The sequence below is a fragment of the Rhinolophus sinicus genome, linkage group LG03 (genome assembly GCF_036562045.2).
Source record: "Rhinolophus sinicus isolate RSC01 linkage group LG03, ASM3656204v1, whole genome shotgun sequence".
NCBI lineage: Eukaryota > Metazoa > Chordata > Mammalia > Chiroptera > Rhinolophidae > Rhinolophus > Rhinolophus sinicus.
Window position 1 is genome coordinate 40,380,498 of NC_133753.1, and position 68,904 is coordinate 40,449,401.

General features: G+C 39.3%; 2 protein-coding genes across 2 annotated transcripts; both read right to left on the reverse strand.

Annotated features, from left to right (window-relative positions):
• Positions 1 to 1,359: 1,359 nt before the first annotated feature.
• Positions 1,360 to 16,692, reverse strand: PTGER2 (prostaglandin E receptor 2). Its single transcript, XM_019725697.2, has 2 exons — positions 15,801 to 16,692; positions 1,360 to 5,555 (listed from the first exon to the last, which is right to left on the reverse strand). The coding sequence occupies exons 1-2, from the start codon at positions 16,641 to 16,643 to the stop codon at positions 5,334 to 5,336; spliced, it is 1,065 nt and encodes a 354-aa protein (XP_019581256.1). The 5' UTR covers positions 16,644 to 16,692; the 3' UTR covers positions 1,360 to 5,333.
• Positions 16,693 to 36,920: 20,228 nt separating this feature from the next.
• Positions 36,921 to 54,573, reverse strand: PTGDR (prostaglandin D2 receptor). Its single transcript, XM_019725839.2, has 2 exons — positions 53,224 to 54,573; positions 36,921 to 46,990 (listed from the first exon to the last, which is right to left on the reverse strand). The coding sequence occupies exons 1-2, from the start codon at positions 54,154 to 54,156 to the stop codon at positions 46,757 to 46,759; spliced, it is 1,167 nt and encodes a 388-aa protein (XP_019581398.1). The 5' UTR covers positions 54,157 to 54,573; the 3' UTR covers positions 36,921 to 46,756.
• Positions 54,574 to 68,904: the final 14,331 nt, after the last annotated feature.

The following is a 68,904-nucleotide window of genomic DNA, read 5'->3' on the forward strand; positions in this document are numbered from 1 at the left end:
TCTGTGCTAGGAAAAGCATGCTTTAGAAGGGGATGAGTGAAGAGAAATCCTGTGTTAGCAGGGTGGGTAACATGGACAGATGGCCTTGAGCACCATACTTTGTCAAATCATTTTCCATTTTATTAAAATTTTGCTTTTTCCAGTTACTTTTATCAGTATTTTTAACTATGCACAATTGCTGAGTTGCTACATAAACTCTTTCTTTATAATAGCTGTGTAGACCTATTTCAGCTTATGTAAATTGGGGGATATGGCCTGCCCTCAGCACTGTTAAATGAGCTTTCTCTTGATTTTTCTTACTCCAGTGGTCGTTCTTAAAAATGAGGCTTCAGTACATTTCCAGACCAGTATACATGTTATCTCTCTTTGTTGTGCTTAGAAATAGCTGTTATACTGTACTGCTGTGGGCAGGGAAAACAGAAAGATGCTTTGGTCTGATCCCCTTTTTCTCCCCTGATCATAACAACTGCCTCCAGAGTTGAATAGATATAAATGCTAAGCCTCAAGGAGCACAGTCCAGGAGAAATATTTTGGTAAAGGAATCAATAGTATTGATAAAAGTGAACTGGCATCTTAAGATGACTAACCATAGAACTGGGAGGTCTATGGGCAGAGCTGGGCTTCCTGTTATGCTCTAGTCCTGACTTTCTGTTAAAACTGTATGGTTCCAACTTCTGGGAGAGGGATTTATTTATATAGGGGGCATTCTTTGGAAAACGGCACTTATTTGCACATAGGCGGCCGGCCAGACGTGTGCGTCCTCACACTGCTGTGATGGTTTTGTTTCTTTTTCTTTCCTGAATAAACCCTTTTGTGGTGGACTATCTAGAGAATTATTTTGTCCAGTCAGCAGTATTTTACCTATTTCCAATCAGATGGGGCTGATTCTTATTCCCCAAGCTTGCTAGAGGATATCAATTTGGAGTAGAAGTCAGAAAGAGAGCCCACTTTGTGGTTTCAATTTTTGTGTTGGCATAATTAAAATAAAAAAGAATAAATTTTAATTTGCTTATCCTGGATATTCTCCATTTGCCCCGCTATTCTCCACCTGTACTACAGGCTCCATGGACTGCATCACCCGGGTTACTTACTCTCTGGATTACAGTTGGGTTTGGCAATGGGAGGAACAGGCAGAAGAGTAGAAAGTGGGAGGGGAGAACCTCCATCCACCCCCTCCCTGTGGTTTGCAAGCAGCTATGCTTCCCTATGTAAGGCCACAGTTCCTGCAAGGCCACAGTTCCTGCTGGGTGGCATCTCCTACAGCTGTCACTCACTTCCAGTGACTGCTATACCCTTGTTCCTTGCAGCCTTGGAGTGGTAATAGCTTCAAAGGGATCCTTCACCATCCCTGTTGATGCCCTAAACCTTGTCTACCCCTCTGTAAATATTCCTTTCATTCAACAGTCCTCACCTTTTTGAGTATGTGATTTCTTTCTACTGGAATCCTCACTGTTATATTTGACTCTCGGCAGATTTTAAAAAATGAAACACATAAATCACAGAATTCAACCATCCAAACTGACCTTTAATAGTACACATATTTTATAGAAAATAAAAAAAATATAATTCAAGAAAATTTACTTACAATAAAAAAAAAAAATCACAAAATCTACCAGAAAAAAAGGGGGGGGGTGAGTAACTTTCTGAAATAAAAATTAATGCCCAATGCATGGCCTTGATCCCATGTATAAATTAGATGACTATACATAGCTTTTGTGAATTGCTAAAATAACATTTATTTTCATAGTATATTTCAGGTGATCAAAATGCGTTGTAAATTTTAAAAAATCACTAATAATGCTGTTAGTGATTGGAGGTATGTTATAAAAATGCACTCAGAAAGGGAATCCAGTGGAGTGAAGTGTTTGATAAAGACAGAAGATAATCATCAAATATTCAAGTTGCAATACCTTCTGCATGGGTAGGCATTCGAAGTCCACATATATAAATCACTCATTTGCAGACAAGACTGCTTCTCTGTCTGTGAACAGCTCAAAATCTTCTGAAATTCAGAAAACTATTAGATTTGGCTCAACCCATTAGATCTGGCAAAGTGAAATAAATAAAGCTCTGCTTCAGTGCAAGGTAATTGTCTTCCCCTGCCTTTCAAAGTTATCAAATTCTAACCCTGAATATGTTTTTACTGGGTTCAAATCAGAACTGACGTTATAGTAGCATTAGGACAACCCTTTCAATTTGCACTGCTGTGAGCAAACAAAGGTGCCAAAAGCTGAACTGAATTACACTGCCAATGTAATGATGTGGATGGGATTTGCCTTCCCCACTGCTCAGGGCTTGCAGCCTCTGCCAGCATGGTGGGTTTGCACTGGTGCTGTTTCTAGAGCGTTGATCTGGCTCTAGGTTGTCATGGGTCCAAACCACTTTCAGTTCAGGTCTTTTGGAGGCTTTCTATAGAATCTAAGCAAACTCAGGTCCCTCTCAGATCTTTGGAGATTCAAGGCCACAGTTTAGTACTAGAATTTCCCAGTACTCTCTTGAGAAAGATGACCAAGGGCCACAGTGAACCATCCAATAATAATTCAGCTCAGAACAAACTGCTTTGGCCCATCCTGTTTCTGGACACGTAAAATTACTGCTGGCATTTTGTGGTGAATATCTACCCTGTTTCCCCAAAAATAAGACCTAGCCAGACAATCAGCTCTAATGGGTCTTTTGGAGCAAAAATTAATATGATTGGGTATTATATTATATTATATTATATTATATTATATTATATTATAAAAACCCGGTATTATATTATAGTAAAATAAGATGGGTCTTATATTAATTTTTACTCCAAAAGACGCATTAGAGGTGACTGTCCAGCTAGATCTTATTTTCGGGAAACACAATATTATTGTTTCTTTCTCCCTTTTCATTCCACTGGCTGTTGGGGACAAAGAATGAAATCTAGGTCTTCTTTCATTATAATTCAGTTCACTAAGACACCGAGCTAAGTTCTGTGTTTTTTATTTAACTTGAAAATGACTCAGTAAACTTAAACAAGTATGTCTGATGAGATGGGATTTTTAGAAAGAAAATATTTACATATCTAATCCTAGTAATTTTTTCTGTTATCTTTAAATTACCATTATTAGTAGACGACTGACTACTACATGGGATTTTTACTCTCAATTCCTTCTATCTACCCATCTGTGTGTGTGTGTGTGTGTGTGTGTGTATCAGTGCAAATGAAATAACAGGATTTAGTCATTTAACACAGTGCAAGGAACAGTAGGAAACTAGGAAACAAAGCCCTAGGAATCTACTGGGTCTTAAATAAATGGCTTAAACAGTTACATGTTGGAGCCCCAGAGTGAATCATTTTGTTCCCAGTAGTGATATTATGTTCAAGTTTGACTTTTTTAAGTTATCAGGCATTATTCCAGAACTTTGTGGGGTGATGAAGTGGGGTGAAGGATTATAGTTAACATTTTCAATTGGGAAAAAAAAAAGGCAACTGATAAAATAAATCAATCTTCCAGATTCAAATTAGCTTCAGAATTTTATGTTTAGGAATTACCCCTGAGCCAGCCTAATTAGTCCTATTTAGACCAATTTGTTAACTTTGGCATATTTGGTGGACAGGGAAGATTTATTTACATGTCCAGATTTTAGTTAAATTTTGTCTCGTTTGTCTAAATTAGTAGAAAAGCAAACCACTTATTTACTCTTTTTAAAATAAGAGCTGATTTGACATAGATTGTGTCAAAATACACTGATGCCTATAGGAAATGTTTTTATGTAAGCAACTCAATGAGACTTTGGAAAAAAACTAACATCTCTTTATTTATTTTTATCATAGCTATCTTGTAACAATACTGAAAAAAAAATAAGATGGTTCTACTATTTTAAACATAGTTCTGTAAGGAAAAAAATCCTCTTACCAAGTACTATATTGAATACTTTAAACTCTAATTTATAGTGCAACCATACTTTAAAAACCTGCCAAATTAAATATAAATTTCCACTTTTATCTCATTGGAAAAATATTATATCTACACTAACTATAAAATGTTATTTGGAGAAATTCATCAAATACTATTCTATTTTCAAATTTTTGTTTTATACTTTATTGTTGTAACATTTCAGATGAGTTTACACAGTAACTAAGATATGATTAAACAGTGCAAATTCACTGAAATATTTTGATGCTGAGTTTACAGCATGTCAAACATTTAGATTTAGAAATATATTAAGGTATGACTCATGTTACATGATTTCCTATGTATGTAGTGAGTCAAATCATGTTTCCTGGAAAAAATATAGATAGATGAATTTTGCTACAACACAGTAATCTTATAAAGTAGATATTAGTCATTGCCTCACATCAGCATTAAAAGAGTTCCAGTGTATCTGAACAATTGACCAGATTTTTCAGTTTTTAATCCTAATATGTGGCTTCAGATATAGTCACATATGAAAAGGGTTTGTGAATTGAGTTTGTGAACTTTCCACTGTGCACGTACATGGTGGGAAGTTCGCAAATTTAATTGTCCGACCTTCGTACAGCCTCCCCTGTAAATAGAATGAAGAGTAATGATGAGAATTAACTTTCTTTATAGCCTGTTATTTCTTGTTGAGAGGAAAATTCCTAAAGTTTTCTTGATTACTATTAGCATGATGGACATTATAACATAAATAACCTCACACTATGACACATAGCTTCTGGAGGACTAGTACATTAACTAACTGACCCTACTGTTCCACAAGTAATACTAACGAGAATACCATTTAGTATGAGTAATAGTGACAGTAGAGTACTCCCACACATACAAACATTGTAATACAAAGTGAGTACGATTTTCAAACTCATTGTCCGAAGATAGAATTTGTTAAGCAGTCACAAAACACCAGGTTTGTTGTTTTTACATACCAACTTCCTAGAGAATATATATGAAGTTTCATCTGGTCTGACTGTACGCTGTATGTTCATAACAGTAGTAACACAGAAGATTAAAATAGAAAACACAAACACAGTAACTATTTAGGGTTTTAAACAAATTACAAAACCACATGCTTTCTCATTCAACAGGAAAGCTTAAATCAAAAGGCAACTGGATCTTAAATGCAGTTGGTTGTTCTTCTAAAAGCCATGTGACATGCTTATTGAGGGTAGGTTTTATAGATCCTTCTGACACCTTCCATGAAGTGTCTTGTCAGCACCTGTGTAGCCAAAACTATTGCAGCAATGTGTGTTTACTCTGTTTTATTAGGTTAGCTTCATGTTGTTTATAAACCAACTTTTCTCATTTCTCCAAGGAACCATTTCAAAATGATCTTCCAGATGCTGGCTAATAAGCACATTGTAGCTGCTTTCCACAAAGGTCAGTCTATTTACTGGCATTTGACCGGGCAGAACAGGAAGTTTGTGTTGAATCTTGTGTTCTTAATGAAACCCGACAACAGAGGACTGAACGAATTAGTCTCAGAACAGAGGGCCTAAGGATGGCAAAGACCCAAGGGTCAATTATTGAATTAATTGATAAAAATCTAAGAGCTTGGAGGTCCCACTTTGCTTTTCGGGAAGAGGTTTCATTCATATATGCAAAAATCTGTAAGAAGCAAAAGGGAAAATTGATGTTAGTTTTACATTAAAGCAATGGACAGGATTAGACCATATGTAATTTAAAAACAAAACATGTTTTGTGTGTGATAGTGGTGATGAAAGGTGGGTAGCAAAATCTCACTCTTCTTCCATATGTTTATTCCTTACAAAAAACTCTGAAGCATCAGTATTGTCTCCTTTTGGCAGATGAGGAAATGAACCTCAGGAAAGTTAATAACAACATGTTACATAGACTACCGAATACTTAATCTGATTTAATTCTCACAAGTCAGTGCGACAGGATACACAACAGAGCATGGGTGCTGGCCATTGGACTGCCTAGGTTTGAATCCGGACTCCATATATACCATGTTTTCCCAAAAATAAGACCGGGTCGTATATTAATTTTTGCTTATATTAATTTAGGGCTTATGTTCAGGGGATGTCATCCTGAAAAATCATGCTAGGGCTTATTTTCTGGTTAGGTCTTATTTTCGGGGAAACACAGTAGCTTTGGGACCATAGGTAAGAAAACCAACCTCTCTGTGCCTCAGTTTCTACATTGTTAAAATAGACATGATAATAACAACAATACCTACTTATTAGGGTCGTTGAGAGGATGATAGGAAGTAATGCGTGTGAGCTACTTAAGAGTGCTCACTTAGTAAGTGCCCCCCAATGTTAGTTACTATCTCCACTTTACCAATGGGTCACTGAAGTGCACAGAAGTTCGGTGACTTGTCCAGTTCCCAGGGCTATTTAGTGATGGAGTCAAGACACCAATTCCAACTCCCTTGACACCAGGGCCGTGCTCACCATGTGCTACATCCCGTTCCTCTATATTAGAGCAAAGGTCTTCAGAGCAATTTCCTAAACACTGGAAAGCTGACACATCTTTACATGCTGACCAATGTTTTCAAACTAGTATACCAGTTCTCATCTGACTCCTTAGATGTGTAGGGAGCAACACAACTTTTTGGTCAGATTAAAAGGAATGAAGTGGTACATGCTCAGTAAAGATCAAACATTTCCACACAGCTTACAGAAAAGAGGAAAACAGATGTAAATCACACCAGTCATTTAAGACCATTTCTTTATAAGATTCCAGGGACTTTCTTAACAATGGTAGCCCATGAGTTAGAAAGCTATTCCTTCTTTCCTCCACTCTCCTTCACCAGAAGAAGGAATGTTTTATTTTCTTCTCTCCTGGTACTTACTCTGCAGGCGTCTGGCAACTGGATATACAAAGCAAATTGTGGGCAGGGAGAAGAGGAGTCATCTTCGAGCTGCTTATGTTAGGACAATAGCAGGAAGGTTTGGCAGCCACAGGTGTTTATGCCAGAGAATCTTGGCATAGGGAATGGAGAAAAGACTTGGCAGATGAGTAAGGAAAAAGAAGAATTGATGGTGGATTTCCATGATTATAGGGAGAAGAGGAAAGTAAGGTGAAGCTATGCAATAGAGCAATAATTTCCTTGGCAGCTAAACTGCTCTGGATGAGAAATATGCAGGACTTATATGGTACATTTAAGAAGTGATTTTCAAGTTTAGAAATTCAGGATAACAGTATATATAAATCTGATAGATTAAAATATATTCATCACAACACACACACACACACACACACACACACACACACACACACACACACAAGAATTCCATTGTAGAAAAAGTCTGTAGCTGAGTTTATGATCTAGTTTCGCCACAGAATATGATAACACTGAATTGGCTAGCCAAATGGGCATTGTAAAGAGGGCTCAGTTTCCTAATGTCACAGCCTCACACATGAAGATGAGTCAGGTTTTCAGTTCCTGATCTCTTTAGAGTGTGAAAGAACAATGAGAAGTGAAAATGGTTTAGAGAATGAAGCAATTCTGTACTATTTGTTTCCTTTCCATTTCACCCAATATGCTGGGTAATTTTCAGACATGCTTAAAATTTGCAATCTACAATATTTTGTAAAGACAATTTCTTCTTTTATAATTGGAAGAGACATATATTTCAGCAACCCTTGAAATTCTTGATGTAAGTTTTGTCTTCTCCTACCTCCCCACTTTTTTTTCTTCGGTTCTTGTCTTTTGCCTAGAGTTCACCATTTTTAATCTTGTGGACCCTAGTTTTTTTCTTTTATTGTAAAACATATATAACACAAAATTCACCATTTTAACCTTTTTCAAGTGTACAATTCAATGTCATTAAGTCCATTCCCATTGTTTTGCAGCTGTGTTGTTTATAATTTTCAAATTTCCTATATAGTATGATATTTTGACATCATAAACACCTTTCTGGCTGGGAAGAGACTGCCCCTTCAGGGTTAGCCAATTCTTAGAGGTAGCCAAGGGCTCACCAGGGAGCAATCCTTTGATATGCAAACTAACCAATCCAGAGCCCCTCTACCCCAGGAGGCAATATTTATTCCTCTGCCTTAATCATCCCAGGTCCCAGTACCAGGCATCTAGGGACCGCTCCCACAGCTTAGAGCCTACTGAAATGATACCCAATAGCCAGCCCTAAGCTGTTCACCCTCCCCTGCCTTGCCTGTGCCTGGAAACTCCAGTAAAGGCCATGACTCAGGCTCTCTCCAGCTCCTGTTCCTTCTGCCTCCTGACATGCACTAGTACTTTCCCATGTGACCTAGCGTGTTGTGAAGTCCTTCCTGTTTCTAGGACCTGTGAGTATGATACACTTTGTTTTCCTGAGCCTCTCTTGTTTCCTCTTGTGGCCACACCTGACTGACCAACACATAAAAGAACACAGGACAGCAACCATCACCATCATCCATTTCCAGAACTCTTCACATCTTCTCAAACTGAAACTCTACCCATTAAACAATTATTCCACATTCCCCTTTCCCTGCAGCTGATCCTGGATTTTAATTAAAGGCTGACACATTGACTAAAAGTCAATTAATTAAGAGTGTTTCAGTGATATTCTGCTTCAGAGGCTGGTCGATTTACATATGTTTTTGCACATACTACTAATAAATTTGCTATAAAAAAAGTACTAAGCACTAATCTAAATGAGTTAAGGGAATTTTAATTCCTTAGGACAGGCTCTCTCTACTGGGTTTTACTAAGAATATAAAGCTTGTGATACCTACAAAGTGGCACAGATGAAAATTAGTGTTTTTTATAGAATCTTTGGAGCCTCCCATGGAAAACTTCATCTTGGCACTGACCGGGTATTGTTTCTTTGAGCTATTTACCTACCATAAATACAACCACGTAGTGGGTTCAGAATCTTAAGGCAAACGAGAACTTTATCTGGCTGTTTATTGAAATCACCCAAGGAGTGTTACAAATATACTAATGGTTTGCTCCCTCCCTCAGAGACTCTGATTAATTAAATCTGACTGTATTGTGGCTTTTAAAATGCACCCCCCGCCCACCCACCCAACACATGGGATTCTAATGTACATCCAAGGCTGAGAACCACTACTTTAGAACCCTACCCAACACCTGAACTAAAAACAAAACACCCACTTAGGCCTGGCCATTCAAACAAGTGACTTTGAGCTTCCAGAATTCCTGATCATTAACCCTCAATCTGATTTTCCCTTGGAAATTGAATCCTACAGAGATAGCAGGTAATATTTACTAGATACCTGTGTGTGCCAGGCATGGTGCTAAGCAATTTCTAAGTCTTACTCTGTTTGATCCTTACATGCACCTGCAAAATATTGTTATTCCCATTTTACTAAGGAGGAAACCAAGGCTTAGAAGATTAGCCACCATCTCAATTGTGACCCAAACTTTCCTTTTAGCCACTACTCTGTTGCCAGCTATATAAAAAGCCTGTGATGTAAAGTCTCATGTAAATTCACCACGGACTGACTGAATTATGGGTTTTAGGAGACTTCTTTTCAAAGGTGTCATAAAGATTTTGGGGTATCACTGTTCCTGTTTATAGATTTAAGAACCATGGCTATATCTAAGTAGCTGTTTGGCTTTCTTTGGGGCTTTTCTTCCCTCCGTTTTGCACAGCTAAGTTGCAGGCAGAGATTGCTATATGTTTAGCTTTCTTGTGAAACTCATTAAGGTGTCCTAACTATAGCCTTTGCAAAATCCATTCTTTAAAAAAATAATTTCATGACAGATTATTTTCTAGGTGTTTCATGTTTTAAAGAAACCCCTTCCGGGGTGGCCGGTTAGCTCAGCTGGTAGCACCAAGATTGCCGGTTCGATCCCCGTATGGGCCACTGTGAGCTGTCCCTCCTTAAAGAAAAGAAACTCCTTCCCCCAGATCACAGGTGCTTTGTGGTAGAGGGAACGGAGCCCATTTCCCTTCAGAAGGAAAGATGGGGGCGTGGATGTGGCTCCAGTACTAAAGAGTGTCCCCTGCCTTGTGGTCCAGGTGATCCCAGAGCAGGACACAAAAGAGAGTTAATGCTAAGGTTTAGAGAGTTAGTGTTAAGCTTTAGCACCCTCGGCCTGTATATTCTAGGGTAGTGGTTTCAAGAAAATGTTGGACACTAGTATGAACCATCTACCCAGAAATCAGATAAGCACAAGGTTTTGCAAATGATTTTGAAGTGATCCAGTGCTGTCCGAGGAGTGCAGGTTAGCGACCCTGGTCTAGAAGAAGCGTTAGCCTGCCCCAAATGCACTTTCCCTATCCTTGGTCCGTTCCATCACACGTATGTCCCAACTACAGAAGTCTTAAGTCTAGTTGTTTGTTAGAGGGGGGCGATTTTAGGCAGCAAAATATTCTGAGAAAAATGAAGTTTGGTACATCTTGCTGATACAAATTGAGGCACAATGGAGGTGAGCTCAAGCTAAGGATGAGGAGTAGGAGTCAGAAACTTCAAAATAGAAGACAGGAGAAGCCATGGAAACAAAGCAGGCCAAGTTGCAAGTTAACTGCATCATAAGCCTGTCGGTGGAAAGAGACTTGTTGAGTGATTGCCTTCCTGAAACACTATGTCTCCAGAGACAGTCACTCACTATTTCTATTCTTTTTCTTTTTGTTAACTTGATACTGTGATAGGCTCTTGACATGCCCCAGAGAAATACACCATCCCTGAAAGCTGTTTTTGATTATCTGAAACAGCTGTGAGGACCAGCTCCACTAAGGGTAGAGACATAATGCACAACTTCTCTTTTGAGAAAAGGACTACGGTTCTTGCCGTCTACATTTTAAACACTCGGTGTAATTGTGTCATTAGTCACAAGCACCATTTCATAATATCCAATGGCCAAAAAAAGGTATCAAGTGACAACAGTCATATAAGGAAATTTTCTCTTGAAAAGTAATGTGTGTTAAAATTATTTCAACAATCCCCAATACATCACTAATGATGCATGAATGATAAGGCCCTTCCAATAGTACATGAATATTAACTTAAAATATCGCCAAGTGAAGTTCATTGTGATTATACATAGAGATTTCTGGATATCTTTTTCATTCCTGCTAGAGTTGTGACATTTTTCCATGTACACATATGTAATTGACCAATTTCATATCTGTTTTATAATCCCCATTCATGTCATAAAGAGTACTAGAAATGAACAGGAAACTCCAGTATGTTTACTTGAGTTTGTTCTGTATTGCAAAGATCAGATTTCCACTAATCAGATTTACCTAGAAATTATAGCCCTAAAGAATTTCTAAAGATGAAGATATTTTTAGAATGAGTCAAAGTTCACTCTTGAAATTTTAGAACTGAATAAAATACATAAGCACTTTATCCTAATGGCATGTGGAAAACAGTTTAAAATGACCAGAAGCTATCCACAATTATTAGTAAAGTAGTGAGAAAGTAGCTTGACGTGGGGTAGAAATGAAGACACAAACAGTATCTGAAGCAAGAATGGAGGTCTGATATATTTCCTGTGTTCTGTTCCATTTCAGGAAGAAAGTAAGTTTCTATTTATCTCTGTGAAATGATGACAACAGCTGATTAACATAAGGAGGAATTTACTAATTTACACACTATCCCTTTAGAGCATAAACAGTTTGGAATATGTTGTTGGTCCCATGCATGACTTCATATTGGACTGCCAAAATAACGACATTTCCTAAACAACACATGCCTTTTTGAAAAAAATCACTGAAGAAATGGTTTATGGTACCAATGGAAGATTTTACATGAGGGGTAATTTGATTATTTCTTAATTTAGAGCAGCATTTACATTAGCCAATCTCCTTAAATCTCAGTCTCAGCCTTTTAATTCACAAGTCTGTGGAGAAGAAAAAAGGAATCGCAAACTTGGCCCCAGCTTAGACCCCGTGATCTGATATGGAGAAAAAGGTCTTTGCCACTTTATTTTTAAAGCTAACAAGCTGGAATTAAGAGGCCAAGTGGTCCAGATATTTATAACATCTTCAGAATTCTCTTATGAAATCTTGGATTAATTTTCTCATATGAGAAATGAGTACTTACTCTCCAGTGGTATTGTTGTTAAGAGCATAGTCTCTGTTTAAACTGCCTGGCTTTGAATCCTGGCTCCAACACTCACCGGATGTGGCACCCAGGGTAAGTTGTTTGCCTCATCTGTAAAATGGGTGTAATAATACTATCTGTTTTACAGATTGTTGTGAAGATAATAGATTAGTGTATATAAACATTGGCACTTTAAAAAGTTAGTCATTTTAATGTTAACAATAATGATATTTGAGGTTGAACTTGACTTCACTACAGGGCACTAGGTATCTTACATTTTGATAGTTTCACTTCCCAAACTTTGGAAGTCCTACACTGGGATTCTTGGAGGAAGCAGTAATTTTAACCTGCCCACATCACGTCCCAAACTTTGGAAGTCCTACACTGGGATTCTTGGAGGAAGCAGTAATTCTAACCTGCCCACACTGAGACAATGGCATTACTAGTTCCAGCTTTCCTAAATCCCCACTCCCTTCCTACTCCCACTCCTGAAGTGCTGGAATAAGTTGGTGTCCCACTGGGTACACAGCTGTGAACCCTCTTCCTTGCTGGGTCACTTCTAAGGGACATAGAAAGCAGCTATATCAGGAACAGGCAGAGATAGAGTAAATTGCCAATATTTTCTGGGACACAAGGAAGAAAATTAGTTAGAATAGTTCATTAATTTTTACATTGGTTATATTTTAAATTAATAATATTTTAGATAAGTTGAGTTAAATAAAATATACTGATTAAAATTAATTTCATCTGTTTCTTTTTATTTTTTGTTGTATGGCTACTAGAAAATTTTAAAGTCCATATGTGGCTTGCATTTGTGGCTCACGCTGTGTTTCTGTTGGACTGCATGTGCTCTGTTAGAGGAACAGGAGAATTTCTGAAGGCAACCACAGTCTTTGCCTTGTCTGACGATGTCCCTAGTTAGGACATGTGTAAATGATTCCTGCCTCAGGTGAGAGACTCCTGTAGGCCATTTCTGACCTGAGTTTTAGTGTGGGTCAATAAACTAAAAGGACATGGGAGAGCAGTGCCCTCTCCCCAGGGGCACATGACAAGCGTTTTGAAATAGCAGAATGTATGCACCAAACAGTAGCCATGAGTTTTGAATTATCAGATAAGCCCTCCAAGAAATAACTTAAATTGGAATACTGCAGCATTTCATAAGGTTTAAAGTGCCACGTAAATGAAAATCATTAACAAGTCCCACAAATCTATTGACAAAATAATCTTCATCTAGCTCCTCTATGCCATAAACAGACAATCTAAATAAAAAAACATAGCTTCAAAGCAAAGCAAACCTCCTACCCACGCCCCTCCCCCACCACACACACACACACACACACACACACACACACACACACACAGACTCCTTCTAACCAGACTTCCACCTCTAAGCCCCTCCGATGTAGCAACTATGGAGCTGCCCTGGCTTAATATTAAATGAAGGGGAAAACTATATACTGTGTTTCCCCAAAAAATAAGACCTAGCCAGACAATCAGTTCTAATGCATCTTTTGGAGCAAAAATTAATATAAGACCTGGTCTTATTTTACTATAACATAAGACCGGGTCTATAATATAATATAATATAATATAATATAATATAATATAATATAATATAATATAATATAATACTGGGTTTTATACTAATTTTTGCTCCAAAAGACGCGTTAGAGCTGATTGTCCGACTAGGTCTTATTTTCAGGGAAACACGGTATATTCAAATATATGAAATATACATATATTTGAAAATAAACATGTGGCAATGATGGACTCCTCATGGTACAAGGCAAATTTATTTGAAAACAAAAGAATCTATTGAAAATCACTGCTTTTATTTTAAAAAAAAATACAATTTATGCAGTACGTCAGTCACGCTCAAAGGGAGGGCTTTCTCCCCCTACTCTCCTCTAAAGGGCTTCAGAAAAGGAATAACAATTCCTTTCACAAGTGTATGATCACCTCTGAGCCCATTCCCAGGCTATTTCAGCTGGAGGTGAGGGATATTTTTGTATACACACTCACAGATGATAGATAAAACTCCGAGAACTGATAGCCTAATGCCCACCAGTCCAAGACAGGCACTCCCCAATTCAGAAATGGTTTATGACTCCCAAGTTGAATTCTAACTTGTTTAGTGGAACTTGAAATGCTTTCTTTCATAGATACTTGTTCTGTATCCTAGTCCTGACCCCAAAAAGTTGATTTAGCTCCTAACAAAATTGAAAGGGTCTATTCTCCAGTTAAACAAAACAAATGCATAGAAGCCACATTGGCTTCTACATCGTAGCATTTCTGTTGCACAAACTCCCCGGCTCTGGGTGGAGTGGGAGAGGCAGCCTCCCATGGTCCTTCTTCACTTTATAACAGGGTACCTTTTACATACTCCATCTCATTTCTCGCAGAGTGTAACTTCCTAACTCAGACCAACTTCTGCCCTGACAGAGGATGGGGCAGAAGTGTGAGGACAGTGGGGACCAGGAAGAAGCGAACATAGCTGAAAATAGGGTGTAGGGAGGAGTTAATTTGGGAGGGAGGGTCATATCCCGGCTTGTAGGACCCTGTGTCCTTTCCCACCCCTGATGATGAGCATATGAAAATAATCAAAAACAGCGATGGTGATGGGAAGTAGGATAAAGTTACTTCCTCAGCTCCCATAGGTCAGACCTGCTAATGGCAGGCACTGTCCATCTCTTTCTTTTCTCCAAGATTGTGGCAAGTGGGCGTCACTGCCAAACTGCTTACTTCTTGTTCTTCTGAAGATTAGGAAGTGGAGCTTCCAGAACTCCCAGTTCCCATTTCTCTGTAAGAGACGAGCCCATGCTCAGATACATCCCACACTCTGTACACCTTAGGAGGCTCAAACTCATAGCACCGTAACTAGCAGCTGAGGTTGCCCCAAACCAGAACAGCACCCATCCTGGTAACTAGGCTCTTGTTCTTCAGTTATCCCGGCAGGCTCTGGCCTGCTGGGTCACGGCAAGAGCTGGGCATGCCTAACTGTCCCATCCCTGAGATGGACCAGCCATTCCTAGTGTGGCTTCGTGCTCATAAAGTGCACAATTGTAAGCTGGAGAATACCTGTATATATTTCTGACAGTGACATCAAGAAGGTATTTTGTAAGAGAGTACAAATGCTTCCTCTAGAGGTATCTCAAAAGCTTAGCAACTTGTTCCTCTAAGCAATCATCTATTCCTCTAATTATCATTACAGATGTATTAGGAGTTTTCATGGCCTCAAAGAGTTATGCTCCCAACATGTAAATTGGGAAACCTGTGAACTGGGTGTTTGTTGAACGTCTAGGACAAATAATGAATGCTCTAAAGTTCTGCCACAGGGGCCCTTATCACCTGGGACCATTCTCAATGGTGGCTCAAAATGCTGTGGATTGGGTATCACATTTTGCCCTGGGAGAAACAGCAGGTAAAGTATGGTGAACCAGCACCAGTGAGTGGTGGGTACCAGGAGGCAAACTACAACTCCAGGAAGTCAGATTGTAGCTGATAACCATCCAGAGGTGGAAGGGGCTGCCCCCTTCCTCAGGTAGAGGAGGTGGGACAGGGACACTGTAAGGGGCCTTTGACTCTAGGATGGGGCGTTTGGCTGGCTTAGTGGCTCCCTGTCCGAAGCCTGTACTGCTACTCACTGTATGAGAAACACTAGCCTAGAGACGCCCACAGGCCAGGGTTAGGGGAGGAAGGAAGTGGGGTAAAGGTGAGACGGGAGAGGGGAAGTCTACAGACCTTTACACATTAGGACAGAATTTTACAACTTGCAAAAGATCGTGTGTCAATAGAAAGGGTAGGAGTGAGAGGGTAGAGTGTAGAAAAGCTGCGCCGAGCTGGGCTGTGCAAATGGAGTGAGTGACTTACCGTGAAAGGTAGGGAACAGACAGCGAAGGTGATGGTCATGATAGCCAAGAGAATGAGGTGGTCTGTCTCCTCTGCCATGGACACCCTTTCCCATCTCCTGCGGCTCCCAGGGCCGCCGCGGCCGCTGCCCACGGAGGGTCCACAGCGGCTTCTCCTGCCCCGGCGGTACATGCGGATGAGGTTGAGAATGACACTGAAGTTGCAAGCGAGCACGGCAACGATGAGGAGCAGCAGCAGCGTGGCATAAAGCTGCAGGTACGCGGTCTCCCCGTGTCGAATGAAGCACCACGTCCCGGGGCAGTACTGGACGTACTGCCCGTAGTTCAGCAGTGGCAAGGAGCAAAAGACCAGGGAGATGGTGTAGATGGCGGGCAGCACCGCCAGGCCGCTGCGGCGCGTGACGTGGCGCTGGTAGAAGTAGGGGTGCCCGATGGACAGGTAGCGCTCCAGGGCCATGGCGAAGAGCATGAGCATCGTGGCCAGGCTGAAGAAGGTCATGGCAAAGGCGAAGTAGGTGCACACGCGGCTCTCAGGCGCCAGCGCCACCAGGGTCTGGTTCCGCGCATACGAAACCAGCACCACGGGGCTGATGAGGCAGGTCCCGAGCAGGTCGGTGAACACCAGCTCGGTCACCAGCACGTGGAACAAGGAGATGGAGTTCCCGCGGCTGGCGCTAGGTCCTGTGTCCCCGCGCCAGCGGCGCGCCAGCAGTGCCAGTGCGATGAGATTCCCCAGCACCCCGGCAGAGAACATCACAGAGCTGATGGCTGGGCTTTCGCCCGAGGGGAGCCACTGCTGAGTCTCGCAGTGCTCCGGCAGGTAGTCACTGGAGGTATTGCCCATGGTCGGGTGCCGGGAGGAGAGATGTATCCTCCTCTCCCTGCCTGTACCTGGGAGGAGGAGGGTCTGAGAGAGTGAATGCTCCGAGACCCAGAGGGAAAAGGGGAGGAATCGAAATCAAGAGCCCCCTTCCGGCCCCCAGCGCGCACCGAGGGCAGGCTCGGCCCCGGTCTCCCGCAGTTCCCGGAGTGGCAGCTGGGCTGCACCATCCGGGCGGCGCTGGTGGCTCCGCCGACCCCAGCTCACCACGTGCCCAGGGGCTGCCACCCCCTCCTCCACGCCACCCCGGAGCGTGTTTGGGCTCTGTGTAACGGCCGTCCAGGGGCCAGCGCCCACGAGAGCCCCGCCGCACTGCGAGTAACTCGGGCGCGCCGGCAGCGAGTGGGAGTGGAGAGCGGTCGCGGCACCGGCCGGGCGCGGCGCTGGACAGGGGCGTGCGGGCTGCGGGAGTCCTGGAGCTGCTCGCAGCCGGCGGGAGCTGTGTTCCTTGCTCTGCTCGCCCGGGGTGGAATGCTCCTAGGGTCTTCTGACCTCCTCTAGGAAGTGTTTAGCCCTGGCATAGGGCTGGAACGGAGCAACGAGAAAGCGAAGTCACTCACCAAAGAAGTTAGGAAGACCCAGTCCCGTGAGATGTGAAAAAGAAGGGAACAGACACCAAAGATGGCTTGCAGTAAGACCAATATGTTCTTTTTCTTACCATTCTCAGGAAGGTACACTAAGAGGGCGGGATCAAAATTGGGAGGAAGTGAAAAGCAAGCCTGTCCATCCAAGGAACCAAACCACTCACACAAACTGAGCTGTCTCTTGCGCTATTGCTTTGATTCCGCTGCCAGCAATTCGCCTTTTCCTATGTCAACACCGTAACGGATAACCACTTGTTTAAGCAACCTTTTTTTTTTTTTAATTAAAAAAACAAAGGAAAAAAGGAATGTTTCTTGTAATTGTGTATAATGGTGTTTGTGGACAAACCACTGTACGTTGTTCTCTACTCAAGCTCAGCCTTGAAAGAAAATGTGCAGCCATTAATTTTTCCACTGTCTGTTAACTGTGTAGGGCCCATCCGGCAAGACCCATTCCTGGTAAAGTTTATTGGTAAAGTGATCAGTTTCAGAGACTGGAGCTGACAAATATGGTTGCTTACCACTTGTTGTCCTAATTGCAGAGTGGTGAAAATGGGATGGTATTTAAAACAAACAAAAAAATCCAGTGTGACTGACAGCATGAATAATTATATTCTATGAAGAAAGTCATATTCACTTAAGGAAGGGACATGGAAAGATCTGCATAGGGAACTGGAAAGGGGGGGGGGAATCCATCATATTGGAGTAAAGGAAAGATTGCCTACGGGAGAGCACACCTTGCTAGAGCCTGCTTGCTCTCCATGAATGTTTTAACTCACCTTGATAATTCTTGCCTGGGGATTGGAATGGGGATAGGGTTCCCAACAGGAAGAGCTAATGGGGGTCTATTTTTCTGATATAAGAAGTTCATCGGTGGCAAACTGGTGGGCCTCTCAGGACTCTTTCCTCCAGCCCTGTCATTCCTAGCAGGTGGGCTTTCTGTCTACATCCTCCCTCCCACCCCCCACCCCATATAGTCACCAATTGCTGCCTGTATCAGTCAGGATTCCACCAGAGAAACAGAGCCACTATGAGTAATACAGAATAAGAGATTTATTATTGGGCACTGGACCTATGCTATTCAATGTGGTAGTCACCAGCCACATGTGGCTATTTGAATTAAAATTAAATAAGAGTAAAAACTTCATTTTCAGTTGTACTGGGAAAATCTCAAGTGCTCACTAGCCATATGTGGTTAGTATATTGGGCAGCTCATATATAAAACACTTCTGTCATCACAGAAGTTCTATTGGACAGTGCTACCTGAGAGCTTACATAATCATGGGAGCTGGTGGAGGAGTCTATACAAGGCTGTTTGCTGTCTTTGGTTCTAATGTTGAGCCTGAAGTCACCAAAGGTGAGCCAGAAGGCAGTCAGGGTAGAAAGCTGGACTTGGATGAGAGCAGGAACAGACTTGAAACCTGTGGGAACAAACTGGAATTCACAAGCTGGAATCCTCAAAAACAGATTGGATTTGCGTGTCTCTCACTACTTCCGACCTTGATAATGCAGATGTACTACTGCAGGAGAACCTGGCACCCTTTAGGGAGCTGCACATACTCTTGGCTTAAAACTTGGAGAAGCTGGAGGAGGAGATCTGGTGGGAGCTGGAGTCTGGGTGCTGCCTCATGCCAGCAAGGTAAGCCAGTAGATCAGTGACAATGTGTTAGAGTTACCACCACACCTAGAACCCTGCATTGTCCTTCAGAGCATGAAAACCATGGCCGCTGCATCATCACTGCCTTCTAGATTTCATGCAACATTTCTTTCATGGCCAACAGTACCGGGAAATCATGCAGGATTCTAGAAAACAGATCCTATTTAGCTATCTTGACATTGTAAAAGTCACCACAGTGCTCTGCAGATCCAGATATCAAGTCTGCATTGAAGGAAGATGGTGAGGGAAAGACAGCACCTGTGAGCTTGTTTCCTCTTGTGCCAGTTTCTTTCATTAGGAAAGCAAAAAGTTTTCCAGAAGCACCCCAACAGACTTTCCGTCTTGTCTCATTAGCCAGAACTTGGTAAAATGGCTACCTCTTAGCTTCAAAGGAGGCTGGGAAAGGGGGTATTGAGTATTTCCAGCCTTTTCTAGAGTAGAGTCAGGCAAGGGAGACGGATCTGGGAATGACACTGGGCTAGTCAATATACAGTGTCTGCTGCAGGCCTGCACAGTTCATTCCCCACCATCCCCTCCTTAAAGTAGCTGGAAAGGGAATTTAGGAGCACCCATTCCAAGTCTTTCATTTACATTTGAAGAAACTACGGTATAGAAAGATTGAATGGCTTACCCAAAGACACAGAGTTAGTGCAATAAAACTAGGAGTATGGAAGCCAGACTATCTAATTTATATCCCAGGCCCCTGTATACTGCATACACTGTCCATTTAAAGACGGAAAGGCAAGGTACCCATCCTCAACACTAGAACTCACTGGCAAATCACTTATTACAATTTAGATTTTACTTTTTGACTGACACATTGGTAAAGTTTGAAAAGATTGCATATACCCAGCGTGACAAAAGATGGAAATGGGCTCACTGTTGGTGGGAATGTGAGTGGGTACCTCATTGGTGGGAGTAGTTTATTTATTATTAAAAATGTTGAATATGCTGCAGTCCAGAAATAATGAAATTTACTGCCCCAAGGACACATAATCTGACAAATACACAAAGATGTTACAGAGAGACAGAGAGACAGAGAGACAGAGAGAAAGCAGAAGGAAAATTCATTATTGCAAGAATCTAGAACTAAATGTCCTTCCATAGAGGACTGGTTTAATACATTTTGATATCCTTTTGCAATGGGATATACAGTCATTAAAAAGGATGATGTGTATCTATATTTATTGATAATGATTTTTACTACCTATTGGGTTAAAAGCATGTATGCTATTCCATTCATATAAGATTATATGCATACTCATAAATATTTGCTTAGAACAGCATCTAGCAAAATATTAATGGTAATTTCTCTGGGTGGTACTTTTTTCTTTATGCATGTCTGTTTTGGTTGATTTTTTTCTCTAAGTATGTATTGCCTTTATATTGGGAAATGCAATAAAGCTGCTTTTTGTTTAGAAAAAAATTAATCATTGTAAGAAACTGTCTTCTACTTTGCTGAAGTCAGGGAGTTAGATGCTAATGTTTTAAACTCTCTTCCAGTTCTACTCTTTAATGAGTGGGCAGGTCATGTTAGTTGTTTGAGACTGATCAAGAAGATTGGAGATGCTACCCGTATGTTTTCACAAGGGTGAAACTGTCGTACTTATATGAAGACTGGAAGTCATTACACATTATGCACCATTTCTAACGAGGTGATGCCCTGCCCCACTTCTACTTGACTGCTTTGACATTACAGTCTTGTCATCCATTAGTATCATCACTTGACCCAATGATGATATTACCATCACCAGGAAGTCCCTCTCTCATAAAGGTGGTAAGAAAATGTCAACAAAGGGTTAAAAACAAATAAGCAAAAAATCAGTCAATAGAAGCCAACTTTGAGATATGTTCAAAGAATTAAAAGAATTGTGAGTGGTAAAGAATCTTAGTAGAGAAATAGAAACTATAAAAAAGCACCAAATGGAAAGTCTAGAACTAAAATTTACAGCAGCTTGGGGTTGGCAGAGGAAAGGGTGAACGTGAAGATTAATCACATCTGGTTGCCTTTCTTTTCATGTCATCATTATGTTTGTGCTCATGGGAAATATTCTCACACTTTCCATGCCACGTAAAGCTTAGAGAATTATTGTTTTCTACTGCTTGTCCTGTTTCTACCAAAGAAGTGAAGTATAGGTTTTCTGTGCTCTCAGAGCCCTCAAACCTTTCTGAGATTTGGGGTACAGAGCCACATTATCTAGGAAACCCCAGTGTTAACATCTGAGCTCTCTTGTTCTCTTGAATTTCACTTTCCCTCCTTCACAGCCTGTGGAACTAGTTGGGGAGAAAAGTGGTACAACTTTGCTCTTTCTCACCTCCTCCATCTGGTGCTCCTCTAGGCTTCGTCTTTCTAAAGTCATAAGCCAAGAATTGATGCTTGTGTTCTGTTACATTGTCCTTTCTCCAAGGCAGTAATCATAGAATGCCCTAGCTGCTGCTAAAACCAGGGGAAGGTCTGGAGTATCAGGAAGTACTGGGCAAAAAAATACATGGGTTAGTATGTTAAATTAGTATCCGGTGACCTTTGCATTCATGTAGGCATGTGTGTGTATCCAAGGCTTAGTGGGATTTGTTACAATCTCACAGGATTGTTTGCGAAACAACTTGATAAAGTCTTTGCAAAACCCTCAGTCAATAAAACGTGCTTTACAAATGAGTGTAAGAGTACAGCAGTTCTCTTGTCCTCAGACAGGAAACATCAGAAAGGTAAATCTACAACACTGCTTATTAGGACCAGGAGTTCAAGCAAATGAGTCACTCCAATAATGTTAGGAAGGCAAATTACCTGTGATTCTAATTTTCTTTTTAAGATCGATAGAGGACAAAGAACCCACTATAATCATGAAAATTCTCTTTCCTGAGAAAGGTTTGAAGGTTCCTAAGGACAGAACGAACTGTAAGGCAGAAAAGCACACATAATACAAAAATAAGGCTATGGTTATACAACTTGTTTGTATAAAGTAACAACACATTATAGACATTTTGGGGAACAGAAGGAAGAAAAAGAGTCACCCATGAATATATCCATTAAAAACGGCCACTCTTAATATTTTGATGTGTTTCCTTCAATTTTTCTTCTATGCACTTTTGTTTCCATAGTTGTGATATTATTGATATTTTTAGACTGCTTTTAAAGGAACTTAAAATTATAATGAATAACTTACATTGCAATATGTGTTAAAGGCCTTAAAAATGTGTAAGCTCTGAGACCCAGAAACTGCCTTTTAGAAATCTATAATCCAGTAATTTATTCACTCAGCAACAATTAATTAAGGCATATGTTTACTGAGGCAGCACAGCATAGTTTTAAGGGCGTAGGTTCTGGAATCAGATTGCTTTGAATTCACACTTTAGTTCTGTCCTTAGGCAAGTTACCTCATTTCTATGTGCCTCAGTTTCCTCATCTGCAACATGGGGATAATAACAGTACTTGCCTCAAAGGTTGTAGTTGAACTCAGGGCCTGGCTCATCGTACGCACTCAGCAGAAGTCAGCGATTTTATTATTGAGTGAGGTCCTGAATAATGCTAATATGGTCCCTGTCCTATTGAAGCTCACAATCAGATAATAATAATAATAAAAGACTACACTTTATTAAGGGCTTATTATTAAACTGTTAAATCTGCATACACATTATCTCATTCATGTTTTTAAATTCTGTAGGAAGGCTCAGAGATACCCTTATTTTACAGATGAACAAACAGAGGCTGAAAGGATAAATACTCAAAGTTATAAGTATAAGGAAATTCCTTTCAGTATTTTTTATATGTTAGCGTTAGGAACTAACCTAAATGTCCAATAAAAGGGAGTTTTATAAATACATTAGATGTATCTGTTCAATGGAATATTTTGCAACTATTCAAAAATATAGCTGTTACTCATCGACATGGGTAGAAGTCTACAGTGTTGAATGAAGTGAGTCATAGAACACTATGTATAATATGATTTAATTTCTATATGTATATAAAAAACTTAGATGCATGACTGATGGACTTTTCATAGAAAATAGGTTCCAGTATATACTCCCTCTGTTAACTTTTCTTCATAACTTTTAAACTTATTAAAATTTGGCTTATTAAAATATCAATGATCAATTTTAAAACAATGAGTTGTTGTCATCTGAATAAATAATAAATATTTAATATCTGTTGTATCAGTTATATATTTCTGTGTAACAAACAACTCCAAAATTTAATGGATTAAAGCAGTCATTTTATCTTCTCACTAATAGTGGGTCAGTAATGTTGGGCTGGACTCAGCCAGGTGGTTCTGTGCTAGTCTGTGTGGGATCATTCTTGTGGTTGAAGTCATTTGGTGGCTAGATTGCAGAGTGGTTGGACTAGGAGGCCTCAGTTGGCAGGGCTTGTCTCATTTTCCAGCAGGCTAGCCTGAGCTGGCTCCTGTGGTATCATGGTGTTTCCACAGGATGATGAAAGTAGAAGCTGTTAGGCAGAAATTTGAAGTTTCACTCCTTCATTTTACCATATTCTGTTAGTCAAAGTCAGTCCCAAACCCAGTTGGGATTTGAGGGGCTGGGAAATAGACCTTATCTCCTCACGGGAGGAGCATGCACATGGGGAGGGAGGAATTGCTGCAGCCATTTTGCAAAAAATCTGCCACCGCTACTATGAAATCGATACTTCTTACAATTATTATATGTAACACAACAGCTCTATTTTCTTTGATATTAAAATAAAATGTATTACTCATAGAAAATTCTACTCCTTGCCTATGCTACCATACTTTGAGTTCCTGATTGATTTTTCACTGTCAGAAAGTAGCTATCACTTGACATAATTTTAAAAAGGGATCAAAAATGAGTCGGTTTATGCATTGATGGTTCAGCTACTTCTATTTTTCCATTTCTGTTACCTGCCCCAAGACCCATACGAAGGATCATAAAGTAAGAAATACCAAATCCCCATTATCCCCTCTCCTGAATTTCCACATTTTTTTCCCCCGATGTTCTCACACCAAATCCAGGGGAAGTAGGAGGGGGTTAGACTACTGACTTAAGAAGGATAGCTGATGAAAATGTGATTCATTTTTATTATGTGGGTATATATACACTTATCCTATGATTTGAATTTATATTAAATATTGTTGTCATATAGGGTATGTTGAAGGGAAGTTCCACAAGGCCATTGCTGAGTTCTATGTCTTCTCTTTTCCATAGCCCTTATTGCCTTCTAACATGCCACAATTTAATTATTTATTGTTTTTTGCTTAATTATCTCCCTCTGGTAGAATATTGGTTCCTAGAACAAAGGGATCTTTATCTCTTTAATTCACTGATGTATCCCAAGGATTAGAAGTGTGTCTGGCATAGTGTAAATATGTGTTGAATGAAAAAAAGAGGGAGTGGTGGGCTGGGCCAGTGCTGCAGAGAGGTCTAATATGATGGTGCCAAGAATCGGCCACTGACTTTTGCAGGGGTACACCACTGGTGACCCTGCTAAGAGCTCTTTTGGTTGCATAGTAGGGACAGAAACCTGTTTAGAGAGGAGCTAGGGGAGAGAATGAGGAGAGAACTGCAGGTGAGAAAGGAAACAGGAATGAAGACAATATGGATGAGCTTGGAGAATTACGAGGGGTGCTAAGAAATTCAGTGGTAGATGGAGGGGTGGTAGGATCAAGAGAAGTTTTCTTTCTAAAATGGGGAATAGCATATACTTGTAGATGGAAATCATTTTAGAGTGGGAGAAAAAGATGATACAGAAGAGAAAATCAGTAATTGCTGGTACAAACGCCTTGAAAATTTTGAGAAGAGAAGGATTTAGGGCATACATAGAGGGGTGTTGTAAAAAGGAGCAGGCACATTTCTTCCACTGAAACTGATGAAAGTCAGGGTATGTGGCACAGAGGTAGGTAGGTTGGTGGAGTTGGCATGGAGGGTGAGGAGGTTGTCCAAGAGAGAAGGAAGAAGGAACGCTGGCGATTTCAAGTAGAAACGGCAGGTAGTCACCTCCAGGAGTAGCAAAGTGCATTCGCTGAGAAAGTGTGGTTATTTATATCCATGTTAAGATAAACTGTGGTGGAACTTGGCATTTATAAAGGCAGCATGCTGTAGTCCCCCTCAAGCTGGTTTCTCATCATTTTCCTCGAGGTGAATGGCATCATTGCCCATGCAGCTGCCCAAGCTAGAAACCTGGGGTCATCCTTCACTCTTCCCTCTCCCTTGGCCTGTATATCTAAATAACCACCAAATCTTGTTGGTGATTATTTATGAACACTTTTCTGACCCATCCACTTCTCTCTATCCCCACCTCTACTTTCTTGGATCTGGTTACCTGAATGACTACAGCTTAAGAGGCTTCCTAACTGGTTTTCCAGCCTCTCACCCTGTTTACCTCTGTTCAGTTCTCCATATTATAGCCCAAAAAGTAGATCTGATCATGATATTCTCCTGCTTGTAATTGGTCAATGTCTCCCCATTGCCTTCCAGTTAAAGTCTAAATTCTTGAACTTGGCATACGAGAAGCATCATGCTCTGGCTCTTTCCTACCTCTCCACAAAGACAAAGGCAATAGGAAACAGACAACACCAATAAAATTTTGAAAATTGGAAAGAAAACGGATAACAAATTGTTGATTTGGCAGGCCAGTGAAAAATACTTTTTATGGTCATGAGTTGTTAACTTGAAAATTAAAAGGTAGAAAGTTGTTTATATTAGACAACACACAGAGATATATCATAAAAAGTATTAATGACTGAGAAGAATATTAGCAAAAAATATTAAGTATAAATTAAGGACTGGGATAGTGCCCAGAAGAAGAAACAGTATCTGTAAAATCTAAGTTTAAAAATATGTCAAAATAGGGAGACCAGCCACTGCCCAAAGTTGCAACAATTTGAATATCAAAAATAATGGTTTAGTGGATTTGAATCGCTGAATTATAAAAATTCATGTGTCTATATAAAGCTTTTTTTAAAAATCCAAAATGGGACTCATAAACCACCATTTGGGATAGCTTATAAATTGACTTCTTACTTTGATAATTAGTAACTAAAGAGAAAGAATTAAGCATTTATCCAATGTTTACCTTAAGAAATATATCTTAGAGTAACCAAATAGCTCCAATTGATTAGGGAAATTTCTACATTACAGAAGAATACTAGCCAAGAATGTAGAAGAAATCACAGAATTAGAAAATCATCATTCTGTCACCCCTATAAATATTATTGATTTAGACCAGGGTGTTCAGTTGCCATTAAAACATTTAAGTAGATGATTGATGGGAAGTAGACATTCTTATATGATCACAGAGTAATACCACAGAGATCACCTCTTGTTGCAAGGAGGCAAGGGGTATTAATTGTTCAACAAAAGTCTCAGACTATTACCCTAACCCAGGAGTGAATCTTCGCAACCAGTTAATATGTATCTTCTCTGATACATGAAGTACAACATCATCTATGATATGTTCTAGCTAAAACAATAATTAACTTGAATTTATTAAGTCTTTAGTTTTAGCTTTCAGATTTAAATTTCAGGTGTTGAAGAACAAGTCGAATGGCATGACAAGGTGGCAAGCAGACAAACTCAGAAAGTGGTGACAACTGACTGGGTCTCCACAACGAGTGATATTCATTAAAGGAAAGAAGAGGGACTGGGCTAGATCAGGGACTTAAGGAACATCACAATCAAATGCAATGCGTGGTTGTGGATTGAGTTGTGGTTTGAACAAATAAAATGTAAAGGGCATTTAGGGAACAAATTGTGGAATTTGAATATATATCAGGTATAGACAAGATGAAAATGTAGTGACATGGAAAGTTGGAGAATCTTAAGTAAAATATGCAGTTAAAACAGCATAGTGTCTCATTTTGGTAAAACACATACACACACATACATAAATATCAGGAAAACATACACCAAGTTCTTAATAATGGTAATTTCTTGGTGGTAGGAATAAGGTATGTTATTTCAGTTTTGTTTCGGTCTCTTTTTTTTTTTTTTTTTAACTTGCTACAATGTACACATCTCTTTACGATAATAATAATAGTAAGGAGGAAGAGGTGGTGGTTGAAAGTGAAAAGATGAGTGAGGAGGCCCCTGTGGGAGATAGTAAAGCATAATAACGCCCTCTTTGGACAAATGTTTCACAAATGGGATGAAAGTCCAGGATCCTAGCCTTTTATTTTATCCATCACTGCATCCAATAGAGGGAATAAGATTCCTAAGCAGGCCATCCCAAATGGAAGAATTTTATGGGCTATTTCCTCCTCTGGGTTCCATGAGAAATAATCCCACCTGCTGCTCCTCTGTCTCTTAGCCCAGGGAGCTACCAGGACGTGTTATATTATCTGAGAATGTTTTCGTCGTTCAGTTTAAGTACCAGAAAAAACGTTCTCAGGCTCCTACCATCCCCATCTTTTGTTGCCATCTCGGTATATAAACATGGGGGGAGTGAGAAATCTGAAGAAGCTGTGGTCTTCATTTTGTTCTCAGTTCCAAGTAGCTTTGAGGTGAAACTGGGTTACAAAAAACAGGTTATGTACCTTAATTGGGGTTTTGGAAATTTAAATTTCACAAACAGATGAGAAAGTTTAGAGTGAACTAACTCAAAGCTAGAGAGTAGCTGAGCCCAGATGTAAGCTCAGGACTGTCCAAAGCTAATAAACCGCATCTCCTCTTGCAATTGGCACAGCAGGACAGACACATTTCAAGCCCCTAAGTGGACCTTCAATCAGACTTGCCCTGCCTGGATAGACCCCTAGTCAAATTAACCACACATCAAAGCTGCAAATTCTTTTCCTTATCTTGGTGCTTTGTGGAACCAAACCTTAATAGGATATCAAAAAACAAAACAAAACAAAAAAACCATTAAACGGCCCCATAGCACGGTTTCTTTAGAATTTCAGGGGATAGTTATTTGTATCCATGGCAGAAATATTAGGGCTTTGAGACAGTTTGCACCCTTGGTTTCCTTTTACCATTTTCTTCTCCATTGGGAACTTCAACTTTCAAAAAGATTATACACTCAACACAAGGAAGTTTGTGTCATTTAAAACCAGCACCGATAATAGAAACTAAACCATTTATAACTAGAGATCGTTTTCTGTTTATCCCTAAGACTAAAGAAAACACAATAGATTTTCTTTGACGTTCCTTGTAGCTCTAAAATTCTTGACTATTGTGCCTGTAACAGATCAAGTTACGGTTATGATGTATTTTAAATACTCGTGCTCCCTCTAGAGGAGCAATGTAAAAAAATCAGGTCTGTCTGCTTTTGACAAGAGTTTTGAAGTTAAATTTTGTTTGTCACTTAAAAGAAAGAACCCATTTAGAACTAATCAGGGAAATATAGTTTTAATTATCTATAATTTTTAAATTATAAAAGTAGTAATTCTCCATAATCATACCACTTTAATATGATTGTTGTTTCTAATTTGAAATGTCTTTCCAGTTTTATCTACTATACAATACATAGAAAATACTGCATCCTGCTTTTTTTTATCTCATTGTAAGTATTTTCTATGTAGTATCAGTGTAATTGCCATATCTACTGAGCAAAGAGGGTTGTACCAACTTGTATAATCTCAGTAATGTGTGAAAATACCAATTTCAGCACAATCTCCCAGCACTGAGTACTACTGTTTATAAAATGTTTTGATAGTTTGCTAGACCCCCCAAAAATGCTATTTCATTTGATTTGCATTTCTTTGACTTTTGGTGAGGGTGAAACTTTTCCAAGTTTATTAATTTTATATCCTCTTTTGAGAACTCTCTGTTCACATTCTTTATGCATTTGTTTTGAGGAGACTTAATGTTTTCTTACTTAGTGAGCTCTTACTCTCATGACCACCACTTAGAAGTGGTACTAATATGTAGTAGTTAGTACTATTAGATGTGGAGCAACCATAATATGTCAAATATTGTGCTAAGAATTTTACATATATTTTAAATCCTTGCCACAATCCTGGCAAGGAAGAACACTGATTCTCAGAAAAGCTAAGTAACTTCCCCAAGGCCACGTGGCCTTTGACAGGTTAGTTTCTACTATAACCTCTGCCTCATGTAAAGATACATCCTTATTTTTATAACAAAGATATTAATCCTTTGCAATGTTTTTCCCAGGCCTATATGCCCTTTTATTTTAGCTACTTTCTGGACAAATAGAAGTAGCATATAACACTATAATGATAAATCCTTTCCAAAGTCAAATATATCTTGGTTTTAATTGGGTTTCACATAGTGACCATTGGAAGGAATAAAAAAATATGATATACTTGGCTTTCTCTAAAAACAAATTAGGGCCTAGGTTATTTCTCTATCATGTGGACTGGTCTTTCTCTTCCTCATTGATTTGTAGAGCATCCTTTGTCATTTGTATAGTAAGATTTATATTTGGACTTGTCTGTTTTATTGATCTAGGCTTTTCTTTGTACAAATACCACATTGTTTTAATTACCATATCTTTGTAAGATGATTGAAACAGAACAGGACTAATCCTCCCATAATTATTTTTTTTCCCCCGAATTTTCTTCTCTTTTTATTCTTCAAGTGAACTTCAGGGTCATTTTGTCAATGCAGGCAAAAAATTGTTTTCCTTTTAAAGAAGGAACTCAAAGGAGTAGAGATTTTGAATGGGTTACATTAAACCTATAAATTAATTTAGACATAGTTATTTTCATATTTAGCCTTCCTAACGAGGAATAAACATCTGGTTACTTTTCTATGTTGTATTTTATATTTTTAATATAATTTGTGTGTTTTTCTTCATGCCATCACTACATACATATCCTGTTAAGATTATTCCCAGGCATTACACATGTTTTAGTTGCTATTGTAAATAAGAACTAATTTTTTGGTTTGTTTTTGTGTAGGTTGCTGTTAGCATACAACAATGTTACTGATTTTTTGTATATTTTATATTAAGCCATATTTATAAACTCTTGTTCATTTTAATAGTTTATCAGATTATTCCTTTCTATTTTCTAGATACTACTATCAGTTAAGAATGATGCTTTTCTTTCTTCTAACAAAATGTTGTGTGTAGAGAAAGAGTTAACACAGCAGGCCTGAGACTTCTCTGCCTAGAAAGGCCTGCTTGCAAAGTTGGCCTATGGCTGACATCTGGGAATTTGGAATTTGGGAGGGTTCCACTGTTCCCTAAGTGATAAGGGTGGTTTACTGTGCCTAGACTGTTTGTGCAAACAATACAGTTTATGCTGAACACCTGCTTTCCTTCTAGGAGTCTGAAATTTTGGTATGTGCCAGGCAGAGGCTGTTTATTTAACTAACCCCCAATAAAAACCTTGGGCACTGAGTCCCTAATGAGCGTCCCTGGAGGACAACACTTCAGAGATGTTGTCACAGTTCTTTGCCAGAGGAGTTAAGCACATCTGTACAATGCCACTGGAGAGGACTTCTTGGAAGCTTGTGCCCAGTTTTCTCGGGACTTCACTCCATGAGCCTTTTACCATTGCTGATTTTGCTTTGTATCCTTTGACTGGAATAAATTATATCCATGAGTAAAACTATATTCTAAATCTTGTGAGTCCTTCTAGAGAATCCTTAAAACAAGGGGTGGTTTGGGGGACCCCTGACAAAATTTGTAATACTTATCTCTTCTGTGGTAATTTTTTGTCAAGCCTAGGTCTCAATATAAATGGACCTGCTCTGGATGACTGAGATGGAGAAAGGATTGGACCCCCTCCTGATTTGATTTCCTGCCTTACTCCCTTGGTGTTATGGGGAGTAGACTTTGAAAATTCTTGGTGCCTAGTATCTTCCTACAACTGCAAATTTTCTTCAGTGTCACATCCCTTTTATCTTTAATTTTGTTTTTTGTTGTTTTCCCAATTAATTAGTTAAGTTGGTCTTTCCTATCTCTTCCCCCTCAAAGAATCAGCTTTTAATTTACTTATATTTTTCTCATTCTTTCATTTATTTATTTTTATCATTTTAAATCCCACTTGACTTAGGATCTGTGTTCTTTTTCTAAAACTGTAAATAATGTAACCCCTTTCTTAATATTAAAAGTACTTGTTGCTATGGATTTTATCTCTACAATACAGTATTGACTAACTCTTATACTTTTGTATGTTAACTGATCTTGTTTTAATTATTTACTAAACAATTTTAGTTATTTCATTTAAGAGATTCTTTTTCCCTTCCCATGATTGTTTGATAGTCTGAAAACTTAGAAGAAGTCATATTTTGGGTAATGTAGCAGACTAGAATATTCAGACTAATCCTCCAATTGAAAACAATTAAAATGTGCAAAGATTTTAAAAGTCTGAAAAGCATGAAAAAGATAAGATAGTAAGGATTTATCAGGCCAAAATCTAAATGAAAATGGGAATCTAAAGGGAAAACAGAACATGATGTTGCTTTGGCCTCTGAGGACATCTGTCAACTAAGAAAACTTGGTTTTTATGTTTTTATGTCCTCTCAAGGCCCACGTATTCAGAAATTAAAGTCTAAATTCTGGCAAAGATGAAGAGTATCATAGGAAACCTACACTCATAAGGTTAGGATCCCAAAGGACTACTTCCTCAGGTTGAGAATGAACCAGAAATAAATCTATTCTTACTCTAACCCCCACACCCCAGGAGACTATATGAAAAATAATATCCTTTGATGTTGAACAGTGCCTAGGGAGTAAAGAAATAAAAACCCTGCCCCTGGGAAGTTATAACCATATACTGGTAGTCCCTGTGAGTTTGTAACCCCAATTCACCTCACCTGGATGGTCCAAAGAGTCCCTTATGACGTGAATTGGTTTAAAGTAGTCCTGGACTGACCTAGTTGCCTGGTGAATGCAAATCCTCTCCAGAGGAAGGTGCCATCATCTTAGGCATCAGAGAATCTCAGAAATATGAGCAGCTAGCATATCAAGCTCACCAGGAAATGAGGTGCCATAAGCCAGAATCAGCAGAAATACACCTACAATGGCTTCAGGCATCCTTCATTATGAAATGCTCTTATCGAATTCCAAGAGCCAAGGAGATTTGAATTTACTAGTATTTCCACCCTGTACAAAATTTTGCCACACACTACCCAAAGCCCAAAACTCAAGAACCTAATAGATTCAGAAGATGAAACTCAATAAGCAAAAGGGAGAAAACCTTTGAGAGATGGGAAAAGGCTTGAACGGATCCTTCACAGACACAGATATCCAAAGGCCAATAAACCTATGAAAAGGTGCGTATCAGGGCTATGCAAATTAAAATCATAATATGATACCACTATACAGTCTCAGAATGGCTAAATTGAAATAGGAAGACAATATAATTTTTTTGTTTAAAATTAAAAAATGATGTACATTTATTCATATAACATGCATTAAAAATATGTATTTAGGATCACAGGAAGTATTGATCAGGATGGAAACTTAATTAACTTCAGCAACATGTGGTGAAGTATTTTTTTTAATTAAACTTTATTGGGGTGACAATTGCTAGTAAAGTTACATAGATTTCAGGTGTACAATTCTATAATACATTATCTATATCTGGTGTTCACCACCCAGAGTCAATTCTCTTTCCATCACCATATATTATACCCCGTTTACCCTCTTCTAGAGCCCCCACCCCACTTACCCTATGGTAACCCCTACACTTTGTCTATGTCTATGAGTTTTTGTTCCCTCATTTGTTTGTCTTGTTCTTTTGTTGTTTTCAGTTTTATATACCACATATCAGTGAAATCATATGGTTCTCTACTTTTTCTGTCTGACTTATTTCGCTTAGCATTATAATCTCAAGATCCATCCATGTTGTCACAAATGGTACTATTTCATCTTTTCTTACCGCCAAATAGTATACCACATTTCTTTATCCATTCATCTATCGAAGGACATTTTGGTTGTTTCCATGTCTTGGCCACCGTAAACAAAGCTGCAATGAACATTGGAACTCACATGTCTTTATGGATAAATGTTTTCAGACATTTTGGGGTAGATATGCAGGAGAGGGATTGCTGAGTCACATGATAATTCTATTCGTAATTTTTTGAGGACCCTCCACACTGCCTTCCATAGAGGCTGCACCAGTCTGCATTCCCACCAACAGTGTATGAGGGTTCCTTTTTCTCCACAGCCTCGCCAACACTTGTTACTATTTGTCTTGTTGATGGTAGCCATTCTAACCGGGGTGAGGTGATATCTCATTGTGGTTTTTATTTGCATTTTGCTGATGATTAGTGATATTGAGCACTTTTTCATATGTTTATTTGCCATTTGTATGTCCTCTTTGGAGAAATGTCTCATCATGTCCTCTGCCCATTTTTCAATTGGGTTGTTTGTTTTTCTGTTGTTGAGCTGTATGAGTTCCTTGTAGATTTTGGATATTAGCCACTTATCGGAGGCGCTGTTTGCAAAAATCTTCTCCCATTCAGTTGGTTGCCTCTTTATTTTGTTGATGGTTTCTTTTGCTGTGCAGAAGCTTTTAAGTTTGATATCGTCCCATTCATTTATTTCAGCTTTTACTTCCCTTGCCTTTGGATTCAAATTCATAAAATGCTCTTTGAACTCAAGGTCCATAAATTTAGTACCTTTGTTTTCTTCTATGCAGTTTAGTGTTTCAGGTCTTATGCTTAGGTCTTTGATCCATTTTGAATTAATTTTGGTAGCAGTCCAGTTTCCTTCTTTTGCACATGGCTTTCCAATTCTCCCAGCACCATTTATTGAAGAGGCTGTCTTTTCTTCATTGTATGTTTTTGGCTTGTCAAAAATTATCTGGGTCTTTCACATCCTTGGTTAAGTTTATTGCTAGGTATTTTATTCTTTTTGTTGCAGTTGCAAAAGGAATTTTTTTTTTAAATTTCTTTTTCTGAGATTTCATTGTTTGTATATAGGAATGCAATGGACTTTTGTACGTTGATTTTGTAACTGGCAACTTTACTGTATTCATTTATTGCTTCTAATACCTTTTTGGTGGAGTCTTTAGGATTTTCTATATATAGCATCATGTCATATGCAAAGAGTGACAATTTAACTTCTTCATTCCCAATTTGGATGCCTTTTATTTCTATCTCTTGCCTGATTGCTCTAGCAAGGACTTCCAACACTATGTTGAAAAGCAGAAGTGATAGGGGAAAGCCTTGTCATGTTCCTGAACATAGAGCAATGGGCTTCAGTTATTCACCATTAATTATGATATTAGCTGAGGGTTTGTTATATATGGCCTTTATTATGTTAAGGTATTTTCCTTCTATACCTATTTTATTAAGTGTTTTAATCATAAATGGATGTCATATCTTGTCAAATGCTTTTTCTGCATCAATTGATATAATCATATGATTTTTGTCTTTATTTTTTTATGTGATGTATCACACTGATGGATTTGCGTATGTTGAACCATCCTTGTGGCCCTGGGATGAACCCACTTGGTCGTGATGAATAATCTTTTTAATGCATTGTTGTATTCGATTTGCTAGAATTTTATTTAGGATTTTTGTATCGGTATTCATCAGAGATATTGGTCTGTAGTTTTCTCTTTTTGTGTTGTCCTTCCCAGGTTTTGGTATCAGGGTTATGTTGGCCTCATAAAATGAGTTAGGGAGTACTGTCTCTTCTTCAAATTTTTTGGAAGAGTTTGAGCAGGATTGGTATTAGATCCTCTTTGAAGGTTTGATAGAATTCACTAGTGAAGCCATCTGGTCCTGGACTTTTGCTTTTGGGAAGGTTTTGGATGACTAATTCAATTTCCTTACTAGCGATCGGTCTATTTAGATTTTCCAGTTCTTCGTGATTCAGCCTAGGAAGGCTATATGTTTCTAAGAACTTGTCCATTTCTTCTAGGTTATTGAATTTGGTGGCATATAATCTTTCATAGTATTCTTGGATGATCCTTTGTATTTCTATGGCATCTGTGATAACTTCCCCTCTTTCATTTCTGATTTTATTAGTGTCTTTTCTCTTTTTATCTTAGTGAGTCTAGCCAAGGGTTTGTCAATTTTGTTAATCTTTTCAAAGAACCAGCTCTTTGTCACAATTTTTTCTATTGTCTTTTTGTTCTCTATTTCATTTAGTTCTGCTTTGAGTTTTATTATTTCCTTTCTTCTGCTGACCTTGGGTTTCATTTGTTCTTCTTTTTCTAGTTCTTTGAGGTTTAATGTGAGGTTATTTATCTGGGATTTTTCTTGTTTCTTGAGATAGGCTTGTGATGATATAAATTTCCCTCTTAAAACTGCTTTTGCTGCATCCCAAAAATTTTGGTAGGATGTATTTTCATTCTCATTTGTTTCTATGTATCTTTTGATCTCTTAGTTCTTCTTTGACTCAGTCATTCTTTAAAATTATGTTGTTTAATCTCCACATATTTATGGTTTTTCTTGCTTTATTTTCACAGTTGATATCCAATTTCAAAGCCTTGTGATCAGAGAATATGCTTGGTATGATTTCAATCTTCTTAAATTTGCTGAGGCTAGTTTTATGTCCCAATATTTGGTCTATCCTTGAGAATGTTCCATGTACACTAGAAAAAAATGTATAGTCTGATGTTCTAGGATGAAGTGCTCTATAAATGTCAATTATGTCCATTTCATCTAATGTGTCATTTAGGGCTGCTATTTCTTTATTTTCTGTTTGGATGATCTATCCATAGTTGTCAATGATATATTTAGGTCACCTACTATAATTGTATTTTGGTCAACTTCTCCCTTTAGTTCTGTTAGTAGTTGCTTGGTATATTTCGGTGTTCCCTGATTGGGGGCATAAATATTGATTACTGTTATGTCTTCTTGTTGTATAGTCTCCTTTATCATATGAAATGTCCATCTTTGTCTCTTGTTACCTTTTTTATCCTGAAGTCTGTTTCATCTGATATCAATATGGCGACACCTGATTTTCTCTGGATACCATTTGCTTGGAGTGTCAATTTCCACCCTTTCACTTTGAGTCTATGTTTGTCCTTGTAGCTGAGATGTGTCTCTTGGAGGCAGCATATGGTTGGGTTTAGTTTTTTGATCCAATCTGCTACTCTGTGCCTTTTTATTGGTGAGTTTAATCCATTTACATTTAGGGTGATTATTGAAATGTGATCATTCTGTCTTTGATTTTCTGGTAAGACTGTGTCTCCATTGTTTCTTTGCCTTTTTGTTGTTGTCTATTATTTCTGTGTGGTGGTATTGTATGATTTCCCCCTCTATTTCTTCTTTTATTACATTATATATTTCAGTTCTGGATCTCTTGAGTGGTTACCATTAAGTTTATATAAAAAAAAAGTTTCATATTTAGAGTATTCCATTTTCTTCAGCATGCTTACTTTCTCCATTCCCATATTCTGGTTCAGGCCTTTACTGTCCACCCTTTAGTGTTTTGGTTGTCACAAATTATCCCTATTTATGCTGGTCGAATAGCCTCCTTCAGTAGTTCTTGTAGTGCGGGTTGTGTGTTAGAAAATTCCCTCAGGTCTGTATGTCTGGAAAGGTCTTTTATTCCTCCTTCATATCTAGAGGATATCTTTATTGGATATATTATTCTTAGCTCATAATTTCTCTCTTTCAATAGTTTGAATATTTTATTCCACTCCCTCCTGGCTTGTACAGTTTCTGCTGAAAAATCTGATGAAAATCTAATGGGCTTACCTTTGTAGGTTACTGTCTTCTTTACCCTGGCTGCCTTGAGGATTCTTTCTTTGTCGTTAATTTTTGATAGTTTGAATACAATGTGCCTTGGAGAATGCCTGTTGAGGTTGAGGTAATTAGGTGTTCTATTTGCTTCTTGGATTTGAGAATCCAGTTCTGTCCACAAGTTTGGGAAGTTCTCGTCAACTATTTGTTTGAATATACTCTCTGTTCCCTTCACTGTTTGTCCTCCTTCTGGTATGCCCATTATTCTTATATTGCTCTTTCTGATGGAGTCAGAAAGTTCTTGTACAGTTCTTTCATTTCTTTTAAGTCTCAAGTCTCTTTCTTCTTCCATCTATGTCATTTCCAGATTTCTATCTTCGATGTCACTGATTCTTTCCTCCATCTGGTCAACTCTACTACCTAAGCTGCCTATTTCATTCTTCATTTCTTTTATTGAGTTCTTAATCTCCAGAAATTCTATTTGGTTCTTTGTTAAAATTTCAATCTCTTTGGTAAAATGTTCATTTTGTTCTTTGATTGTATTTCTGAGTTCATTAAACTGCCTGTCTATGTTTTCTTTCATCTCATTGAGTTTTTAAGAACTGCAATCTTGAATTCTCTGTCATTTAAGTAACATATTTTCATGTCTTTAAGTTCATTTTATGGAGACTTTTCATTTTCTTCCTGAGCTGTCTTGTTGCTTTGGTTATTCATGGCAATTAGTGATGTATTATTTCTCTTCCTAGACATCTACAGGAGTGGGTTGTGCAACAGGTTAATAGAAAGAGGTCTTTCTTTTGTTTTCCAGTACGTGTTGGTAGAATGTTTTATTTTCTCTCCGACTGCAGCCTTATATTCTCTCTCACACTGTAGTGTTATATTTTCTCTGCACTATTCAGGCTTCTCACACAATGGGAGGATTCCCTGGAAGGTGGGCTTTTCCTCTGCGAACAGTTCGCTTGAGTCATAGGGCACCACCTCCATGGGGGGATGTGAAGAGCTTATGATTTTCCAAAGCTCTTTCTGCACCAGATTCAGAGCCCATGTGTTTCAGCAGCTCTGTTTACTCCTTCAGGAATCCACCCAGATATATATGGACTGGGGCAGGGTGGGTTGAGAGGTGGCCCAGAGCAATGGTGACGACGACCACCACAGCCAATCCTGCTTCCACGGCTCTCTCCCCTTTGCCAGAACTAGTTGGGCTGCGAGTCCGTGTCTGTGGACCACAGTTCTCAGAACTGCAAATATTCTGTTCTTTTTATCTGACACTGCTACTGTTCCACTTCTAGCATTGGGCAGGTGGGAGCAGTGCGAGCTCTGGGAGGGTAGGGAGAGGATGGCTAGGCTCAGTGCCTAAGGTTTCCATTCTCTGCTTGGCATTGAGGGCTTAAACCACCATTTTCAGTCTTCTACCCTCAGTCTTTGCTCCGAGGTCTCTGCCGTGAGTGTTGGGTTCAGCTGTGCTATGTGCTGTCCCCTTAGCCCTGTGGGCCATAAGTGGAGCCCTGGCAGTCTGAGTTTTCCCTCTCCCACAGCTGCAGTAGTTCCAGAATGCAGCTAGCTTGGAGCACCGAGCTAGGTCTGTGTCCTTTGCCCTCGTGGCCCCATCTCACTTCTCCCTTCCCTCCTCCCTGCTGCTTGCACAATTTGCCCACCTTTAGGTGAATTCAGTAGTGTGCCTCTTAGTCTTGCCTGTCTGCTGCACAGGGAGTCCTTTGTGGAGTTATAGCTGTTCAATTTGTTGTAAATTCCAGGGGAGATTTCAAGAGGCTTACCTCATGCTGCCATTTTTATCTTGGATTCCAATATAAAATATTGATGAGCATGTGGATCGACTAGAACTGTCATAGAATGCTGCAGATGTATAAATTAACACAATCCATTTTGGTAAATGGCTTGGCAGTATTTACTAAGGACAAAACTTATGACCTAGCAAATCATTCACAGCTATATCCGTATGAGAAATGCATGCATATGTTCCCAAAAGATGTGTACGAGAATGTTTATTACTATTTATAAAAGCCCCAATTAGAAATAACTCACTAATTGGGGTGATTACTTTGTAAAGTATATAAATGTCTAACCATTATGCTATTCACCTGGAACTAATATAAAATAATATTGAATGTCAACTGTAATTAAGAAAGAAAAATAAAAAAAGGAATAACTCAAATGTCCATCTACAACAGAATGGATTAATCTACTGTGGTAAATTCATGCAGTGGAATACTGCACACTACAGCAATGAGAATAAATAAAACATAACTATCTGGACAACATGGATGAATTTCGTAAGCATAATGCTGAGTGAAAAAAAGCCAAGTAGCATATACTGTGTGAATCTATTTATATAAAACCCCAAAGCAGACAAAGTTAATATATGATATTAGAAGTCAAGAGAGTGGTTACCCTTTGTGGGTGAGGTTAATTAGCTAAAGGGGAATTTTAGAGGGTTTTGAGATTCTGGTGATATTCTGTTTCTTGATCTGTGTGTTGGTTACTTAGGTGATTATTTTGTGAAAATTCATTCCACTGTCTACTTATAATTTGTATTCTTTCCTATATGTATATTATACTTTAATAAAAAAAATGAAACCTTTATAAGGAGACATTGAAGAAGACCTAATTAAATTGGGAGATGTACTGAATTGATCAATAGATCCAGTGCAATTCCAGTAAAAATCTCAGTAGGTTTTTTGTTTGTTTTTGATAAAACTTGGCAAGCTTATTTTAAAATTTATACAGAAACACAAAGCACTAAGATTAGCAGGGCCCACCTGAAAAAAGAACTAGGTGTAAGGATTTAGTGTGCCAGCTATTGTAAAACTATAGTAACTAAGATAGTAGGCCAATTGTATAGAATAGAGGGATTAGAAATAGACATTAAAATTTGGAAACTTGATATGTGACAGATAATATTTAATGTCAATGGGGAAAGGATGAACTTTTCAACAGAAAGTTCAGTTGGAGGCAACTGGTTATTTATGTGATAAAAATAGAACATTGGATATCTACATCCCACCATACACACAATAAATTACAGGTGGATTTTTAACCCAAGCATGAAAGACAAAACTATAAATCTTTTATAAAATAATATAGAAAAATATTTCATGATTCTAGGTTAGGAAAAACTTCTCAGACAAGACATAAAAAAGCTTGACCATAGAAAAAAGCTTAATAAACTAGATTCTAATAGCATAAAGACATGCCTCTTGTTGAACCTCTGTTTGAGCTGCTCTGGAGGACCACTGCATGTCTTTCATGAGGTGTTTCTAAGGCCACCAAAGTGAATTGCAGGTCTGTGTTTTAGCCTATGCTTAAAAATAGACCATCTGAAATACATTATACTCTGCCTATTGAGTAAAAATCCATCTGAGTTCTCAGTGATACGAAAACAAAAATATATTTTTAAAAATGTCTTTATGTCTATTTGATCTACCTTTGATTGATGATGGGGCACGAAAACCATCCATGACAATAGGGGTTTTTTCCATTCCTCATGTTTCTACTGCTTTTTCCTTTGTACTTTAATTGCCATATTATTTGGTCAGAGTAAGTCCATGCTGTATGATATTCACTACTGATTGTATCTTATAGCCACAGGCTGACTTTTTAACCATGCAAAACTTACTGCCTTAAATTCTACTTTGCCTGATATTACTTTTTGTTCCCATTTGGAGGATGGATCTTTGGTTCCTTTGTAGCTTTTTGGGGGGTTATTTTATTTTGGATGTGCTACCAATTATAATCAGTAAATCATTGCTCTTTGTCTTTTCAATCTAATTGAGAACTTGCTGGGTGGTTTTTAAATTTGAGGAAATTAAAGTTTTCCCCATTTCATTATTAATTGTGTTGCATGGCAGTGTTTCTATAATCTATTTTGTACTGATAAGAAATTTATGTTGGCAAGTTAAAAACATTATTGTTTGCCCAGCTGTCTATGCCCAGGTGTCTATACAATGAGCTACTAGACTAATCTTAAACATCAATTATCTTTAATTTGGTGCTTTGCCGTGTTAAAACCTATGCCCCATACTATAGCACTTGGTAATATTTGCATTACATTGTATTATTTTTAACATCTAATTTGTCCTGTGTTTCCAATTGGATTCTAAGTACTTTCTATTAATTAAGAATCATTATAAGACCCTATGAACTTAAAATATACTTTCTTATCAGATTTGACTTGATTATGCTTTACTGTTCTTACTGGTTTTAGCTTTTAGGTAGCAAACAGGGAAAAACCAAGTTTATTTCTTCCTTTCCTTGTATTTGATTTCATATATTCTGTAACCAGAGCACGATGGATTCTAAACACCTTCATTGCAAATATTTTTAAGACTGGACTGACTCCTGAGTAACTGCAGTTTTTAAAATGTCTGGAAGATTGAAATTTTCACTTCAGTGATATCAGGTGAGATCTGCTGATTTGTTTCAATGAATTAGGCAATTGTGGAAAGGCAGGGAGAGCAAGCCCTAATTCCAGCCCCACCCCTTACCTGTGAAATCAGCTTTCCCCCATCTAGATGCTGTACTGAGAATACCCAGACTGGCAATTCAAGCCTCACTCATGAGAGGAATTACAAGAGATGGCATGAAACACTCTGCTCCAAAATAACAAGGTTGTTTTTACAATGTTAAAATTGCCTAATAAAAACCTTTTTATATTGTTAATTTTGTTAATTATGAATTACCATTTCCTGGATAAAATCGAAACACATTAAATTCCATAATTCCTATGACAGTAGGAAAAATACAGAACAAAAATATTTTCTCCTGCATTTTTTTTTCTTTAAAGTTTATTGTGGCAACAATTGTTAGTAAGTTACATAGATTTCAAGTATACAATTCATTATTGATTATCTATATCTCACATTGTGTGTTCACCACCCAGCATTTATTATTTTTACCTTTGGATAGCCTAAGAAAAAAATCTTTATATGCTGGAGTGAGAACATTCCTCATCAGATACAAAGGAATCTCTAACCAAGTTATAGCAGCCTCTTATTGAATATACTTATGTTTTAGAAGATTATGGAAGAGAAAACCTTTTATCCATTATATATTTATAATGTGTTTATAGCCCTTCTACAGTACATGTTAGTTATTAGAGAAAAAAAGAGAGAAATAGTTCAGTACTTGGCCCTCAAATCTTTTAAAGCCTGGAAAGGAAGATGAAATATATTTCTAAAATATGTAAAAAGATCAAATAACAAAAGCTTAAAAACAGCTTTACATATTTTAATGGAGCTTTCTATTCTATAGAGAGCTAAAAAGTATTATTAAATCCCTAATGAAAGCTCACCTTTAAACATAATCTCTGATAATGATTTTGTGAGTGAATGCCCTTTAGTTGGTTTTCTTTCACAACAGAACAACTGTCAGGCTGAAGCCCAATAAGCATCTCCAGGAGGTGAAGAAAAAGCAGCATATCTCAGGGCACATCTTTCCCTCCAAGGGCCAAAGGCTCCTCCCAGCCATCAGAGCTTTGAGCCTGTGAAAGAATCAGTGATGGATGCCTGAATGTAAATGCTGGAACTGCCTTAAGAACATTACAGATAAAATGCTATTGGGAGTCAGGTATGAGTGCTAACCTGAAGCTGAAAAGATCTGAGAACTAGAGGTCAGAGAAACATTATGAATGAAGTTTATTGTATATTTTATTTCGTTGTCTTTTTTTTTGGCATGAATCAGTGGTTCTCAAACTTTAACTTGCGTGAGAATCACCTGGAGGGCATGTTAAACGATGGCTTACGGCCCCACCCCCAGAGATTCTGATCTAGTAGGTCTGGGTGGGGCCAGAGAATGTATATTTCTAACAAGTTTCAGGGGATGCTGATGCTGCTAGTGCAGATCAAGCACTTGGAGAAGCACTGGACTGGGGCATGGAGGTCTTCAGTTAAACGAGCAAGAAGGCTGCATGGCTAGTGAGTTCTGGGGTCATCTAAGTGCTTGGTATTTGTGGAATGCCTTCTCTCCCCTAAAGTGACAGGCATACCTGGCCCAATCAGCCTTTGATGGATTTCTGGAATGAAATGAACATTCCTAATAATTGGCCCTTTATGAACTTAGCTGGGTAGTATATAATTAAAATCCAGAGATAACCCAGAAACTTCACTGGATTCAATGCTGCAATCTTTTTGTCTAATCCAGTGTCCAATCTTTTGTACACTGGAAATGGAGAGAGAAAGAGAAAGAGAGAGAGAGAGAGAGAGAGAGAGAGAGAGAGAGACTTTTTTTCAGAATTTTTTCGTTTCCTAACTTGTTCCTGGATATATTGAAACTAGAAAGCAGAAAATGGTCAAATATATGCAACTAAAAGAACAAAAGAACAAAAGTTGAGTCATAAGTTGTAATCTTTCCTATTGGCTCTACCTTCTAAAAATCTGTGTGATCCATCTCTCCCTCCCCACTGCTTGATCCATCAGTCCCCCCTCACCTCTTTCCCTCCTTTACAGCAGTGCACTTCTGGGCCTACATATATGGTGTCTTTGTGTGCCCTCCAAATAGAAAGATCCTAAAAAGGGGCCCTTTCCTCTGAGCTGATATAGTCCACAGCCAGGAAAGCAGGGCTGGTGCTGTGTTTCAGTCCCACTCACCTCTTTAGCCAGCACCCTGGTCTAGTGCACAGGCTGCACAATGGCACAAGGCCCCAGCACATCCACTCTCTCCACATCTGGCGCCCCCAGTTGCCCCATCCACAATCCCTACCACCAACATGATCTTCCTCAAACTCCATTCTGATTGCACCTTGGTTTCAAAGTCTCCAGTGAGTATCCAGGCCTCACAGAGCACCAACTGCCGTACCAACACCCTTTATAATGTGAAACCTGCCTCTCTTTTCAGCTTCTTTTCCTGCCACCTTTTCTCATAATTCCCCAAATCAGTCAAATGGAGCTATTAAGCCTGGACATGCCACCCTCCTTTACTCCTGTGGCTTTGCACATATTATTCTTTTAGGGCAGAAAGCTTTTCATTTATGCCTCTCCCCCTTGTTTGTTCAGTCCATTTTTATTCATTAAAAAAAATAATTTCATGTGAAAGCAATATAAACTTATTTTAAAACATGGAAAATACATAGAATTATGGCAAACATTTCCATTAAAAAAGTAACTGTGGTTCACACTTTATTTTTCAAGGTATTTTCTATGCATGTATATTTATGGATCGTATCTTAAAATAGTCTGCATCATGCTTTTTTTGCCTAGTATTACTTTGTAAGCTTTCTTATCAATTTTTATAATGATTTGAAAACATCATCTTTTAATGACTGCAAAATTTTCACGTTTGTATATATATTATATATGTAATATATAATATATATTATACTATATATATATATTGGGGGTACCAAAAACGTATACAAGTGGACACTGGTCAATGTTGCTCAAACAGTAGTTCGCCATAATCAAAAGTGTCTGGATGTTGTTGGTAACCAACAACCTCTTGTCTGAGCACCTCTTGTAATTGCAGAAGTCAAACGTGACTTGTAGTCATCTTTTGTTATTGGCATATATTGACTATTACAATTTTAATAGTTTTGTTCTTTCTTAAAATGTGTATATATATTTTTGGCACCCCCTGTATGTATGTATTCATATATATATATATGATTTGAAGAGTTTGTTTAACCTTTGTTGTGGTCATATAGATGGTTACCTTTCCATTTTTTTTTGCTATTATTATATATAATGTTACAAAGAAAAGTTTTGCACATAACTATGCCAGCCCCCCTGATTATTTTCTGGGAGTGAATTCCAGAGTGGGATTGCTGGAACAGTAGAAAAGAACACTTTCAGACTCTTGCAATGCACTCTCAGGTTGCTATCAAGAAAAGGTGAACAAATGTACAAACTCACCAGGGGAAGGTGAATGTTCCTCTTACTTAATAACAGCCTCTCTGTTGAGTCATAATCTTTTTGTTTGGTCCTTCATAATTTGATTTTAATTTTCCCTTTCTCTAATTAGGCAGGAAATTTTCTACATTTATTAACCATATATGTTTCCTGTAAACCATCTGCTTGTATCCTTTGTACAGTTTTCAACTGGAGTCAAAATCCCTACTCAGCTTCAATACTTGACTTAAGCATCTCATGGTGCAGTTTGACAACCGCACAGATTACCCCTAATCCAGGCTTCTTTTTCTAACAGGACTGCATGTGCACATTAACTACTAACATTTTGATTCTCTACTGTAACTATTTACATGCCTGTCTCCCCACTGAACAATGAGCAGCTTATGGGCCAGCACTGAGTCTTATGTATTCTTTTCCTCAGCACCTAACCAACTGCCTGGCAAAGGTATGTGTCAATTAAGACTTATTTAATGAACTAATGAATAAGTCAATGAAGATCATTGAAGAGTTGACTTTTAACTTAACATGGATTTCATCAGGATAGCATATCTACATTTTGTATGAAACAGAAAGGATCACTAAGTCCTTGGATAAACCTATGCAAACTTGTTTAAAGTAATATAAATGCTAATCAAACAGCCTATGACAATCCACATGATTAAACTGTTAGAGAATGAAATACTGCTGAAAACTGTTTATTCAAAAAAGAAAACTAAAACTTTTTCTTGTTTTTATTTGGAGAAAAGTAAATCTTCTGTAAAATATTATAAAGTTATGTTTATTAGTTCATCTGGGGTCTTTTCAAATTATCTCGACAATTATCATACCACACCTTCCAAAAGGAGAGCACAAAGAAGATGCACTTCCTCTGACAATAAAACACTCATGTACTTACACAATAAATATACAAACGAAAGTTAAACTTTGAAAATGACTGCATTTTTCATCACGTCATACTCTCAACTTATAATTCACATATTTCTAATTTGGCCATTTCACAGTGTTGCTATGCAAAAATACCTCGCACATATGTACCCAGGTTAATACCATCACTGAGATAAAACAGAGGTGAAAAATGGGCTTGCTGCTAAATTGCAAATAAGGCAAAAGGCAAATCCTCTTGTCTTTGGAACAGATGGCTAAATGGGGGTCTCAGGTCTACTCAAATGTAGTCAGATCTCCATTGCATGTATTGGGGTACGAAGGGACTCTAGAGATGCTGAAACCCCTGCTCATGTCCCCCATCTGTTCTTTCACTAAAGTTGAAAGTTCTTCCTTGAGTTGGGTTTAGAGTCTCTTGTTTGTTTTAAGAACTGCAGCTGTACTTTCCTCACTTTTCCCTTTGGATCATAGTGTTGCTAAGCTTTGTAAACATTTAAATGTACAATTAAAGTGCTCAGTTGTGCTCCATCTGAGCCCATCCTGCTCCTGTCTGGAAAGTGCATAGCTCTCAGGAAACTCAGTAAAATCTTACTTCCTCCACAAAGAGCAGAATATGATTGTTAATAGGTAGAGGTTAAGGTCATTGCCACCACCCTGAGCTAAGGTTGACTGAGACCTGGCTGGGCTTTTTGAGGTGTGGAATGCCCTGATGCTTCACACAACCACAGGTAGTGAACACGGCTCTATGGTAAGTCACACATCACTGTTTTTCAAAGAATCATAAATCCCTCCCCCAAAGAATTCATTAACATGATAAACTTATGAAATGGAGGTGCCAAAATTGAAACCATATTTTGTAGCCCACTCTAAAATTTTGATTCCCACTGACATCCCTGTTTCAATACACAAAAAACTGTAATTTAAAAGATAAAAATTAATTTTTCTTCTCTGGGTTGTGGGCATAGTCTCATCTTGCTTTGTGTCTACTTATTTATAGCTTTGCCTCTCCACGTGAGGCAGTAAGCACCTTCCAGATGGTGGCTGTGGAAGGTCCCTCCGAACTCCTGATTTGGCTATATTTCCCACCTCACTCCTCTGAGGAGTCTCTGTAATTTAGGCATATTTACATCAGTTGGCAAGGAAAATGATGAAATAGGTAATTATGGTATAAAGTAAACACATCAGCTTTCACTAGAAATGAATTAGGTAAGAAATTGTAACATCTATCACATAACTAGACAGTGATGTTTCTATTGGGTTTAAATAAAAAATTAGGGACACCAAGTACAAATGTCATAACAATTAATATCATCTCTTTAAGACCAATAACACTGCTTACAATATATGAAATTTTAGTCGCTATTAATAACCTGAAATGAAAAAATCTGCTGAACTGGTTCATGAATATAGAGTGACAATACATAGTTAAGATATCAAATACTTTTGAAAATACCTTTAGATGTTTTGTTATGGGAGATAACTTTTAAGGATTTAAGTTGTAAGATTTTTTTTGTTGTGGTTCTTTGACAGCAAGTGTGATACATTCCTCAGCTTAACAGAGAGTGTAAAACATTGTCATAACCTGGATTCTATCTCAGTTCGGCAGGAATTGCTGTGACAATTTCTATACATAAGAGGCCTTATGAAAATCTTGTGGAAAAACATCCGAAATATTGATGTTCTGAAAATGATGAAAATCCAAGGGTCCACAATTGAGATCACAGATAGAAAACGCAAGGCACGGAGGTCTCCGACTTCAGAAGTTTCATTTTTCTTGACAGGTTTAAATGCTCCATAGTAAGCACGATACTGTTTTAAAGAAAAACATTCCATTATAATAGCGAAAGGTTGATGGCAGCAATACATTCACTTACTTCACTTAGGACACATTACTTTTCTGTAAGAGCATTGCAGCTCAGCTTGGAATGTTCAGTTTTGGTAAATTTATAAGCAGCGAAGGCCGCTGCAGCTGATGGGTGCAAGCGAGGTGCCTGGAAGTCACAGGGTCAACGTGGGAGGCTCAGTGGAGGTGAGAGACCTCATCTAAGTCCCTGGAGGCTGTTCTATCTGCTGTGAGCACTGGAATGTCCAGGTCCCTGCCAGGCTATGCAGAGGAAGGGCTGAGGTGGGACAAATCCAGTCACTGAATCTTTTACAAACAGGGTCACCACATCACCCCACTTCCATAAATACAGAGATTCTTTTCCATATTCTCTTCACTTCGCCTTACTTTCTTCTGCTTGCTTCCTATCCTCTCTGATTAGTTAGCTCAGAAATTAGTGACACTTTTGTGACATGTCACATGTATGGAGACCTCAATGAAACAGAAGTTTTTAGTCGATGTGAAGAGATAGGAAATACTCCAGTGAAAAGATAGGAGACTTAAAAAAGGACCAGTTCAATTCATGTAAGTTATTTATTCTTAGCATCTTAGCATAGATGGTTACCTTTCTGTGGTCAACATCCTCTTTTCAGACTAGGAAAAAAAACACACATAGAAATGCAAGCCTACTTTCCTGTGCCCAGGGACTCCTCTTGTCCTCATCCTTCCTGAGGTGTCTGTGGCCTCCTCAGAGCCCTGCAAACTGCCTGTCCCGTGGCTTTTCCTGCCATTCAGTCAACTCTGCTGACTGGACAAGCACCACTACTGCCTCCCACTCCCTTGGAGACCAGCCACGTTTTCTTGATGCTATTATACTCCTTCTGCCTACTGAGATTCTAAATCCATAATGGAATAAAATGGACTCTAATGGGATGGAATATGCAAACTCAACATTTGTGGGAGGGGACATGAATAAGTGAACACACCAGACCCATTTAGGGCAATCAAGGAATATCTGCTGGAGGAGATGTGTTTTCCCATAATTGTTTCCTTATCTTTTTACTCTCTTTTCTGCAGAGCACTTCAGTAGGCTCAGCTACTCGCATCTACTGCACTTAAGAAGATATACCATGTCTGGAAGCCCACTCCCATCATCATTGTTTAACATTAATAGTAATAATAATGGCTAATGCCCATGTTTTCAGGCACTGTTCTAAGCACTGTACTTTGAAAACTTCATTTCATCCTCACAAAAATCCTATGAAGTATGATCATTATCTCCAGTTTACACATGTGGAAACTGACTGTGTGCCCAAACCCTATCTCTTTACAAGGTCGACTTCAAATGTTACCCCCTTCAGGAAGCCCCTTTGAGGTAGTGGCTAAGCACATCAGCTTTAGAGTCCAACTGTGTGGTTTAGAGGGAATCTCCTCATTGACTGTGTGACTTCAGGCAAGTTATTCCATTTCCTTCTCTATAGAATTGTATCTACCTTCCAGGATTGTTATGAAATTCGAATAAGATGTTATGAGTAAAACCTTGACAATAGGTCCTACCATATAAAAGAAGTCAATAATTAAATATTATTATTTTGTCAATTAGGAGTGACTCCTTTCCTTCTCTAAACTCCCTCCCACCCCTGGTATTTCAGCAGATGTGATGTTTTTCTCACTTTAGATCCCTGCAATGGATGACAGTGTCTTGAATGTTGTAGATAACGGATATGTGCTGAATGGATAACTGATGCCAATGGCTATGCACTTAAGCTGATTTAAAAAACAAAGCTTTATGTGACTTTGTCTTTAGATTTGCTTCTTTCTCCTCAAAGTGCAGTGCAGCAAAATATAATTCCAACTATTTCAGAATATTTGATTAGTTGGGATCTGGGTAACTGAATGGTACTCATGTAATTAAAACAAACCATTTTATTTCTATGCAGTATTTCTCCAAGTCAATTCTATTGCATATTGCTAGGTTATTTCTATTTTCAAGTCACTTGATTTGTGTTAGAAATGTATTGCTCTATACCTGGCCTTTCAATTTAATGTAATTTATTTTTATTTTTTTGAGTTTACTAAAAACACAACATAACTTCATTCATGACAGTGACCCGAAGTACGTATTCTATTAATTCTCACAAAATATCAATTTGAACACAATTTAGACTTTCAAAAAGTCTCTGTCAATCAATAGTATTCTTGAGGACATACTTCATACACTGCTCCTATAAGAGATGCTAAAACGACAAACCTCATAATATACACCTGGCATTTTTTAAGTAGTTCCATTTACACAAAGAAAATCATTGTGAGAAGAACGCCCTCTGTTGGATTTAGGAGTCCATGAGAAAATGCTGTTGCCCACTCACTGGAGACTGATCTTGCTGGGATATTTCTGTTCCAGACTGCTCTCTGGATTCTAACGCCGTCGTCTATCCAGTCCATCCATCACAATACGCTAGACATTGTCCCCTGCTCTAGCCCTTTAAATCCACTTCAGACCCTGTCCCGTGGGCCCATCTTTTGTTTACCATTCCTTACTTGCCTCTAACCATCTCCTTTGGCAGGAGCATCCCACCCATTCTTTCTGCAGCAAAATGAAACACACACACACACACACACACACACACACACACACACACACGAGTTATCAGTACATGTAGGATATCCTCTATCACTTCTCTGACTCCATGGATTTTGGTAAATGCAATCCCACAAGCTCATACTTATCTTTACCTGGCGTCTAGACCTCTCAACTAACACATTTAATCTACACATGAACACCCTCTCTCATCCACCCTCGGTCCCCTATCAACAACCCTCAATGCAAACTGTGGTTTCCTAAGGTAAGAATAATTTTGATGAAAATATGTTAGAGAATGTGCTTCATTAGAGAATGTGCTTCAAATTGACTCTGAAGCTCACCCCGCATTCGCTATACTTTCTTTCTACTGTATCAAATTGGAAATTTGAAAACTTAATCTAGTTAAGTATTTTGCTCTAATTCAGCATTACAGCAAAGTTAATTTTTAAAAATCATACTGCAACAAACTTTTCACTGGCTTAATGAAATATAATATTTATACTATGAGTAAGGTGTTGTTGTTGTTGTTTTTAAGTCTTTCCCCCTTCACGTACTGCCTTATTTTTCCAGTCACTAGATCCGTTCCTTAAAAAAGTGACTTTCAAAGTGTGGGGGTCTCCAATACCCTTTCAGTGTGTCTGTTGGGTCAAAACTACACTCATTAAAAAAGACGTTATTTGCCTTTTTCACTTTCATCTTCTCACAGGTGAACAGTTTTACAGAGGCTATGTGACATGTGATGACATCAGCACCCCCATGGCTAATGGAATATGTGCTTGTGTATTCTTGTGTTTTCTAGACTTTTCCAATGTAGTAGGTTCAGGAAATACGTATGTGCATTTTCACCGACTGTTCCTAGTACTTCTGAGCTCTTAATATGCTTTTTTTTCTGTTTTATCTGCTATAATTTCTATAACTTTATTATCATTCATTTAATCATTCTGAAATCCCAAAGTTTCCCTTGCACCTTTGCAAAAACACAAGTACATGTTGATAATTTGTTTTGCAATAGTATTTTAAAATTTTTCTTATTTTTAATTTCTAATATGATAAATACTGATACATATAATGCATATAATAAAGATTTTTAGGTCCTTAATTATTTTTAAGAGTAAAAAGGGGTTCTTCAAGTAAAACAAGTTTGAGAACCACTGCCTTAGAATATAATGCTATCTCCTCTGGAGACCATATTTCTAAATTAATTTTCTATGTCCAGTCGGCAATAATAACTGGAAATAATGATTAGTGATAATAGTGACACTCATTTTTTTAGGCGAGGCACCTGGTTAGGTTCTCTCTCTCTCTCTCCATATATATATATATATATATATATATATATATATATATATATATATAATTTCATGTATATGTTACTTCAAATCTTCATAACTATCTTACAGAACAAGTATGATTATCCTCGTTTGACAGATGAGAAACCTGTGGTCAGAAAGGGTAAATAAGCCACTATCATCATTAATAAGTGATGCAGCCTGATCCAAATCCATGTCTATTGCTGAGGCCCTTATCCTTTCTAGAAAATGACAGTTCCTGTAAGAATGCTTTCTGTAAGAATGTTTGCATTACATATCTTTGGAACTTTACAAGTTTTTTAGGGAATCACTTTCAAATCCATTATTTCCTTCAATTTTCGTAATCCCATATGAGTTATTTAAATCCCCTTAGAGATGTGTCTAAATGCAATGTTCTTTCCACTGTATTATACTGTGATTTTTTATTATTCTTACTAAAAACACTCAAACTCAGGACATGATATCCATGCAGTTGGCTCTTGTCTGCTTCTATCACAGCATAGGTAAAGAAGGCTGTTACTTGAGAGCAGGAACTGCAGACATTTTCTGTAAAAAGGGCCAGACAGTAAATATTGTAGGTTTTATGGGCTAAGAGGCAAATAGTGACTATTCGGTAGGTACTTATATGATAAGAGAAAACACATTTCCACAACTTTTATTAATAAAATTAAAAATGTAATCATAATCACAATTAACTACAAATTTTGTAATACTAAGAAAAATAAAAGTATATTTTTTCGTGGACTAATATTTGGCTTAATTTGGGTTCCGAATTTGTGTGTCCTGTCATCAAATTGATTGCAAATGTTCATTTGTGAAAACTATTAACTCCAGAGCTATACAAAAACAGCAGGCAGGATGGATATGGCCTGTGGACTGTGGTTTGCCAATTCCTGCTTTACAGTGTAGTTCTCCAACTGTGACCCCAGGTCAGCAGCTTCCACCTCACCTGGTAACTTGTTAAGAATGAGAATGCTTCAAAATCATCTGAATCAGAAACTCTGGGGACTGGGGCCCAGTCATCTGTGTTTTTTAAAGTCCTGCTGATAATTCTGAGCATGGTCAAGTTTGAGAACCACTGCTAAATATCTGTACCTATACCGACATCTATTTATATAGATACAGATTTGTTTATTTACTTGGAGGCGTTCTGATCCTAACTCTGCATGATGATGCTACTACAGACCACTCATCGCCCCTCCCACATTAAGGCTTTCATTTAAAGGAAAATCTCATTATATTTCACCTTCATCCACCCTTGACAGTAACATCCAAAATTGCTATGTTTCCATAAGAAACTTAACTTTCCAATTCACAGAAGTCTCAGGACTCCAAAGACATTGAATTGACAATGTATTTATAAAATGTTGTTCATGTGGAACAGCTACACTAGGGATGGGGGTTAGGGGAGAGGGAGAGGAGTAATACTAAAAAAATTTTCTCAAACTTCAGCCACACTCGTAGGTGTCTTGGCGGGGAACCCACAAGGGAATATCTTCAAAACCATGAGGTAAGTTGAAACCCTGAGATAATGGCTTTCATGTCACCCTGCCTGCCAAGATTGAAACAAAACCAACCTGTCAAAACAAGTTATTGAAACGTCACCAGTGGCTGAAACGTACTTGCACATCTGCCTGTCCAAAAAGCCTCTCCGCCTTTATTACCTCTACCCTTCGCGGTAGTAGCACCAGAAACAGCATCCAGACTCCTCAAAGTTTTTTACGCACGAGGTTTTAAAAACCAAATCTATGTTTTTAGTCATGTACCTCTGCAAATGTCTCTGGTAAGATTACATCTTCCCTTATTACCTTTCCACACCAACACCTGGGAGAACTTCCAGACGCCATCCGCCCATTTCTGACGCCACTAAAGTCATGGGCAGGTATAATGAAACAAAACATTAACTAGCGATCGGGAAGTAGGAAAGGACTCATATGCCAAGGAGAAACCAAGTTCTGTTCCTCAGCGTTCTGAGGCGCAAAAATAACAAATCTTCCCGGAGGGAAGCAGAGAGGAGGGGGTTCTGTCAACTGGAGACGTTTCACGGAGCTCAGGAGACACCATTGAACTCTGTCTTTCCCTTCCTCCCTCTGACTTTCCCTCTTCTCGCTCAACATATTGGGTTATACCTCTTGGGGCTGTGAAGGGAAAGAACCGGATCTGGGGAGCGCAGCAACAAACCCTCCTGGCTCTGGCTTTCATTTAAAGGAAAATCTTTCATTTAAAGTTTCTCTTGCGCCACGTCCAACACGCCCCACCCTTCCCGCTGGGCACCCGCTGCCCGATGCGCTCCAGTCCCCCGCAGGCTTGGCGAGGAGCGACTCACAATTAAAGGCAGGGAGCACACGGTGAAGAGCACCGTCATGAAGGCCAGCAGCAGGAGGTGATCCATCTCCTCCAGGGGCTGCGGGGTCGCTTCCTTGTCCCCGGCGCTGGGCTCCGCACGCTCCCTGGTCCCGGAACGCGGGAGCCGCTGCAGCCGCCGGTGCATCGCGTAGAGGTTGCGCATGGCGCCCACGTTGCACAGCACGATGGCGAGGACCAACACCGCCATGAGGCTGGCGTAGAGCACTGAGTAGCCCAGCACCGACAGCGAGCGCTCCTCATGGACCATCTGGATAAAGCACCAAGTGCCGGGGCAGTACTGCACGAACTTCCCGAAGCCCGCGAAGGGCAGCGCGCAGAAAGCCAGGCAGAAGGCTCCCACGACGGGCGCCACCAGCGCGCCCCTGCGCAGGGTGATGTGCTGTCGGTAAAAGAAGGGGTGCCCCAGGGATAGCCAGCACTCCACGGCCATGGCCAGGAGCTGCAGCGTCGAGGCGAGTCCGAAGAAGGACATGATGAAGGCGAAGGCTTCGCACAGCGAGGGGCCAGGAGGGGGAACCAGCCCCCACAGGCTCCGGTTCTGCGAGTAGGCCGCCAGCACGAAGGGGCTCACCAGGGACTTGCCCAGCAAGTCGGTGACAGTCAGCCCGCACACCAACACGTAGAAGACCGATGGCGGCCGGCGCGGTGAGCGCAGCGGGCACGACCCCAGCCCCGAGCGCGCCAGCAGCCCCAGAGCCAGCAGGTTGCCCAGGAGGCCCGCGCTGAAGAGCACCCAGCCCACTGTCGCCGCGTAGTCCTTCTCCACCGAGGTGATGTTTTGGCAGCGGTAGAACGACGGCATCATGGTGGGCGGCGCGGTGGGCCAGAGTGGAGGCTGCGGGAGGGCCAGGACCCCGGCGTCCGGGTGCGGAGGAGAACCCCGCCGCTCCATGCGCGCCTCGGGAGGAGAGGCTGCGCCGCTGAGGAAGCTCCGCGGGCCGCCGGGTGTGCCCGACAGCCGGCACCTCCTATCTAAACTCTCAGGTCACACCCCTCCCGGAGGGGCGGGACGAGCTGCTCGCTGCGCACCCGGCGCCGGCCCCGAGGAGCGCGGAGCAGCCCAGCGAAGAGCTCGACCCCGACCCCAAAGCTTCTGGTCCTAAGGAGAGGCAGACCCTCATGCTCAGAGTCGGAGAGAAAGAAGGAAAGTGGCCAGATCCCGAGCACCCCGGGTCAGCACTTCCTGCGAGGCAACAGAACTACTGACATGGAGGGGAAATTAAGCAACAGCTACCAGGGAGGAAGGTATTGCAAAGAAGTGGTGGAGGAACTCTGGTGGTGTCCAAGAAGAACGCTGAAGATGAAGGCATTGAGGAGGCTGGGAAAGGTTTACCACCTCGTTTTTTAATTAGTGGGTTAAGGAGGGTATAAAGGTAACTAACATTTGCATAACACTTAAGCCTTAGTTCAAACTCTCTTCTTGATCTGTGCACCAATGAAAAATGACCTTCATTGCCTAGGTGAGAAAACCGAAACCTTGGAAGGTTAAGTGATCTGCCCTAGGTGACAAAGCTAGTAAGTGGCAAAGCTGGACCAGAAACCTGGATCTTGTATTTATAGAGCCGGTCAGTATTGGCTTCTCCTCCCAAAAGGTTGGCCAGATTTCCGGGAAGTGACTGCAGGGAAAACCAAGGGAGATGTTAGCTCTGGGTACGTGAATTACAGTGGGAGGAGTGTTGTTAAGAGCTTTAATGCTGTCATCAAATAGACCTGGGCTCAAGTCCTAATTCTGCTACTCACTGCCTGTGCGACCCCGAGGGCCTTGCTTAACCTCTCAAGAAGTAACGTCTAGCCAACCTGACTGGCTCTTTCGAGGCATAGGGATAACATGTAAAGTGCAGACGCATAAGAAGTGCTCAGTACAATGCAATTGTCAGGATGCTCACCAGTTTTAGGACAACTGTTTTAGTAGCTGATGTTTAACTGCAGTTTTTAGCATAAATTTTGAAGCCAGAAAATAGTAGACTCGATTTAGAGCGTTCTCACGCTCTAAGTTTGTGACTCCTAGAATACATTTCTTCCCTTCTGACCTTTGACTGGGCTGTGCCACAGAGGCAAGGGAGTTCATTATGATAAGTCTGATTTATTTCTGTAATTATCACTCGATACCCTGGGATAGACAATAGCTTTGTGCATGGAATTTGAGTGGGATGACTGGGGCCATAGTATGTGAGCAAATAGAATATGCCTTGGCTTGAAGAAGCTCATTTCTAGGCTGAGTACCTGTTCTGATGGACAGACCCAGGGAGAGAATAAGATCCTTGAGCGTTGAATGTGAAAGCCTTAAGGGTAGCCAGAGAGCCTGCCTCCATACTGAAAGCCTGGCCAATAATTCTGGCCACCAGATGGAGACAAAGAATCCAAGCTTTGGAATTAGATAGTTCTGAACTCTACCAGTAGCTGTGTGACCCTGCAATCCCTCTGAGTTTGTTTCTTCATAAATAGGATATGGGACTTATGCTGATGTCACAGTGTTGTGAAGTTGAGAAAGCATGAAGTGTTATAGAGTAATAGTAATAATAAAAGTGAAAATTTATAGGCTCTTATGCTGGGCACGCTCTAATCCATGCACATCTATTCGCTCAATTAATAGAAGGCTTTCCACACATTAGTTCCCTTGTCTTCTACCTTCTCCCTCTCATCCCCGCCTCCAGCCCCTAATGAATGATGATGGGCTCAGAAGAGCCCACTTGAGTTAATGAGGTGAAAGAAAGAAGGCCCTATAACCAAAAGACACAAGGATCTGATGAAATCTGAGATCTCTCCAGACACACACACACACACACACACACACACTTACAATTTACACCAATTACAGGGTGTTCACTGTTTCCTGAAGTCCCACTATGGTGCCCAGAAAAGGCCCAGTAGACTCGAGCTTAAGAATCTTCCTCTAAGGACATTGTAGGGGTGTTCTCTGAAGTGTACCTACAATAGTTCTTTGCACCCTTATTTTTGTGTTACAGCTACCTCACCTCCATACTCCTTCTAAGAGCAGCACAGGGAGAGAGGAGCCCAGGACTGTAAACAACTTTTTCAAAATAACTCCAAAGTGTGACTGAAGGGACAACTGTGGCTCTCTGACATGGTTTATATATGTCATGCTTCAAAGTTAGTGGTCTTGAACGGGTACAATTCAGGAAACCACATGTTTCCTCCTGGTCAGTGTAGCTGGCATTTACCATGGGTTTCCGGCTGTTTTCCTGCCTGCTTTGCTCTTGTTCACCCTGCTCTGTTCTCAGGCTTAAGTTTGGGGTCTCCTGTCCCTCCTCCTAATAAATCTTATTTTACAGCTTCACTATTCATCCAAGAAAAGTATCATTTGTTCATACATCAAGTATGTTTGAGCTCTTACTTTGTGCCAGGCATGGGGTGGGGAGTGTGGGCACTGAGGAGTATACAGTAAATAAAGGAAGGCAAATGTCATTTCATGTGACTTTTACATGGTTATAAATTTTACAGTGGTACCTCGGTTTTCGAATGTAATCTGTTCCGGAAGACCATTCGAGTTCTGAAACGTTCAAAAACCGAGGCATGATTTCCCCATAGAAAGTAGTGCAAAATGGATTAATCCGTTCCAGACCTTTAAAATCAACCCCTAAAACTGCAAATTTAGCATGAATTTTACTATCTAATGATACCATAGATCCATAAAATTTACGGCGTTCGTAAACTGAAATGTTCGTCAATGGAGCTGTCCGAAAACCAAGGTGCGACTGTATATCAGCTTTCAGAGTAACAAAACTAAGTTTTTTTCTTCAGAGGGATTTTTTTTTAATTGGAATGGCAAAATTGTGGGTTGATATTTTCCCCTTTCTTTTATTTATACTTTATTTAATTTAAAAAATTTTTTCAATTAAAGTTGACACTCAATACAGTGGTACCTCGGTTTTTGAACCTAATTCATTCCAGAAGACCGTTTGAGTTCTGAAATGTTCAAAAACAGCTGACAGCTAGGCCTCAGGATCTTGCATTCAGCGGAAGCCGCGTGACATGTTCGACTTCCAAGGTGTGTTCTAAAACCGAAGCATTTACTTCCAGGTTTACGGCGTTCGTAAACCAAAATGTTGGTCAATGGAGACGTTAGAAAACCGAGGTACTATTGTATTATATTAGTTTCAGGTGTACAGAATAGTGTTTAGACATTTATATAACTTATGAAGTGATCCCCCTGACTAGTCTAGTACCCATCTGACACCATACATAGGTACTACAATGTTATTGGCTATATTCTCTGTGCTGTACTTTACATCCCTGTGACTATTTTGTAACTGCCAATTTGTACTTCCTAATCCCTTCACCTTTTTCACACAGCCCCCCAACCTCTCTCTCATCTGGAAATCATCAGTTTGTTCTCTGTATCTATGAGTTTGTTTCTGCTTTGTTCTTTTATTTTGTTTTTTAGATTCCACATATAAGTGAAATCATACAGTATTTGTCTTTCTTGTCTTATTTCACTCAGCACAATACCCTGTAGGTCCATGCATGTTGTCGCAAATGGTAATTTCATTCTTTTTTATGGCTGAGTAATATTCCATTATATGTATGTATCACATCTTTTTTATCCATTCATCTATCTTGGCTATTATAAATAGTGCTGCAATGACATAGGGGTGCATCTATCTTTTCAAATTAGTGTTTTGGGTTTCTTTGGATAGCTACCCAGAAGTGGGACTGCTGGGTCATATGATTAAGAGGGAATCTTAAGGAAAACATCTTGGGCCCAGTTACATGGTAAAGTTATCTTCATTATCTGCAAAGCTGTACTTAATTTGGTTATAAGACTAATCTCCTGAAAAAAATATATATGGCTTAATGTGAACTGACAAATTTGAATATATAATTATATTATGTAAATGTATAAAATATATATACTCATGGACAAGACCTAGAGATTAACATAGGCAAATGAAACATTGACTTAAACTTGAGAGGGGATGGCAGAAAAATTTCTTCTAGGATTTCTGATATTTTCAGTATGGTATCTGTAATTATTAACTAAAAAGATTTTACACAGAAAGCAAGTGGCCGGAATTTAGGAAGGGAGAAGAGAAAAAGAAAGGAATAGTTTTTCCTGGATCCATCCTGACTATGCTTCTAAATCTTAACCATCCCTCATTTCTACTGAACTCCAAGCAATATTTTAGGCTGGGGATTGTGAAGAGCAGATAATGGAGAGGAGGAAAATTACAAAGCAAAGAACAAAATTAGCTACCAATTTGGAAGCATCTTCTGCATGCTAGAGGCCATGCTAGATGCTTCTTCACATGCAGTAGGTTGCTCAGCAGTGTGGTAATGATGACGCTGATGGGACAGAGTCATGCTATGTGACTCTGCTATTGCCCCTTGCTATTTCTGTACCCTTGAGCAGTCATCTAACCTTTGTAAACCTCAATTTCCTTGCCTGTAAAAATGGGGGTGGGAGGAGGACAGATAATTGCACTGAACTCATAGGGTAGTTATGCGGCTTAAATAAAATAATCTGCATGGAGCAATAGGTTCTCAACTTCGGCTGCACTTTAGAATCACCTGGAGAGCTTTAAGCATTTCTGATGCTTCAGCATCCCAAATCAATATATCAGGTTCTCTGTGGGTGACCTCCAGCCTTCAGTATTTTTTAAGCTGAGGTGAGAACCACTGAACTAGCATGTTAAGCATAGTTCTGTGACAAGCTCTGCACGGCTCTGTCTGTGCTGTTAACTAATGTTTTTATTCCTGCCTACTGAACCAGCAAAGTTTTCTTTCTTTACATACCATGTTTTTCAGATAAGGAAAATGAAACTCAGGGTAGTGACTTCTCCAAGTTCACTTAACTAGTAAGTGATGAGGATAGAATGGCATCCAGGTCTTTTGGATTCCGTAAGACTCTGCGTTGGAGAAAGAGAAGAGCAGAGCCGGAAAAAGGGTGAGAAAGGTGAGACCCTGTGATTTCCTGTATTTGCGCAGAAGTCGGGAGGCAGAATTACCACCAGGGTTAGGCAGATGACAGTTCCCCACATTTCTGCTGGTCGCGTATCTTGTGGCCAAGTCTACATACATGTCATTTCGGCATCTGCTAAAATTTGCAAGGGGTTTAGAAAAGCCTTCATTTTGTCTGATTCTGATTCCTGCTTTTTAGGGTTCCGCCAACTTTTGTTGAGCAAGAAATTCCATTTTGATTTCTTTTGCTACCAAAGTGAGAGATTAAATCCTCCAGAGATTCTGGGGAGCTGGCATGTCTTGGGCAACCTCGGTGACCTATTTCCACAGGCAATTCAGGATCAAGACCTCTGTATGTTCAAAAATTGGAGAGAACGTACTCTGAATTTTAGCGTGGCTGTCATTTAAACCTTAAAGATGAGCATGAATCTTTGAAAATATCTGTGGGTAATGACCTGGGAGTATATAAATGGTGGAGTAACACATTTGTTAACCCAATTATAGGTGTGACAATTCACTGATTACCGAGATTTTCTAGCAGTTTGTAGTTCTAAGGGAAGTTGTTGGCAGGTGTGACTGGTTTGTTTCCTATAAAGCAGACTCTGAGATGGAGAGTAACGTGTAGGATATTTGTTAAGGAGTACTTTTGGATTAACACCTGTGAAAGGGAAGAAACAGCAGCAGGACTGGGCAGAGGAAGGAGTCAGGCTGTGATACAGTTTCAATAAAAGGCCTTAATCAACCCAACTAGAAACTCAGAAGCTGAAAGGGGGCCCTCAGAATTGTCGTGAGTTGGAGGTAAGGGCCTGGGTGGTTCAGTCACTGGGGGCCCAGGAGAGGGCAACTCTCTCCAGGCAAGGCAATACTTGGAGGGGGCTGACAGCTAAGGGCTGTGTGCCGACAGCTGGAGGAATAAGTCTTTTAGTCCTGAAGGGGATCTGGGTGGCACGTTAGATTATATCATCCACTACTAGGACAGTGCTGGTGGGCATCTCAGCTGAGACCCAGAGGCAGTGGGCCCCTCAGCTCCACGTGTACTTACCTTGAGATTAAAGGAGCCTCCCTAAACATCTCTGTGGTGACTCCAGGCAAGTTAGGCCAATGCCTGGGTCACAGCTTCCCAATTCTACTTTTTTTTTGTTTATACCATGTCGTGCGGGAGACCCTGCTCGCTGCACCATTTGTCATGCAGGGAGTCACGCGGGGTCTCTTCTGGGGTCTCTAGTCCCGCTCCCTGCATAAGAACGCAGGATATGGTGAGGCCAAAAAGGAACACCCACGGAGCCATAGGTAGGGGAGTCATACTACCATATTCTCGCTGGCGGCTGGGTTGGAGACACAGGAAGCAGGAGCCACACTATCTGCAACCTGCCGTCTGCTTCTCTGCAATCCGCAACCCATACTCCGCAGTCCTAACTGCAATCCGTGCTTGCTAGCTCAGCCACCATCTTCTCGCTAGCCCCCATTTTCTGCTAGCATAGCCACGGCGGTTATATTAGAGGTCAATAGCCCACTGGTTACCGCTGCCGGCCAACTAGCCACAGCTAAGGGCCATCCAATCACAGTTGATGGCCATTTACTACCTGAGCCAGCACCTTTCCATGTGAGGCCGAGAGCCTGGAAACTGCACTCCTGGCTCTGTCCCCACATACCATTTTTTATTTAGCTTTCCTCAGCAAAGTTTTGGATTTTTATTTCATTTCTCTGATCATGCAACGGTTTTCTTCAGATTCTTCCCATAAGTTCCTCACCCTCATCCCCAAACACAAGTGACCCACTCTTTTGTGTGCCCTCAAATGAACTGTTATTATTACTATTAATAAGATTGGAGAGAGAGGAAGAGAAATTATCTGGTTCAAATGTTTATGTGATCACCTTGAATTTAAATACAGATAAATGTCTCACTATTAGAGAGTAATCTGAGCTGAAAAAAGATAATCCACAGGCATGCCGCTTTTAACCAGTGGATCAAGTTTAGACAGCAAACATCAGTAAACATGGTAGGGAATGCTGGGAAGAACTTTGTTTTTGAGTCTACGGAGTGAATGAAACTAACAGGAGGGTTGTTGTTTTGGGCAGTGAGGCACTGTGATCTCTGTATGTCTTATAAATCTCATTTGTACTTTTTTTGTACTTGGCAAAAAACATTTATTGTTGACAGTGATCAACATGACTCAAATTTTGCAATTCTGGGTCTCTTTGGGGAATTTAAAATACAAATTCATGTTCCACTTTATCTCATTTGTTTATCTCAGTATTTTTCTAACTTCAGTTTTCACAGTTGTAAAGACTGATAAGTCTTATTGTAATTGGTAATAGTTCTTATTAAGGCAGAATGCAAATGCACTCATGGTTTATGACAACAATAATAAGAAGAAAAATATGTAAAGAGTAATAAACTTGTTATGGCAGAGAGTAAAAAAGAAATGCTGATAATTGGCTTAAAGTACTGATAAAATGAAATGTTCTGCCCTAGAATGCACCCAGCCAGGGAGCTGTGACTATGGCCTATTCCAATCCTGCCTGCTGATTTGGTTGGGCCAGAATTCATTATTGAATGACTTAGCTGTGTGTCAGAGACTGGCTAGCTGCCTAACAAATCTGTTTCCTCCTCTTGGGCAGTCACATAAACTACATTTTCCTGCCTCCCACATGCTGTGCTCCATACCCTTTCCCCATCAGCTAAAAGATAAATCAGTATATGGAAGGAACCCGGTTCTAAGAATGACCATGTAGAAGGCTTGGAACATACATTTTGGGTGTTATGTGAGGGAAAAAAAAAAAAAAAACTATTGTCTAAGCTGATCAGAATTTAGAATTTATCTGTTACAGCATCTGGCATTAACCAAATGAATACAAGCATGTATTCAAGTTTACATTTCACAAGGCAAGAGAGGCTAAGCAATATTGTCATTTAATTGGACACATTACCATTTGGATTAAAATTGGAGTTTTGTTGGTAAGAAGGGGTGAGTGGGATATGTGGTGGTCAACCAGCAGTTTCTTCCACAGTATGTAGTAGTTCTGATATTGCAAAGTGATCAAGGGAAATGAGGACTGAGAAACGATCACTGAATCTGGTAACTAGGAAGTCACTGATGACCTTTGAGGACCCAGGGTAGAATGATTATCAGATTGGGAAGATGAGGGAGTGCATGGGCCATGCGTCATTGGAAACAGCAATTAATTTTGGCTGTGGAAGGAAAGAAAGAAATTAAAAGCTTGAGAGGCAGAGGGGTAAAACAAAGACTTTTTCAACCTGGGGGGAAATTGTTCATATTTGGAGAGGTGACAAAGAAAAACCAGTGGACAAGGAGAGAGTAAAGATGCTGGAGAGAGGAGATAATTGAGGAAGGAAGTCTCAAAGATGTTGGGATGGGACATAGTGATGAAGGAGAAATGAGCCATGGAAAGAAAATAAAGATCTTCTCCCATGACAGGAATTAAAATGTGAAGGTGTTGTATAAAGAGACAGAGATATTCGGAGGTGAAAAATGGGGTACATAATAGAGCTGACCCCAAATAGCCTCATTGGTGTTCATTCACCAAATATCACTGGAGATAGAGCTATGAACGTGAAAAATATAGTCCATATTTTATGGAAAGGGGAGAGATGATCACTGAGCAAAAAAGTGCAGTTAAACAACAAGAGTTAAGTGATGAGTTTGTCTTGAAAGTAAAGAATGTCAGGGGTATGAAGAATTAGAAATAATTAGTGGCCAGTGTGAGGAAGGCCCTAAGGCTCCTCTAGGAGGTGGCAGGGTGGTGCTGGTGGAGTTGGTGAAGATTAACAAACAACAGTGAGAGCACAGCAGAAGTTAGCATGAATTCACAGTGGGTCCCCTAGCACAGTTCTTTACTTTCTCAGCATCCATGCTCTATGGCCACAAGATGAAATTGAAAGAAAACATACACAATTTCCAGGCAGGAGTGGAACAGGAATGGAAAGAAAACACTTGGGTCAGTTCAGGGAGTATTTTGTCTCTAATGTCAAATGTAGTAAAATTTAAAATAATGGTCCAAATAAGTGAACATTCTATGCAATAGACTATTTAAAAGCCACTAGTGTTATTATTTTTGTTAAAGTGGAAAAAAAAAAAAAACACTACTAAGAATAAACTACACTTCTGTAGTTTTAAAATTTGTATTGTATATGAGTTAATTAGAGCACAAATTGAATGAAATATATGTAAAGAATTCTTCTTGAGCTTGGTTTGGGAAAAGTTAATGATTTTAAATTGAATTCCCATTAGTTACTGTGTTAGAGTCTGCTCACTAACCCAGTTTCTTCTTTTTCCTGGGCATACAGCTTCATGACATTTCCCAGCCTCCCTTAAATTTGGATGTGGCTGTTGACCAAATTCAGGCCCATGGAATGTAAGTGGAATTGATGTGTGCCACTTACAGACCCAGCCTATGAATACTAGCCATGTATAATCCTCCAGTTTCTCTCTTTTTTCTCCTGGTGACTGAATGCAGGGCATCCAATGGAGGAGCCCGAAGCCCAGGGATTGAAGGCACCGTGGTCTCTGAATTCCATATGGAAGGCTGCCCATGGAAAACTGAGCATTACATGAGTGCAAAGTAAACTATTGTGTTAGGCTTCTGAGATTCTGAGGTTTGTTTGTCATAGCACCCAGCTGCAAACCCTAACAAATCAAATTATTAATCAAATGGGAAGTAGGCTTACTTAATAATCGTGCAGTTTTCTAGTCTGAAAATAGCAAGCCGTTCCTAACCTCAAATTTCTTTATACAAAAATTTTGATAAATACCAATTTACTTCTTAGTACCTTTCCTACAATTATGAAAATCCAGATAATGTGTATATGGGCTTCAAGTCACTAATATTGAAGATTAATGGAAAAGTTGCTCATAGAAAAGGGAGGTGAAGTATATGATAGTACACAGGAAGAGGCCTTTGGAATGCAGCCACAGGAAAGGAATAGGATCTGAAGTAAAGCCTTTCTGGGTCTTGAATCTGCATTCCTGACACCACAATGGGGAGACAGTTGAGCCGCCTGAACAGCAGTGCACTGATACAGGCTGGAGGGAAGTTTTCAGAGCAATGCCAAGTTTTTTAAATTCTAGGAATAGGGAAAGGAGTTTGAGAAATATCCCTGGGTGCCAACCTAGAATTTTATACCTAGTGAAATAGTCTTCAAATTAGAGACAAAACAAAGACATTTCTCAACAAAGAAAAGCTAAGAGAATTCATCACCAGATGAATCACACTAAAAGAAATTATAAAGAGAATTCTTCAGGCATAAGGAAAATGATCCCAGACAGAAAAATAGAAATGCAGCAAAGATAGAGTAAATATATGGATTAATCTAAATAAATGCGCACTATACAAAACAATAATAATACTCCAGGTAGTTTAAATATATATAGAACTAAATGCATGGAGTCAGGGGAAATGGAATTAAAATGTTTTAAGGTGTTAGTGTTACCTAAGAAGGGGTAAAAGCATTAACATCTATAGAAAAATAAGCCAAGAATGCATTTCATAATCTCTAAAGTAACCACTAATCGATAGTAAAAGTATATATAGTTACTAAAGAAGAAAATGCAATAACACAAAATATTCAGCTAATTCAAAAAAGGAAAAAAAGAAGAAGAAATATAAAATAGGTGGGACTAATTAATACAAATAGTGAAATGGTAAATATAAATCCAAATATATCATCAATAACATTAAATGTAAATGAACAAAAATAATTACACACTTTTAATTTGAAAAAAATTAAGCTGCTTCTCACTGGGTAAAAGCACATAGCACATAGTAGGTACAGTGAAATTAAGGAAATTAGGAATCTATTTATGCATCATTTACAATGAGGTTAAAGGTAAAATATTTTTTGCAAACTACAGGTAAATCAGGCATCTCTTCTGCTCCTTGTGTTTCCAAATGAGATCTCCCAAGTTTTGAAATGTCAACCAGTACCAGGGAGATAGAGTGAATGGGAGGAAACTAAACCAAAAAAAAAGGAAAAGACTGGCAACTGTAAAAAATTGACCTCTAGAGCTTCATTGAAAGCTGGTTCAAATATTTGAATGGGAATAGGTTATTAATATTTTTGAGATATTGAAAAAATGAAATTAGAAGTTAGCACATCAATTTAATGAACATTAGTAAGGCTTTTGAGTGTTGGCTCTGGGACTCATGGCTAGACAGACACCATTGGGGGGACTCTTTACTTCAGGTTTCTCAAACTTGGACTCCGATATATGTCCCCAAAGATTAGCAAGTTTCATAAGAACTTTTAATTTTATGCTTTCATTTAAATAATTTACATAAATCTATTCTGGCTCATGTAGTCAATGTGTCCAAGTGCTGTTCCCATATGTTTCCATACATAATGACACTGGTGCTAAGGCCTTATGATGTCATGACATCTTGTGAGAAGAAATGATTCACACTTGTTCCAACAAAGAGAAGTTGTGGAAGAATTGCTTTACCACATAGCACATAGTGATGTATGCCATTAGAACCCAATAGAATGTTTAAGGTCAATTCCATATTCATATTTTGAGTAGAATTTTTTTTTTTTTTTTTTTGTAGATCTTGCATACCAACTTCACAAAGTTTATCAGCAGTAAATGTAGTAGTAAAGACCCAATGAAGATTTATTTGTTAACTTTGTACTTTGGGGTACACACAAAAAATAGTTGAGCCATCAAAATAATCTGTGTTTAAAATGAGTTCAAGAAAAAAATAACATAATGATGATGATGATTCATTACCTTCAAAACCAAGTTGTAGAGAGCTATAGAAGGGCTCCCTTCTATGTGGTCCAAATGAGAGCTTGGAGACTACTATAGGAGAGTCCCAAGCAAGCAACCACAAGCATTCATACCTAGGGTATCTTGGCTCAAGGGAACCCTTGATGCTTTGGGAAAGATCAACATAAGCTGGTGGGAGCATGCCCAGACTCTTTGGGTCCTCAGGAGAAGAAGGGTGAGACCTCGCTGAACCTGAGAGATAAAGAGAAAACCAAGGAAAAAAGTTTCCTCCTGGAATCCACCTACTATAAAACAGCAGCAAACTGCTAGGGGCATGAAGGTAAACTGAGTCCCTAAGAGAAGCTCCAAGAGAAATAACAACAAACCAAAAAAACCAAGCATTAGTGGAGAGGAAGAACAACAAAAGCAGGCTCTGACACACCAGAGGATGAGAAGGGGAATGGTGATAATTTGAACAGCAAAAGCAATAATAAAGGCACTTAAGGAAATTGAAGTATAGCTCAAAAAAGATTTCCTGAAATTAAAAACAACTTTCAAACAAACACAGTTTAGCAGATGAATTGAAGGAATTGATTGCTTTTGAGACAGAGATGTTTTCTTTGCTTGTGTCTGGTAATTTATTCAAAAGATGTTTCTTTTGGGTGTTATGGTTGGAATTGTTCATTGTTTCTTCCTGGACCCCATCATGGGCCAAGGGATTTGGTTTTGGACCCTTTATTTAGCAATTCTCTGTGTGTACCAAGATATAGTGAAAATATACCTTCTTTCTCTGTTTCTAGGATTTAAAAAATTTGGCACTCCCCTGAAAACTTTCCTCCAGTATATATCAGCACATTGCTGCTCAGGCAGCTCAACTCTCTCCACACTGTGGTGTCAGGAGAGTTTTTCTTCAGATCCTTTTCTTTTCTCATGGTTGGATTCCAAGGGCCTCTTCCCAGTCTCTGTCATATACTTCACCTCCCTTTTCTCTTCACAACATTTCTGTTAGTCCTTAATAACTAGAAAGCTACATGATGTGGTCCAAAATTTTAGAGTCTAGAATTCGTTTGTGTGTTTTTTTATATATTCCAGTCCTTTTGTGAAATTCTCTATCCTGTCATGTACTTTATTGAACATTTTAATTGAAGTTATTTTAAATCCATGGCAACTCATTCTAATATCTGAGTCATCTGTAAGTACATTTCTATTGTCTACTATTTCTCTTAGTCTTGCTTTATAATTTTTCATTAAATGCTGGACATTGCATAAAAATATTTCAGGGACTTTGATGAAGTTATCTGTCTCCAGGGAGGGCTCATCTGTCCTTTAGTGGATAACTGGAGTGAGGGAAAATTACCTTAATTTACTCAGGGACTGAGCTGATGTGAGGCTGGGTTGCTATCTTTTGGAAGCTACCTTGGTTGAGGGAGTAAGTGGGAGCTGAAATTCAGCCTGAAATCCATAACTCTGCTCCCTAAGTCTAGATCCCTGTTGTGGCTTTTCAAAGGTGTTCTTTTCTATTTGAACATAGGTATGCATATGGGCTACAAGTTACCTGTTTTCGCCACTTCTCATTACACTTATTTTCAGAGAAAATGGGAGTGAAAATGGGTAGGTCTCTTATGGAAACCTCAGTTATGGCTATGGCTTCCCAAAACTTGTAGTTTTGAAATTCCAAGAAGCTTATAAAGGAAAGTAACTGAAAATAGCAACATCAGTCCATAAAAAATAAAAAAAAATTAAAAAAAACTGAAAAAACCTGATAAAGTGGCATCATGATGCATTAAGTCTGTATTTAATAAACATTAAAAAGTCAGAAATGAAGAGTACAATAACTAAAGTAAAGAACACATTAGAAGGAGTCAACAGTAAATTAGATGAGGCAGAGGATCCAATCAACAATTTAGAACATAAGGTAGCAGAAAACATCCAATCAGAACAGCAAAAAGAAAAAGAGAATAAAAAAATAAAAAAAATCACAGCATAGGGATACTAGATGGAGATGAGAAAGAGCAAGGAATTGAGCTGATATTTGAAGAAATAATTATGGAAAACTTCCCTAACCTGGAAATAGACATACAAGCCCAGGAAGCACAGAGGCTCCCAAACAAGATAAACCCAAAGACGCCCACACCAGCACACGTCATAATGTAAATGCCAAAGGTTAAAGACAAAGAGAGAATCTTAAAAGCAGCAGAGAAAACAGTTGCCTACAAGGGAGCTCCCATAAGACTGTCAGTTGATTTCTCAACAGAAACTTTACAGGCCAGAGGGATTGGAATGAAATATCCAAAGTGATCAAAAGCAAGGACCTGCAACCAAGATTTCTTTACCCAGTAAAGCTATCATTTAGAATTGAAGGACTGATAAAGACCTTTCCAGACAAGAAAAAGCTAAAGAAGTTCATCACCAGTATTACAAGAAATGTTAAAGGGACTTCTAGAAGAAGAAGGAGAAGAAGGAGAAGATTGAAAATATGAATAATAAAATGGCTATAAACATATCTATCAACAATTATTTTCAGGGTAAATGGATTAAATGCTCCAATCAAAAGACATAGGGTAGCTGAATAGATAAGAAAAGAAGACCCTTATAAATGCTGCCTACAAGAGACTCACTTCGGATAAAAAGACACACGTGGAAAAGACATTTCATGGCTGGCCCAGTGGCTCAGGTGGTTGGAGCTCCATGCTCCTAATGCCAAAGGCTGCCGGTTCAATTCCCACATGGGCCAGTGGGTTCTCAACCACAAGGTTGCTGGTTTGACTCCTCGACTCCTGCAAGGAATAGTGGGCTCCACCCCTGCAACTAAGATTGAACATGGCACATTGAGCTGCCACTGAGCTCCCAGATGGCTCAGTTTGTTGGAGCACGGGCTCTCAACCACAAGGTTGCTGGTTCAACTCCTGCAAGGGATGGTGGGCTGTGCCCCCTGCAACTAGCAACAGTGACTGGACCTGGAGCTGAGCTGTGCCCTCCACAACTATGATTGAAAG

What these genes read in the sequence shown, in the direction of transcription:
- PTGER2 (XM_019725697.2), bottom strand. Translation starts at nt 16,643, where the DNA reads ATGGGCAATACCTCCAGTGACTACCTGCCGGAGCACTGCGAGACTCAG. An exon ending in TCTGTTCCCTACCTTTCACG is followed by an intron (nt 5,556 to 15,800) that starts GTAAGTCACTCA and finishes TGCTTCTTACAG; the next exon opens with ATTTTTGCATATATGAATGA.
- PTGDR (XM_019725839.2), bottom strand. Translation starts at nt 54,156, where the DNA reads ATGGAGCGGCGGGGTTCTCCTCCGCACCCGGACGCCGGGGTCCTGGCC. An exon ending in TGTGCTCCCTGCCTTTAATT is followed by an intron (nt 46,991 to 53,223) that starts GTGAGTCGCTCC and finishes TCTTTAAAACAG; the next exon opens with TATCGTGCTTACTATGGAGC.